Genomic DNA, 72,089 nt, shown 5'->3' with positions numbered 1-72,089 from the left:
TCTCTCCCCGGTGACAATGTTATATCGGTGAGTCACTCTCTCCCCGGTGACAATGTTATATCGGTGTGTCACTCCCTCCCCGGTGACAATGTTATATCGGTGTGTCACTCTCTCCCCGGTGACAATGTTATATCGGCGCGTCTCTCTGTCCCCGGTGACAATGTTATATCGGCGCGTCACTCTCTCCCCGGTGACAATGTTTTATCGGCCCGTCACTCTCTCCCCGGTGACAATGTTATATCGGCGCGTCACTCTCTCCCCGGTGACAATGTTATATCGGTGTGTTACTCTCTCCCCGGTGACAATGTTATATCGGCGCGTCACTCTCTCCCCGGTGACAATGTTATATCGGCGTGTCACTCCCTCTCCGGTGACAATGTTATATCGGTGTGTCACTCTCTCCCCTGTGACAATGTTATATCGGTGTGTCACTCCCTCTCCGGTGACAATGTTATATCGGCGCGTCACTCCCTCCCCTGTGACAATGTTATATCGGTGTGTCACTCCCTCTCCGGTGACAATGTTATGTCGGCGCGTCACTCTCTCCCCGGTGACAATGTTATATCGGTGTGTCACTCTCTCCCCTGTGACAATGTTATATCGGTGTGTCACTCTCTCCCCGGTGACAATGTTATATCGGCGCGTCACTCTCTCCCCGGTGACAATGTTATATCTGTGTGTCACTTTCTCCCCGGTGACAATGTTATATCGGCGATTCACTCTCTCCCCGGTGACAATGTTATATCGGTGTGTCACTCTCTCCCCGGTGACAATGTTATATCGGTGTGTCATTCCCTCTCCGGTGACAATGTTATATCGGTGCGTCACTCCCTCTCCGGTGACAATGTTATGTCGGCGCGTCACTCTCTCCCCGGTGACAATGTTATATCGGTGTGTCACTCTCTCCCCGGTGACAATGTTATATCGGTGCGTCACTCCCTCTCCGGTGACAATGTTATATCGGCGCGTCACTCTCTCCCCTGTGACAATGTTATATCGTGTGTCACTCTCTCCCCGGTGACAATGTTATATCGGCGCGTCACTCTCTCCCCGGTGACAATGTTATGTCGGCGCGTCACTCTCTCCCCGGTGACAATGTTATATCGGCGTGTCACTCCCTCTCCGGTGACAATGTTATATCGGCGCGTCACTCTCTCCCCGGTGACAATGTTATATCGGTGTGTCACTCTCTCCCCTGTGTCAATGTTATATCGGCGCTTCACTCTCTCCCCGGTGACAATGTTATATCGGCGCGTCTCTCTCTCCCCGGTGACAATGTTATATCGGTGTGTCACTCTCTCCCCGGTGACAATGTTATATCGGTGTGTCACTCCCTCCCCGGTGACAATGTTATATCGGTGTGTCACTCTCTCCCCGGTGACAATGTTATATCGGCGCGTCTCTCTGTCCCCGGTGACAATGTTATATCGGTGTGTCACTCTCTCCCCTGTGACAATGTTATATCGGTGCGTCACTCTCTCCCCGGTGACAATGTTATTTCGGTGTGTCACTCTCTCCCCGGTGACAATGTTATATCGGCGCGTCACTCTCTCCCCGGTGACAATGTTATATCGGCGCGTCACTCTCTCCCCTGTGACAATGTTATATCGGTGTGTCACTCTCTCCCCGGTGACAATGTTATATCGGCGCGTCACTCTCTCCCCGGTGACAATGTTATGTCGGCGCGTCACTCTCTCCCCGGTGACAATGTTATATCGGCGTGTCACTCCCTCTCCGGTGACAATGTTATATCGGCGCGTCACTCTCTCCCCGGTGACAATGTTATATCGGTGTGTCACTCTCTCCCCTGTGTCAATGTTATATCGGCGCGTCACTCTCTCCCCGGTGACAATGTTATATCGGCGCGTCTCTCTCTCCCCGGTGACAATGTTATATCGGTGTGTCACTCTCTCCCCGGTGACAATGTTATATCGGTGTGTCACTCCCTCCCCGGTGACAATGTTATATCGGTGTGTCACTCTCTCCCCGGTGACAATGTTATATCGGCGCGTCTCTCTGTCCCCGGTGACAATGTTATATCGGCACGTCACTCTCTCCCCGGTGACAATGTTATATCGGCGCGTCACTCTCTCCCCGGTGACAATGTTTTATCGGCCCGTCACTCTCTCCCCGGTGACAATGTTATATCGGCGCGTCACTCTCTCCCCGGTGACAATGTTATATCGGTGTGTCACTCTCTCCCCGGTGACAATGTTATATCGGCGCGTCACTCTCTCCCCGGTGACAATGTTATATCTGTGTGTCACTCTCTCCCCGGTGACAATGTTATATCGGCGCTTCACTCTCTCCCCGGTGACAATGTTATATCGGTGTGTCACTCTCTCCCCGGTGACAATGTTATATCGGCGCGTCACTCCCTCCCCGGTGACAATGTTATAACGGTGTGTCACTCCCTCTCCTGTGACAATGTTATATCGGCGAGTCACTCTCTCCCCGGTGACAATGTTATATCGGTGTGTCACTCTATCCCCTGTGACAATGTTATATCGGCGCGTCACTCTCTCCCCGGTGACAATGTTATATCGGTGTGTCACTCTCTCCCCGGTGACAATGTTATATTGGTGTGTCACTCTCTCCCCGGTGACAATGTTATATCGGTGTGTCACTCTCTCCCCGGTGACAATGTTATATCGGCGTGTCACTCTCTCCCCGGTGACAATGTTATTTCGGTGTGTCTCTCTCTCCCCGGTGACAATGTTATATCGGTGTGTCACTCTCTCCCCTGTGACAATGTTATATCGGTGTGTCACTCTCTCCCCGGTGACAATGTTATATCAGTGTGTCACTCTCTCCCCGGTGACAATGTTATATCGGTGTGTCTCTCTCTCCCCGGTGACAATGTTATATCGGTGTGTCACTCTCTCCCCTGTGACAATGTTATATCGGTGTGTCACTCCCTCTCCGATGACAATGTTATGTCGGCGCGTCACTCTCTCCCCGGTGACAATGTTATATCGGTGTGTCACTCTCTCCCCTGTGACAAAGTTATATCGGTGTGTCACTCCCTCTCCGGTGACAATGTTATATCGGTGTGTCACTCCCTCTCCGGTGACAATGTTATATCGGTGTGTCACTCTCTCCCCGGTGACAATGTTATATCGGCGCGTCACTCCCTCTCCGGTGACAATGTTATGTCGGCGCGTCACTCTCTCCCCGGTGACAATGTTATATCGGTGTGTCACTCTCTCCCCGGTGACAATGTTATATCGGCGTGTCACTCCCTCTCCGGTGACAATGTTATATCGGTGTGTCACTCCCTCTCCGGCGACAATGTTATATCGGTGTGTCACTCTCTCCCCGGTGACAATGTTATATCGGAGTGTCACTCTCTCCCCGGTGACAATGTTATGTCGGCGCGTCACTCTCTCCCCGGTGACAATGTTATATCGGTGTGTCACTCTCTCCCCGGTGACAATGTTATATCGGCGCGTCACTCTCTCCCCGGTGACAATGTTATATCGGCGCGTCACTCTCTCCCCGGTGACAATGTTATATCGGCGTGTCACTCTCTCCCCGGTGACAATGTTATATCGGTGTGTCACTCTCTCCCCGGTGACAATGTTATATCGGCGCGTCACTCTCTCCCCTGTGACAATGTTATATCGGTGTGTCACTCTCTCCCCGGTGACAATGTTATATCGGCGCGTCACTCCCTCTCCGGTGACAATGTTATATCGGCGCGTCACTCTCTCCCCGGTGACAATGTTATATCGGCGTGTCACTCCCTCTCCGGTGACAATGTTATATCGGTGTGTCACTCTCTCCCCTGTGACAATGTTATATCGGTGTGTCACTCTCTCCCCGGTGACAATGTTATATCGGCGTGTCACTCCCTCTCCGGTGACAATGTTATATCGGTGTGTCACTCTCTCCCCTGTGACAATGTTATATCGGTGTGTCACTCTCTCCCCGGTGACAATGTTATATCGGCGCGTCACTCTCTCCCCGGTGACAATGTTATATCGGTGTGTCACTCTCTCCCTGGTGACAATGTTATATCGGCGCGTCACTCCCTCCCCGGTGACAATGTTATATCGGTGTGTCACTCCCTCTCCGGTGACAATGTTATATCGGTGTGTCACTCTCTCCCCGGTGACAATGTTATATCGGCGCGTCACTCCCTCTCCGGTGACAATGTTATGTCGGCGCGTCACTCTCTCCCCGGTGACAATGTTATATCGGTGTGTCACTCTCTCCCCGGTGACAATGTTATATCGGCGTGTCACTCTCTCCCCGGTGACAATGTTATATCGGTGTGTCACTCTCTCCCCGGTGACAATGTTATATCGGTGTGTCACTCTCTCCCCGGTGACAATGTTATGTCGGCGCGTCACTCTCTCCCCGGTGACAATGTTATATCGGTGTGTCACTCTCTCCCCGGTGACAATGTTATATCGGCGCGTCACTCTCTCCCCGGTGACAATGTTATATCGGCACGTCACTCTCTCCCCGGTGACAATGTTATATCGGCGTGTCACTCTCTCCCCGGTGACAATGTTATATCGGTGTGTCACTCTCTCCCCGGTGACAATGTTATATCGGCGCGTCCCTCTCTCCCCTGTGACAATGTTATATCGGTGTGTCACTCTCTCCCCGGTGACAATGTTATATCGGCGCGTCACTCCCTCTCCGGTGACAATGTTATATCGGCGCGTCACTCTCTCCCCGGTGACAATGTTATATCGGCGTGTCACTCCCTCCCCGGTGACAATGTTATATCGGTGTGTCACTCTCTCCCCTGTGACAATGTTATATCGGTGTGTCACTCTCTCCCCGGTGACAATGTTATATCGGCGCGTCACTCTCTCCCCGGTGACAATGTTATATCGGTGTGTCACTCCCTCTCCGGTGACAATGTTATATCGGTGTGTCACTCTCTCCCCGGTGACAATGTTATATCGGTGTGTCACTCCCTCTCCGGTGACAATGTTATATCGGTGTGTCACTCTCTCCCCGGTGACAATGTTATATCGGTGTGTCACTCCCTCTCCGGTGACAATGTTATATCGGCGCTTCAATCTCTCCCCTGTGACAATGTTATATCGGTGTGTCACTCTCTCCCCTGTGACAATGTTATATCGGTGTGTCACTCTCTCCCCTGTGACAATGTTATATCGGCGCGTCACTCTCTCCCCGGTGACAATGTTATATCGGCGCGTCACTCTCTCCCCGGTGACAATGTTATATCGGTGTGTCACTCTCTCCCCTGTGACAATGTTATATCGGCGCGTCACTCTCTCCCCGGTGACAATGTTATGTCGGTGTGTCACTCTCTCCCGGGTGACAATGTTATATCGGCGTGTCACTCCCTCTCCGGTGACAAGGTTATATCGGTGTGTCACTCCCTCTCCGGTGACAATGTTATATCGGCGCGTCAGTCTCTCTCCGGTGACAATGTTATGTCGGTGTGTCACTCTCTCCCCTGTGACAATGTTATATCGGCGCGTCACTCTCTGCCCTGTGACAATGTTATATCGGTGTGTCACTCCCTCTCCGGTGACAATGTTATATCGCTGTGTCACTCTCTCCCCGGTGACAATGTTATATCGGCGTGTCACTCTCTCCCCGGTGACAATGTTATATCGGTGTGTCACTCCCTCTCCGGTAACAATGTTATATCGGTGTGTCACTCCCTCTCCGGTGACAATGTTATATCGGCGCGTCACTCCCTCTCCGGTGACAATGTTATACCGGTATGTCATTCCTTGGTGACAATGTTATATCGGCGTGTCACTCTCTCCCCGGTGACAATGTTATATCGGCGTGTCACTCTCTCTCCGGTGACAATGTTATATCGGTGTGTCACTCTCTCCCCGGTGACAATGTTATGTCGGCGCGTCACTCTCTCCCCTGTGACAATGTTATATCGGCGTGTCACTCTCTCCCCGGTGACAATGTTATGCCGGCGTCTCACTCCCTCTCCGGTGACAATGTTATATCGGTTTTGTCACTCTCTCCCCGGTGACAATGTTATATCGGCGCGTCACTCACTCCCCTGTGACAATGTTATATCGGTGTGTCACTCCCTCTCCGGTGACAATGTTATATCGGCGCGTCACTCTCTCCCCGGTGACAATATTATATCGGCGTGTCACTCTCTCCACGGTGACAATGTTATATCGGTGTGTCACTCCCTCTCCGGTGACAATGTTATATCGGTGTGTCACTCTCTCCCCTGTGACAATGTTATATCGGTGTGTCACTCGCTCCCCGGTGACAATGTTATATCGGCGCGTCACTCTCTCCCCGGTGACAATGTTATGTCGGCGCGTCACTCTCTCCCGTGACAATGTTATATCGGCGCGTCACTCTCTCCCCGGTGACAATGTTATGTCGGCGTGTCACTCTCTCCCCGGTGACAATGTTATATCGGTGTGTCACTCTCTACCCGGTGACAATGTTATGTCGGTGTGTCACTCTCTCCCCGGTGACAATGTAATGTCGGTGTGTCACTCTCTCCCCGGTGACAATGTTATATCGGTGTGTCACTCTCTCCCCGGTGACAATGTTATATCGGTGTGTCACTCTCTCCCCGGTGACAATGTTATATCGGTGTGTCACTCTCTCCCCGGTGACAATGTTATATCGGTGTGTCACTCCCTCTCCGGTGACAATGTTATATCGGTGTGTCACTCCCTCTCCGGTGACAATGTTATATCGGCGCGTCACTCTCTCTCCGGTGACAATGTTATATCGGTGTGTCACTCTCTCCCCGGTGACAATGTTATATCGGTGTGTCACTCTCTCCCCGGTGACAATGTTATATCGGTGTGTCACTCTCTCCCCGGTGACAATGTTATATCGGCGCGTCACTCTCTCCCCTGTGACAATGTTATATCGGCGCGTCACTCTCTCCCCGGTGACAATGCTATATCGGCGCGTCACTCTCTCCCCGGTGACAATGTTATATCGGTGTGTCACTCTCTCCCCTGTGACAATGTTATATCGGTGTGTCACTCTCTCCCCGGTGACAATGTTATATCGGCGCGTCACTCTTTCCCCGGTGACAATGTTATATCGGTGTGTCACTCTCTCCCCTGTGACAATGTTATATCGGTGTGTCACTCTCTCCCCGGTGACAATGTTATATCGGCGCGTCACTCTCTCCCCTGTGACAATGTTATATCGGCGTGTCACTCTCTCCCCGGTGACAATGTTATGCCGGCGTGTCACTCCCTCTCCGGTGACAATGTTATATCGGTTTTGTCACTCTCTCCCCGGTGACAATGTTTTATCGGCACGTCTCTCACTCCCCTGTGACAATGTTATATCGGTGTGTCACTCCCTCTCCGGTGACAATATTATATCGGCGCGTCACTCTCTCCCCGGTGACAATGTTATATCGGCGTGTCACTCCCTCTCCGGTGACAATGTTATATCGGTGTGTCACTCTCTCCCCTGTGACAATGTTATATCGGCGCGTCACTCCCTCCCCTGTGACAATGTTATATCGGTGTGTCACTCCCTCTCCGGTGACAATGTTATGTCGGCGCGTCACTCTCTCCCCGGTGACAATGTTATATCGGTGTGTCACTCTCTCCCCTGTGACAATGTTATATCGGTGTGTCACTCTCTCCCCGGTGACAATGTTATATCGGCGCGTCACTCTCTCCCCGGTGACAATGTTATATCGGTGTGTCACTCTCTCCCCGGTGACAATGTTATATCGGCGCGTCACTCTCTCCCCGGTGACAATGTTATATCGGTGTGTCACTCTCTCCCCGGTGACAATGTTATATCGGCGCGTCACTCCCTCCCCGGTGACAATGTTATAACGGTGTGTCACTCCCTCTCCGGTGACAATGTTATATCGGTGTGTCACTCTCTCCCCGGTGACAATGTTATATCGGTGTGTCACTCTCTCCCCGGTGACAATGTTATATCGGCGTGTCACTCTTTCCCCGTTGACAATGTTATATCGGTGTGTCACTCTCTCCCCGGTGACAATGTTATATCGGTGTGTCACTCTCTCCCCGGTGACAATGTTATATCGGTGTGTCACTCTCTCCCCGGTGACAATGTTATATCGGCGTGTCACTCTCTCCCCGGTGACAATGTTATTTCGGTGTGTCTCTCTCTCCCCGGTGACAATTTTATATCGGTGTGTCACTCTCTCCCCTGTGACAATGTTATATCGGTGTGTCACTCTCTCCCCGGTGACAATGTTATATCAGTGTGTCACTCTCTCCCCGGTGACAATGTTATATCGGTGTGTCTCTCTCTCCCCGGTGACAATGTTATATCGGTGTGTCACTCTCTCCCCTGTGACAATGTTATATCGGTGTGTCACTCCCTCTCCGGTGACAATGTTATGTCGGCGCGTCACTCTCTCCCCGGTGAAAATGTTATATCGGTGTGTCACTCTCTCCCCTGTGACAAAGTTATATCGGTGTGTCACTCCCTCTCCGGTGACAATGTTATATCGGTGTGTCACTCCACCTCCGGTGACAATGTTATATCGGTGTGTCACTCTCTCCCCGGTGACAATGTTATATCGGCGCGTCACTCCCTCTCCGGTGACAATGTTATGTCGGCGCGTCACTCTCTCCCCGGTGACAATGTTATATCGGTGTGTCACTATCTCCCCGGTGACAATGTTATATCGGCGCGTCACTCTCTCCCCGGTGACAATGTTATATCGGCGCGTCACTCTCTCCCCGGTGACAATGTTATATCGGCGTGTCACTCTCTCCCCGGTGACAATGTTATATCGGTGTGTCACTCTCTCCCCGGTGACAATGTTATATCGGCGCGTCACTCTCTCCCCTGTGACAATGTTATATCGGTGTGTCACTCTCTCCCCGGTGACAATGTTATATCGGTGTGTCTCTCTCTCCCCGGTGACAATGTTATATCGGTGTGTCACTCTCTCCCCTGTGACAATGTTATATCGGTGTGTCACTCCCTCTCCGATGACAATGTTATGTCGGCGCGTCACTCTCTCCCCGGTGACAATGTTATATCGGTGTGTCACTCTCTCCCCTGTGACAAAGTTATATCGGTGTGTCACTCCCTCTCCGGTGACAATGTTATATCGGTGTGTCACTCCCTCTCCGGTGACAATGTTATATCGGTGTGTCACTCTCTCCCCGGTGACAATGTTATATCGGCGCGTCACTCCCTCTCCGGTGACAATGTTATGTCGGCGCGTCACTCTCTCCCCGGTGACAATGTTATATCGGTGTGTCACTCTCTCCCCGGTGACAATGTTATATCGGCGTGTCACTCCCTCTCCGGTGACAATGTTATATCGGTGTGTCACTCCCTCTCCGGCGACAATGTTATATCGGTGTGTCACTCTCTCCCCGGTGACAATGTTATATCGGAGTGTCACTCTCTCCCCGGTGACAATGTTATGTCGGCGCGTCACTCTCTCCCCGGTGACAATGTTATATCGGTGTGTCACTCTCTCCCCGGTGACAATGTTATATCGGCGCGTCACTCTCTCCCCGGTGACAATGTTATATCGGCGCGTCACTCTCTCCCCGGTGACAATGTTATATCGGCGTGTCACTCTCTCCCCGGTGACAATGTTATATCGGTGTGTCACTCTCTCCCCGGTGACAATGTTATATCGGCGCGTCACTCTCTCCCCTGTGACAATGTTATATCGGTGTGTCACTCTCTCCCCGGTGACAATGTTATATCGGCGCGTCACTCCCTCTCCGGTGACAATGTTATATCGGCGCGTCACTCTCTCCCCGGTGACAATGTTATATCGGCGTGTCACTCCCTCTCCGGTGACAATGTTATATCGGTGTGTCACTCTCTCCCCTGTGACAATGTTATATCGGTGTGTCACTCTCTCCCCGGTGACAATGTTATATCGGCGTGTCACTCCCTCTCCGTTGACAATGTTATATCGGTGTGTCACTCTCTCCCCTGTGACAATGTTATATCGGTGTGTCTCTCTCTCCCCGGTGACAATGTTATATCGGCGCGTCACTCTCTCCCCGGTGACAATGTTATATCGGTGTGTCACTCTCTCCCCGGTGACAATGTTATATCGGTGTGTCACTCCCTCTCCGGTGACAATGTTATATCGGCGCTTCAATCTCTCCCCTGTGACAATGTTATATCGGTGTGTCACTCTCTCCCCTGTGACAATGTTATATCGGTGTGTCACTCTCTCCCCTGTGACAATGTTATATCGGCGCGTCACTCTCTCCCCGGTGACAATGTTATATCGGCGCGTCACTCTCTCCCCGGTGACAATGTTATATCGGTGTGTCACTCTCTCCCCTGTGACAATGTTATATCGGCGCGTCACTCTCTCCCCGGTGACAATGTTATGTCGGTGTGTCACTCTCTCCCGGGTGACAATGTTATATCGGCGTGTCACTCCCTCTCCGGTGACAAGGTTATATCGGTGTGTCACTCCCTCTCCGGTGACAATGTTATATCGGCGCGTCAGTCTCTCTCCGGTGACAATGTTATGTCGGTGTGTCACTCTCTCCCCTGTGACAATGTTATATCGGCGCGTCACTCTCTGCCCTGTGACAATGTTATATCGGTGTGTCACTCCCTCTCCGGTGACAATGTTATATCGCTGTGTCACTCTCTCCCCGGTGACAATGTTATATCGGCGTGTCACTCTCTCCCCGGTGACAATGTTATATCGGTGTGTCACTCCCTCTCCGATAACAATGTTATATCGGTGTGTCACTCCCTCTCCGGTGACAATGTTATATCGGCGCGTCACTCCCTCTCCGGTGACAATGTTATACCGGTATGTCATTCCTTGGTGACAATGTTATATCGGCGTGTCACTCTCTCCCCGGTGACAATGTTATATCGGCGTGTCACTCTCTCTCCGGTGACAATGTTATATCGGTGTGTCACTCTCTCCCCGGTGACAATGTTATGTCGGCGCGTCACTCTCTCCCCTGTGACAATGTTATATCGGCGTGTCACTCTCTCCCCGGTGACAATGTTATGCCGGCGTCTCACTCCCTCTCCGGTGACAATGTTATATCGGTTTTGTCACTCTCTCCCCGGTGACAATGTTATATCGGCGCGTCACTCACTCCCCTGTGACAATGTTATATCGGTGTGTCACTCCCTCTCCGGTGACAATGTTATATCGGCGCGTCACTCTCTCCCCGGTGACAATATTATATCGGCGTGTCACTCTCTCCACGGTGACAATGTTATATCGGTGTGTCACTCCCTCTCCGGTGACAATGTTATATCGGTGTGTCACTCTCTCCCCGTGACAATGTTATATCGGTGTGTCACTCGCTCCCCGGTGACAATGTTATATCGGCGCGTCACTCTCTCCCCGGTGACAATGTTATGTCGGCGCGTCACTCTCTCCCGTGACAATGTTATATCGGCGCGTCACTCTCTCCCCGGTGACAATGTTATGTCGGCGTGTCACTCTCTCCCCGGTGACAATGTTATATCGGTGTGTCACTCTCTACCCGGTGACAATGTTATGTCGGTGTGTCACTCTCTCCCCGGTGACAATGTAATGTCGGTGTGTCACTCTCTCCCCGGTGACAATGTTATATCGGTGTGTCACTCTCTCCCCGGTGACAATGTTATATCGGTGTGTCACTCTCTCCCCGGTGACAATGTTATATCGGTGTGTCACTCTCTCCCCGGTGACAATGTTATATCGGTGTGTCACTCCCTCTCCGGTGACAATGTTATATCGGTGTGTCACTCCCTCTCCGGTGACAATGTTATATCGGCGCGTCACTCTCTCTCCGGTGACAATGTTATATCGGTGTGTCACTCTCTCCCCGGTGACAATGTTATATCGGTGTGTCACTCTCTCCCCGGTGACAATGTTATATCGGTGTGTCACTCTCTCCCCTGTGACAATGTTATATCGGCGCGTCACTCTCTCCCCGGTGACAATGTTATATCGGTGTGTCACTCTCTCCCCGGTGACAATGTTATATCGGCGCGTCACTCCCTCCCCGGTGACAATGTTATAACGGTGTGTCACTCCCTCTCCGGTGACAATGTTATATCGGTGTGTCACTCTCTCCCCGGTGACAATGTTATATCGGTGTGTCACTCTCTCCCCGGTGACAATGTTATATCGGCGTGTCACTCTTTCCCCGTTGACAATGTTATATCGGTGTGTCACTCTCTCCCCGGTGACAATGTTATATCGGTGTGTCACTCTCTCCCCGGTGACAATGTTATATCGGTGTGTCACTCTCTCCCCGGTGACAATGTTATATCGGCGTGTCACTCTCTCCCCGGTGACAATGTTATTTCGGTGTGTCTCTCTCTCCCCGGTGACAATGTTATATCGGTGTGTCACTCTCTCCCCTGTGACAATGTTATATCGGTGTGTCACTCTCTCCCCGGTGACAATGTTATATCAGTGTGTCACTCTCTCCCCGGTGACAATGTTATATCGGTGTGTCTCTCTCTCCCCGGTGACAATGTTATATCGGTGTGTCACTCTCTCCCCTGTGACAATGTTATATCGGTGTGTCACTCCCTCTCCGGTGACAATGTTATGTCGGCGCGTCACTCTCTCCCCGGTGAAAATGTTATATCGGTGTGTCACTCTCTCCCCTGTGACAAAGTTATATCGGTGTGTCACTCCCTCTCCGGTGACAATGTTATATCGGTGTGTCACTCCACCTCCGGTGACAATGTTATATCGGTGTGTCACTCTCTCCCCGGTGACAATGTTATATCGGCGCGTCACTCCCTCTCCGGTGACAATGTTATGTCGGCGCGTCACTCTCTCCCCGGTGACAATGTTATATCGGTGTGTCACTATCTCCCCGGTGACAATGTTATATCGGCGCGTCACTCTCTCCCCGGTGACAATGTTATATCGGCGCGTCACTCTCTCCCCGGTGACAATGTTATATCGGCGTGTCACTCTCTCCCCGGTGACAATGTTATATCGGTGTGTCACTCTCTCCCCGGTGACAATGTTATATCGGCGCGTCACTCTCTCCCCTGTGACAATGTTATATCGGTGTGTCACTCTCTCCCCGGTGACAATGTTATATCGGCGCGTCACTCCCTCTCCGGTGACAATGTTATATCGGCGCGTCACTCTCTCCCCGGTGACAATGTTATATCGGCGTGTCACTCCCTCTCCGGTGACAATGTTATATCGGTGTGTCACTCTCTCCCCTGTGACAATGTTATATCGGTGTGTCACTCTCTCCCCGGTGACAATGTTATATCGGCGTGTCACTCCCTCTCCGGTGACAATGTTATATCGGCGTGTCACTCTTTCCCCGTTGACAATGTTATATCGGTGTGTCACTCTCTCCCCGGTGACAATGTTATATCGGTGTGTCACTCTCTCCCCGGTGACAATGTTATATCGGTGTGTCACTCTCTCCCCGGTGACAATGTTATATCGGCGTGTCACTCTCTCCCCGGTGACAATGTTATTTCGGTGTGTCTCTCTCTCCCCGGTGACAATGTTATATCGGTGTGTCACTCTCTCCCCTGTGACAATGTTATATCGGTGTGTCACTCTCTCCCCGGTGACAATGTTATATCAGTGTGTCACTCTCTCCCCGGTGACAATGTTATATCGGTGTGTCTCTCTCTCCCCGGTGACAATGTTATATCGGTGTGTCACTCTCTCCCCTGTGACAATGTTATATCGGTGTGTCACTCCCTCTCCGGTGACAATGTTATGTCGGCGCGTCACTCTCTCCCCGGTGACAATGTTATATCGGTGTGTCACTCTCTCCCCTGTGACAAAGTTATATCGGTGTGTCACTCCCTCTCCGGTGACAATGTTATATCGGTGTGTCACTCCACCTCCGGTGACAATGTTATATCGGTGTGTCACTCTCTCCCCGGTGACAATGTTATATCGGCGCGTCACTCCCTCTCCGGTGACAATGTTATGTCGGCGCGTCACTCTCTCCCCGGTGACAATGTTATATCGGTGTGTCACTATCTCCCCGGTGACAATGTTATATCGGCGCGTCACTCTCTCCCCGGTGACAATGTTATATCGGCGCGTCACTCTCTCCCCGGTGACAATGTTATATCGGCGTGTCACTCTCTCCCCGGTGACAATGTTATATCGGTGTGTCACTCTCTCCCCGGTGACAATGTTATATCGGCGCGTCACTCTCTCCCTTGTGACAATGTTATATCGGTGTGTCACTCTCTCCCCGGTGACAATGTTATATCGGCGCGTCACTCCCTCTCCGGTGACAATGTTATATCGGCGCGTCACTCTCTCCCCGGTGACAATGTTATATCGGCGTGTCACTCCCTCTCCGGTGACAATGTTATATCGGAGTGTCACTCTCTCCCCGGTGACAATGTTATATCGGTGTGTCACTCTCTCCCCGGTGACAATGTTATATCGGCGCGTCACTCTCTCCCCGGTGACAATGTTATATCGGTGTGTCACTCCCTCTCCGGTGACAATGTTATATCGGTGTGTCACTCTCTCCCCGGTGACAATGTTATATCGGTGTGTCACTCTCTCCCCGGTGACAATGTTATATCGGTGTGTCACTCCCTCTCCGGTGACAATGTTATATCGGCGCTTCAATCTCTCCCCTGTGACAATGTTACATCGGTGTGTCACTCTCTCCCCTGTGACAATGTTATATCGGTGTGTCACTCTCTCCCCTTTGACGATGTTATATCGGCGCGTCACTCTCTCCCCGGTGACAATGTTATATCGGCCCGTCACTCTCTCCCCAGTGACAATGTTATATCGGTGTGTCACTCTCTCCCCTGTGACAATGTTATATCGGCGCGTCACTCTCTCCCCGGTGACAATGTTATGTCGGTGTGTCACTCTCTCCCGGGTGACAATGTTATTTCGGCGTGTCACTCCCTCTCCGGTGACAAGGTTATATCGGTGTGTCACTCCCTCTCCGGTGACAATGTTATATCGGCGCGTCAGTCTCTCTCCGGTTACAATGTTATGTCGGTGTGTCACTCTCTCCCCTGTGACAATGTTATATCGGCGCGTCACTCTCTGCCCTGTGACAATGTTATATCGGTGTGTCACTCCCTCTCCGGTGACAATGTTATATCGCTGTGTCACTCTCTCCCCGGTGACAATGTAATATCGGCGTGTCACTCTCTCCCCGGTGACAATGTTATATCGGTGTGTCACTCCCTCTCCGGTGACAATGTTATATCGGTGTGTCACTCCCTCTCCGGTGACAATGTTATATCGGCGCGTCACTCCCTCTCCGGTGACAATGTTATACCGGTATGTCATTCCCTGGTGACAATGTTATATCGGCGTGTCACTCTCTCCCCGGTGACAATGTTATATCGGCGTGTCACTCTCTCTCCGGTGACAATGTTATATCGGTGTGTCACTCTCTCCCCGGTGACAATGTTATGTCGGCGCGTCTCTCTCTCCCCTGTGACAATGTTATATCGGCGTGTCACTCTCTCCCCGGTGACAATGTTATGCCGGCGTCTCACTCCCTCTCCGGTGACAATGTTATATCGGTTTTGTCACTCTCTCCCCGGTGACAATGTTATATCGGCGCGTCACTCACTCCCCTGTGACAATGTTATATCGGTGTGTCACTCCCTCTCCGGTGACAATGTTATATCGGCGCGTCACTCTCTCCCCGGTGACAATATTATATCGGCGTGTCACTCTCTCCCCGGTGACAATGTTATATCGGTGTGTCACTCCCTCTCAGGTGACAATGTTATATCGGTGTGTCACTCTCTCCCCTGTGACAATGTTATATCGGTGTGTCACTCTCTCCCCGGTGACAATGTTATATCGGCGCGTCACTCTCTCCCCGGTGACAATGTTATGTCGGCGCGTCACTCTCTCCCCTGTGACAATGTTATATCGGCGCGTCACTCTCTCCCCGGTGACAGTGTTATGTCGGCGTGTCACTCTCTCCCCGGTGACAATGTTATATCGGTGTGTCACTCTCTACCCGGTGACAATGTTATGTCGGTGTGTCACTCTCTCCCCGGTGACAATGTAATGACGGTGTGTCACTCTCTCCCCGGTGACAATGTTATATCGGTGTGTCACTCTCTCCCCGGTGACAATGTTATATCGGTGTGTCACTCTCTCCCCGGTGACAATGTTATATCGGTGTGTCACTCTCTCCCCGGTGACAATGTTATATCGGTGTGTCACTCCCTCTCCGGTGACAATGTTATATCGGTGTGTCACTCCCTCTCCGGTGACAATGTTATATCGGCGCGTCACTCTCTCTCCGGTGACAATGTTATATCGGTGTGTCACTCTCTCCCCGGTGACAATGTTATATCGGTGTGTCACTCTCTCCCCGGTGACAATGTTATATCGGTGTGTCACTCTCTCCCCGGTGACAATGTTATATCGGCGCGTCACTCTCTCCCCTGTGACAATGTTATATCGGCGCGTCACTCTCTCCCCGGTGACAATGTTATATCGGCGCGTCACTCTCTCCCCGGTGACAATGTTATATCGGTGTGTCACTCTCTCCCCTGTGACAATGTTATATCGGTGTGTCACTCTCTCCGCGGTGACAATGTTATATCGGCGCGTCACTCTCTCCCCGGTGACAATGTTATATCGGTGTGTCACTCTCTCCCCTGTGACAATGTTATATCGGTGTGTCACTCTCTCCCCGGTGACAATGTTATATCGGCGCGTCACTCTCTCCCCTGTGACAATGTTATATCGGCGTGTCACTCTCTCCCCGGTGACAATGTTATGCCGGCGTGTCACTCCCTCTCCGGTGACAATGTTATATCGGCGCGTCACTCTCTCCCCGGTGACAATGTTATATCGGCGTGTCACTCCCTCTCCGGTGACAATGTTATATCGGTGTGTCACTCTCTCCCCTGTGACAATGTTATATCGGTGTGTCACTCTCTCCCCGGTGACAATGTTATATCGGTGTGTCACTCTCTCCCCGGTGACAATGTTATATCGGTGTGTCACTCTCTCCCCGGTGACAATGTTATATCGGTGTGTCACTCTCTCCCCGGTGACAATGTTATATCGGTGTGTCACTCCCTCTCCGGTGACAATGTTATATCGGTGTGTCACTCCCTCTCCGGTGACAATGTTATATCGGCGCGTCACTCTCTCTCCGGTGACAATGTTATATCGGTGTGTCACTCTCTCCCCGGTGACAATGTTATATCGGTGTGTCACTCTCTCCCCGGTGACAATGTTATATCGGTGTGTCACTCTCTCCCCGGTGACAATGTTATATCGGCGCGTCACTCTCTCCCCTGTGACAATGTTATATCGGCGCGTCACTCTCTCCCCGGTGACAATGTTATATCGGCGCGTCACTCTCTCCCCGGTGACAATGTTATATCGGTGTGTCACTCTCTCCCCTGTGACAATGTTATATCGGTGTGTCACTCTCTCCCCGGTGACAATGTTATATCGGCGCGTCACTCTCTCCCCGGTGACAATGTTATATCGGTGTGTCACTCTCTCCCCTGTGACAATGTTATATCGGTGTGTCACTCTCTCCCCGGTGACAATGTTATATCGGCGCGTCACTCTCTCCCCTGTGACAATGTTATATCGGCGTGTCACTCTCTCCCCGGTGACAATGTTATGCCGGCGTGTCACTCCCTCTCCGGTGACAATGTTATATCGGTTTTGTCACTCTCTCCCCGGTGACAATGTTATATCGGCACGTCACTCACTCCCCTGTGACAATGTTATATCGGTGTGTCACTCCCTCTCCGGTGACAATGTTATATCGGCGCGTCACTCTCTCCCCGGTGACAATGTTATATCGGTGTGTCACTCTCTCCCCGGTGACAATGTTATATCGGCGTGTCACTCTCTCCCCGGTGACAATGTTATATCGGTGTGTCACTCTCTCCCCGGTGACAATGTTATATCGGCGCGTCACTCTCTCCCCTGTGACAATGTTATATCGGTGTGTCACTCTCTCCCCGGTGACAATGTTATATCGGCGCGTCACTCCCTCTCCGGTGACAATGTTATATCGGCGCGTCACTCTCTCCCCGGTGACAATGTTATATCGGCGTGTCACTCCCTCTCCGGTGACAATGTTATATCGGTGTGTCACTCTCTCCCCTGTGACAATGTTATATCGGTGTGTCACTCTCTCCCCGGTGACAATGTTATATCGGCGTGTCACTCCCTCTCCGGTGACAATGTTATATCGGAGTGTCACTCTCTCCCCTGTGACAATGTTATATCTGTGTGTCACTCTCTCCCCGGTGACAATGTTATATCGGCGCGTCACTCTCTCCCCGGTGACAATGTTATATCGGTGTGTCACTCCCTCTCCGGTGACAATGTTATATCGGTGTGTCACTCTCTCCCCGGTGACAATGTTATATCGGTGTGTCACTCTCTCCCCGGTGACAATGTTATATCGGTGTGTCACTCCCTCTCCGGTGACAATGTTATATCGGCGCTTCAATCTCTCCCCTGTGACAATGTTACATCGGTGTGTCACTCTCTCCCCTGTGACAATGTTATATCGGTGTGTCACTCTCTCCCCTGTGACAATGTTATATCGGCGCGTCACTCTCTCCCCTGTGACAATGTTATATCGGCCCGTCACTCTCTCCCCGGTGACAATGTTATATCGGTGTGTCACTCTCTCCCCTGTGACAATGTTATTTCGGCGCGTCACTCTCTCCCCGGTGACAATGTTATGTCGGTGTGTCACTCTCTCCCGGGTGACAATGTTATTTCGGCGTGTCACTCCCTCTCCGGTGACAAGGTTATATCGGTGTGTCACTCCCTCTCCGGTGACAATGTTATATCGGCGCGTCAGTCTCTCTCCGGTTACAATGTTATGTCGGTGTGTCACTCTCTCCCCTGTGACAATGTTATATCGGCGCGTCACTCTCTGCCCTGTGACAATGTTATATCGGTGTGTCACTCCCTCTCCGGTGACAATGTTATATCTCTGTGTCACTCTCTCCCCGGTGACAATGTTATATCGGCGTGTCACTCTCTCCCCGGTGACAATGTTATATCGGTGTGTCACTCCCTCTCCGGTGACAATGTTATATCGGTGTGTCACTCCCTCTCCGGTGACAATGTTATATCGGCGCGTCACTCCCTCTCCGGTGACAATGTTATACCGGTATGTCATTCCCTGGTGACAATGTTATATCGGCGTGTCACTCTCTCCCCGGTGACAATGTTATATCGGCGTGTCACTCTCTCTCCGGTGACAATGTTATATCGGTGTGTCACTCCCTCTCCGGTGACAATGTTATATCGGTGTGTCACTCTCTCCCCGGTGACAATGTTATATCGGTGTGTCACTCTCTCCCCGGTGAAAATGTTATATCGGTGTGTCACTCCCTCTCCGGTGACAATGTTATATCGGCGCTTCAATCTCTCCCCTGTGACAATGTTACATCGGTGTGTCACTCTCTCCCCTGTGACAATGTTATATCGGTGTGTCACTCTCTCCCCTGTGACAATGTTATATCGGCGCGTCACTCTCTCCCCTGTGACAATGTTATATCGGCCCGTCACTCTCTCCCCGGTGACAATGTTATATCGGTGTGTCACTCTCTCCCCTGTGACAATGTTATATCGGCGCGTCACTCTCTCCCCGGTGACAATGTTATGTCGGTGTGTCACTCTCTCCCGGGTGACAATGTTATTTCGGCGTGTCACTCCCTCTCCGGTGACAAGGTTATATCGGTGTGTCACTCCCTCTCCGGTGACAATGTTATATCGGCGCGTCAGTCTCTCTCCGGTTACAATGTTATGTCGGTGTGTCACTCTCTCCCCTGTGACAATGTTATATCGGCGCGTCACTCTCTGCCCTGTGACAATGTTATATCGGTGTGTCACTCCCTCTCCTGTGACAATGTTATATCGCTGTGTCACTCTCTCCCCGGTGACAATGTTATATCGGCGTGTCACTCTCTCCCCGGTGACAATGTTATATCGGTGTGTCACTCCCTCTCCGGTGACAATGTTATATCGGTGTGTCACTCCCTCTCGGGTGACAATGTTATATCGGCGCGTCACTCCCTCTCCGGTGACAATGTTATACCGGTATGTCATTCCCTGGTGACAATGTTATATCGGCGTGTCACTCTCTCCCCGGTGACAATGTTATATCGGCGTGTCACTCTCTCTCCGGTGACAATGTTATATCGGTGTGTCACTCTCTCCCCGGTGACAATGTTATGTCGGCGCGTCACTCTCTCCCCTGTGACAATGTTATATCGGCGTGTCACTCTCTCCCCGGTGACAATGTTATGCCGGCGTCTCACTCCCTCTCCGGTGACAATGTTATATCGGTTTTGTCACTCTCTCCCCGGTGACAATGTTATATCGGCGCGTCACTCACTCCCCTGTGACAATGTTATATTTGTGTGTCACTCCCTCTCCGGTGACAATGTTATATCGGCGCGTCACTCTCTCCCCGGTGACAATGTTATATCGGTGTGTCACTCCCTCTCCGGTGACAATGTTATATCGGTGTGTCACTCTCTCCCCTGTGACAATGTTATATCGGTGTGTCACTCTCTCCCCGGTGACAATGTTATATCGGCGCGTCACTCTCTCCCCGGTGACAATGTTATGTCGGCGCGTCACTCTCTCCCCTGTGACAATGTTATATCGGCGCGTCACTCTCTCCCCGGTGACAATGTTATGTCGGCGTGTCACTCTCTCCCCGGTGACAATGTTATATCGGTGTGTCACTCTCTACCCGGTGACAATGTTATGTCGGTGTGTCACTCTCTCCCCGGTGACAATGTAATGACGGTGTGTCACTCTCTCCCCGGTGACAATGTTATATCGGTGTGTCACTCTCTCCCCGGTGACAATGTTATATCGGTGTGTCACTCTCTCCCCGGTGACAATGTTATATCGGTGTGTCACTCCCTCTCCGGTGACAATGTTATATCGGTGTGTCACTCCCTCTCCGGTGACAATGTTATATCGGCGCGTCACTCTCTCTCCGGTGACAATGTTATATCGGTGTGTCACTCTCTCCCCGGTGACAATGTTATATCGGTGTGTCACTCTCTCCCCGGTGACAATGTTATATCGGTGTGTCACTCTCTCCCCGGTGACAATGTTATATCGGCGCGTCACTCTCTCCCCTGTGACAATGTTATATCGGCGCGTCACTCTCTCCCCGGTGACAATGTTATATCGGCGCGTCACTCTCTCCCCGGTGACAATGTTATATCGGTGTGTCACTCTCTCCCCTGTGACAATGTTATATCGGTGTGTCACTCTCTCCCCGGTGACAATGTTATATCGGCGCGTCACTCTCTCCCCGGTGACAATGTTATATCGGTGTGTCACTCTCTCCCCTGTGACAATGTTATATCGGTGTGTCACTCTCTCCCCGGTGACAATGTTATATCGGCGCGTCACTCTCTCCCCTGTGACAATGTTATATCGGCGTGTCACTCTCTCCCCGGTGACAATGTTATGCCGGCGTGTCACTCCCTCTCCGGTGACAATGTTATATCGGTTTTGTCACTCTCTCCCCGGTGACAATGTTATATCGGCACGTCACTCACTCCCCTGTGACAATGTTATATCGGTGTGTCACTCCCTCTCCGGTGACAATGTTATATCGGCGCGTCACTCTCTCCCCGGTAACAATGTTATATCGGCGTGTCACTCTCTCCCCGGTGACAATGTTATATCGGTGTGTCACTCCCACTCCGGTGACAATGTTATATCGGTGTGTCACTCTCTCCCCTGTGACAATGTTATATCGGTGTGTCACTCTCTCCCCGGTGACAATGTTATATCGGCACGTCACTCTCTCCCCGGTGACAATGTTATGTCGGCGCGTCACTCTCTCCCCTGTGACAATATTATATCGGCGCGTCACTCTCTCCCCGGTGACAATGTTATGTCGGCGTGTCACTCTCTCCCCGGTGACAACGTTATATCGGTGTGTCACTCTCTCCCCGGTGACAATGTTATGTCGGTGTGTCACTCTCTCCCCGGTGACAATGTAATGTCGGTGTGTCACTCTCTCCCCGGTGACAATGTTATATCGGTGTGTCACTCTCTCCCCGGTGACAATGTTATATCGGTGTGTCACTCTCTCCCCGGTGACAATGTTATATCGGTGTGTCACTCTCTCCCCGTTGACAATGTTATATCGGTGTGTCACTCCCTCTCCGGTGACAATGTTATATCGGTGTGTCACTCTCTCCCCTGTGACAATGTTATATCGGCGTGTCACTCTCTCCCCGGTGACAATGTTATGCCGGCGTGTCACTCCCTCTCCGGTGACAATGTTATATCGGTTTTGTCACTCTCTCCCCGGTGACAATGTTATATCGGCACGTCACTCACTCCCCTGTGACAATGTTATATCGGTGTGTCACTCCCTCTCCGGTGACAATGTTATATCGGCGCGTCACTCTCTCCCCGGTGACAATGTTATATCGGTGTGTCACTCTCTCCCCGGTGACAATGTTATATCGGCGTGTCACTCTCTCCCCGGTGACAATGTTATATCGGTGTGTCACTCTCTCCCCGGTGACAATGTTATATCGGCGCGTCACTCTCTCCCCTGTGACAATGTTATATCGGTGTGTCACTCTCTCCCCGGTGACAATGTTATATCGGCGCGTCACTCCCTCTCCGGTGACAATGTTATATCGGCGCGTCACTCTCTCCCCGGTGACAATGTTATATCGGCGTGTCACTCCTTCTCCGGTGACAATGTTATATCGGTGTGTCACTCTCTCCCCTGTGACAATGTTATATCGGTGTGTCACTCTCTCCCCGGTGACAATGTTATATCGGCGTGTCACTCCCTCTCCGGTGACAATGTTATATCGGAGTGTCACTCTCTCCCCTGTGACAATGTTATATCTGTGTGTCACTCTCTCCCCGGTGACAATGTTATATCGGCGCGTCACTCTCTCCCCGGTGACAATGTTATATCGGTGTGTCACTCCCTCTCCGGTGACAATGTTATATCGGTGTGTCACTCTCTCCCCGGTGACAATGTTATATCGGTGTGTCACTCTCTCCCCGGTGACAATGTTATATCGGTGTGTCACTCCCTCTCCGGTGACAATGTTATATCGGCGCTTCAATCTCTCCCCTGTGACAATGTTACATCGGTGTGTCACTCTCTCCCCTGTGACAATGTTATATCGGTGTGTCACTCTCTCCCCTGTGACAATGTTATATCGGCGCGTCACTCTCTCCCCGGTGACAATGTTATATCGGCCCGTCACTCTCTCCCCGGTGACAATGTTATATCGGTGTGTCACTCTCTCCCCTGTGACAATGTTATATCGGCGCGTCACTCTCTCCCCGGTGACAATGTTATGTCGGTGTGTCACTCTCTCCCGGGTGACAATGTTATTTCGGCGTGTCACTCCCTCTCCGGTGACAAGGTTATATCGGTGTGTCACTCCCTCTCCGGTGACAATGTTATATCGGCGCGTCAGTCTCTCTCCGGTTACAATGTTATGTCGGTGTGTCACTCTCTCCCCTGTGACAATGTTATATCGGCGCGTCACTCTCTGCCCTGTGACAATGTTATATCGGTGTGTCACTCCCTCTCCGGTGACAATGTTATATCGCTGTGTCACTCTCTCCCCGGTGACAATGTTATATCGGCGTGTCACTCTCTCCCCGGTGACAATGTTATATCGGCGCGTCACTCTCTCCCCTGTGACAATGTTATATCGGCGTGTCACTCTCTCCCCGGTGACAATGTTATGCCGGCGTCTCACTCTCTCCCGGGTGACAATGTTATTTCGGCGTGTCACTCCCTCTCCGGTGACAAGGTTATATCGGCGTGTCACTCCCTCTCCGGTGACAATGTTATATCGGCGCGTCAGTCTCTCTCCGGTTACAATGTTATGTCGGTGTGTCACTCTCTCCCCTGTGACAATGTTATATCGGCGCGTCACTCTCTGCCCTGTGACAATGTTATATCGGTGTGTCACTCCCTCTCCGGTGACAATGTTATATCGCTGTGTCACTCCCTCTCCGGTGACAATGTTATATCGGTGTGTCACTCCCTCTCCGGTGACAATGTTATATCGGCGCGTCACTCCCTCTCCGGTGACAATGTTATACCGGTATGTCATTCCCTGGTGACAATGTTATATCGGCGTGTCACTCTCTCCCCGGTGACAATGTTATATCGGCGTGTCACTCTCTCTCCGGTGACAATGTTATATCGGTGTGTCACTCTCTCCCCGGTGACAATGTTATGTCGGCGCGTCACTCTCTCCCCTGTGACAATGTTATATCGGCGTGTCACTCTCTCCCCGGTGACAATGTTATGCCGGCGTCTCACTCCCTCTCCGGTGACAATGTTATATCGGTTTTGTCACTCTCTCCCCTGTGACAATGTTATATCAGCGCGTCACTCACTCCCCTGTGACAATGTTATATCGGTGTGTCACTCCCTCTCCGGTGACAATGTTATATCGGCGCGAAACTCTCTCCCCGGTGACAATATTATATCGGCGTGTCACTCTCTCCCCGGTGACAATGTTATATCGGTGTGTCACTCCCTCTCCGGTGACAATGTTATATCGGTGTGTCACTCTCTCCACTGTGACAATGTTATATCGGTGTGTCACTCTCTCCCCGGTGACAATGTTATATCGGCGCGTCACTCTCTCCCCGGTGACAATGTTATGTCGGCGCGTCACTCTCTCCCCTGTGACAATGTTATATCGGCGCGTCACTCTCTCCCCGGTGACAATGTTATGTCGGCGTGTCACTCTCTCCCCGGTGACAATGTTATATCGGTGTGTCACTCTCTACCCGGTGACAATGTTATGTCGGTGTGTCACTCTCTCCCCGGTGACAATGTAATGACGGTGTGTCACTCTCTCCCCGGTGACAATGTTATATCGGTGTGTCACTCTCTCCCCGGTGACAATGTTATATCGGTGTGTCACTCTCTCCCCGGTGACAATGTTATATCGGTGTGTCACTCCCTCTCCGGTGACAATGTTATATCGGTGTGTCACTCCCTCTCCGGTGACAATGTTATATCGGCGCGTCACTCTCTCTCCGGTGACAATGTTATATCGGTGTGTCACTCTCTCCCCGGTGACAATGTTATATCGGTGTGTCACTCTCTCCCCGGTGACAATGTTATATCGGTGTGTCACTCTCTCCCCGGTGACAATGTTATATCGGCGCGTCACTCTCTCCCCTGTGACAATGTTATATCGGCGCGTCACTCTCTCCCCGGTGACAATGTTATATCGGCGCGTCACTCTCTCCCCGGTGACAATGTTATATCGGTGTGTCACTCTCTCCCCGGTGACAATGTTATATCGGTGTGTCACTCTCTCCCCGGTGACAATGTTATATCGGTGTGTCACTCCCTCTCCGGTGACAATGTTATATCGGTGTGTCACTCCCTCTCCGGTGACAATGTTATATCGGCGCGTCACTCTCTCTCCGGTGACAATGTTATATCGGTGTGTCACTCTCTCCCCGGTGACAATGTTATATCGGTGTGTCACTCTCTCCCCGGTGACAATGTTATATCGGCGCGTCACTCTCTCCCCGGTGACAATGTTATATCGGCGCGTCACTCTCTCCCCGGTGACAATGTTATATCGGTGTGTCACTCTCTCCCCGGTGACAATGTTATATCGGTGTGTCACTCTCTCCCCGGTGACAATGTTATATCGGTGTGTCACTCCCTCTCCGGTGACAATGTTATATCGGTGTGTCACTCCCTCTCCGGTGACAATGTTATATCGGCGCGTCACTCTCTCTCCGGTGACAATGTTATATCGGTGTGTCACTCTCTCCCCGGTGACAATGTTATATCGGTGTGTCACTCTCTCCCCGGTGACAATGTTATATCGGCACGTCACTCAATCCCCTGTGACAATGTTATATCGGTGTGTCACTCTCTCCCCGGTGACAATGTTATATCGGTGTGTCACTCTCTCCCCGGTGACAATGTTATATCGGTGTGTCACTCTCTCCCCGGTGACAATGTTATATCGGCGCGTCACTCTCTCCCCTGTGACAATGTTATATCGGCGCGTCACTCTCTCCCCGGTGACAATGTTATATCGGCGCGTCACTCTCTCCCCGGTGACAATGTTATATCGGTGTGTCACTCTCTCCCCGGTGACAATGTTATATCGGTGTGTCACTCTCTCCCCGGTGACAATGTTATATCGGTGTGTCACTCCCTCTCCGGTGACAATGTTATATCGGTGTGTCACTCCCTCTCCGGTGACAATGTTATATCGGCGCGTCACTCTCTCTCCGGTGACAATGTTATATCGGTGTGTCACTCTCTCCCCGGTGACAATGTTATATCGGTGTGTCACTCTCTCCCCGGTGACAATGTTATATCGGTGTGTCACTCTCTCCCCGGTGACAATGTTATATCGGCGCGTCACTCTCTCCCCTGTGACAATGTTATATCGGCGCGTCACTCTCTCCCCGGTGACAATGTTATATCGGCGCGTCACTCTCTCCCCGGTGACAATGTTATATCGGTGTGTCACTCTCTCCCCTGTGACAATGTTATATCGGTGTGTCACTCTCTCCCCGGTGACAATGTTATATCCGCGCGTCACTCTCTCCCCGGTGACAATGTTATATCGGTGTGTCACTCTCTCCCCTGTGACAATGTTATATCGGTGTGTCACTCTCTCCCCGGTGACAATGTTATATCGGCGCGTCACTCTCTCCCCTGTGACAATGTTATATCGGCGTGTCACTCTCTCCCCGGTGACAATGTTATGCCGGCGTGTCACTCCCTCTCCGGTGACAATGTTATATCGGTTTTGTCACTCTCTCCCCGGTGACAATGTTATATCGGCACGTCACTCAATCCCCTGTGACAATGTTATATCGGTGTGTCACTCCCTCTCCGGTGACAATGTTATATCGGCGCGTCACTCTCTCCCCGGTAACAATGTTATATCGGCGTGTCACTCTCTCCCCGGTGACAATGTTATATCGGTGTGTCACTCCCACTCCGGTGACAATGTTATATCGGTGTGTCACTCTCTCCCCTGTGAAAATGTTATATCGGTGTGTCACTCTCTCCCCGGTGACAATGTTATATCGGCACGTCACTCTCTCCCCGGTGACAATGTTATGTCGGCGCGTCACTCTCTCCCCTGTGACAATGTTATATCGGCGCGTCACTCTCTCCCCGGTGACAATGTTATGTCGGCGTGTCACTCTCTCCCCGGTGACAATGTTATATCGGTGTGTCACTCTCTCCCCGGTGACAATGTTATGTCGGTGTGTCACTCTCTCCCCGGTGACAATGTAATGTCGGTGTGTCACTCTCTCCCCGGTGACAATGTTATATCGGTGTGTCACTCTCTCCCCGGTGACAATGTTATATCGGTGTGTCACTCTCTCCCCGGTGACAATGTTATATCGGTGTGTCACTCTCTCCCCGTTGACAATGTTATATCGGTGTGTCACTCCCTCTCCGGTGACAATGTTATATCGTTGTGTCACTCCCTCTCCGGTGACAATGTTTTATCGGCGCGTCACTCTCTCCCCGGTGACAATGTTATATCGGTGTGTCACTCCCTCTCCGGTGACAATGTTATATCGGCGCGTCACTCTCTCCCCGGTGACAATGTTATATCGGTGTGTCACTCTATCCCCTGTGACAATGTTATATCGGCGCGTCACTCTCTCCCCGGTGACAATGTTATATCGGTGTGTCACTCTCTCCCCGGTGACAATGTTATATCGGTGTGTCACTCCCTCTCCCGTGACAATGTTATATCGGTGTGTCACTCTCTCCCCTGTGACAATGTTATATCGGTGTGTCACTCTCTCCCCGGTGACAATGTTATATCGGCGCGTCACTCTCTCCCCGGTGACAATGTTATGTCGGCGCGTCACTCTCTCCCCTGTGACTATGTTATATCTGTGTGTCACTCTCTCCCCGGTGACAATGTTATATCGGCGCGTCACTCTCTCCCCGGTGACAATGTTATATCGGTGTGTCACTCTCTCCCCGGTGACAATGTTATATCGGCGCGTCACTCTCTCCCCGGTGACAATGTTATATCGGTGTGTCACTCTCTCCCTGGTGACAATGTTATATCGGCGCGTCACTCCCTCCCCGGTGACAATGTTCTATCGGTGTGTCACTCCCTCTCCGGTGACAATGTTATATCGGCGCGTCACTCTCTCCCCGGTGACAATGTTATATCGGTGTGTCACTCTATCCCCTGTGACAATGTTATATCGGCGCGTCACTCTCTCCCCGGTGACAATGTTATATCGGTGTGTCACTCTCTCCCCGGTGACAATGTTATATCGGTGTGTCACTCCCTCTCCGGTGACAATGTTATATCGGTGTGTCACTCTCTCCCCTGTGACAATGTTATATCGGTGTGTCACTCTCTCCCCGGTGACAATGTTATATCGGCGCGTCACTCTCTCCCCGGTGACAATGTTATATCGGTGTGTCACTCTCTCCCTGGTGACAATGTTATATCGGCGCGTCACTCCCTCCCCGGTGACAATGTTATATCGGTGTGTCACTCCCTCTCCGGTGACAATGTTATATCGGCGCGTCACTCTCTCCCCGGTGACAATGTTATATCGGTGTGTCACTCTATCCCCTGTGACAATGTTATATCGGCGCGTCACTCTCTCCCCGGTGACAATGTTATATCGGTGTGTCACTCTCTCCCCGGTGACAATGTTATATCGGTGTGTCACTCCCTCTCCCGTGACAATGTTATATCGGTGTGTCACTCTCTCCCCTGTGACAATGTTATATCGGTGTGTCACTCTCTCCCCGGTGACAATGTTATATCGGCGCGTCACTCTCTCCCCGGTGACAATGTTATGTCGGCGCGTCACTCTCTCCCCTGTGACAATGTTATATCGGCGCGTCACTCTCTCCCCGGTGACAATGTTATGTCGGCGTGTCACTCTCTCCCCGGTGACAATGTTATATCGGTGTGTCACTCTCTCCCCGGTGACAATGTTATGTCGGTGTGTCACTCTCTCCCCGGTGACAATGTAATGTCGGTGTGTCACTCTCTCCCCGGTGACAATGTTATATCGGTGTGTCACTCTCTCCCCGGTGACAATGTTATATCGGTGTGTCACTCTCTCCCCGGTGACAATGTTATATCGTTGTGTCACTCTCTCCCCGTTGACAATGTTATATCGGTGTGTCACTCCCTCTCCGGTGACAATGTTATATCGGTGTGTCACTCCCTCTCCGGTGACAATGTTTTATCGGCGCGTCACTCTCTCCCCGGTGACAATGTTATATCGGCGCGTCACTCTCTCCCCGGTGACAATGTTATATCGGTGTGTTACTCTCTCCCCGGTGACAATGTTATATCGGCGCGTCACTCTCTCCCCGGTGACAATGTTATATCGGCGTGTCACTCCCTCTCCGGTGACAATGTTATATCGGTGTGTCACTCTCTCCCCTGTGACAATGTTATATCGGTGTGTCACTCCCTCTCCGGTGACAATGTTATATCGGCGCGTCACTCCCTCCCCTGTGACAATGTTATATCGGTGTGTCACTCCCTCTCCGGTGACAATGTTATGTCGGCGCGTCACTCTCTCCCCGGTGACAATGTTATATCGGTGTGTCACTCTCTCCCCTGTGACAATGTTATATCGGTGTGTCACTCTCTCCCCGGTGACAATGTTATATCGGCGCGTCACTCTCTCCCCGGTGACAATGTTATATCGGTGTGTCACTCTCTCCCCGGTGACAATGTTATATCGGCGCGTCACTCTCTCCCCGGTGACAATGTGATATCGGTGTGTCACTCTCTCCCTGGTGACAATGTTATATCGGCGCGTCACTCCCTCCCCGGTGACAATGTTATATCGGTGTGTCACTCCCTCTCCGGTGACAATGTTATATCGGTGCGTCACTCTCTCCCCGGTGACAATGTTATATCGGTGTGTCACTCTATCCCCTGTGACAATGTTATATCGGCGCGTCACTCTCTCCCCGGTGACAATGTTATATCGGTGTGTCACTCTCTCCCCGGTGACAATGTTATATCGGTGTGTCACTCTCTCCCCGGTGACAATGTTATATCGGTGTGTCACTCTCTCCCCGTTGACAATGTTATATCGGCGTGTCACTCTCTCCCCGGTGACAATGTTATTTCGGTGTGTCTCTCTCTCCCCGGTGACAATGTTATATCGGTGTGTCACTCTCTCCCCTGTGACAATGTTATATCGGTGTGTCACTCTCTCCCCGGTGACAATGTTATATCGGTGTGTCACTCTCTCCCCGGTGACAATGTTATATCGGTGTGTCTCTCTCTCTCCCCGGTGACAATGTTATATCGGTGTGTCACTCTCTCCCCTGTGACAATGTTATATCGGTGTGTCACTCCCTCTCCGGTGACAATGTTATGTCGGCGCGTCACTCTCTCCCCGGTGACAATGTTATATCGGTGTGTCACTCTCTCCCCTGTGACAATGTTATATCGGTGTGTCACTCCCTCTCCGGTGACAATGTTATATCGGTGTGTCACTCTCTCCCCTTTGACAATGTTATATCGGCGCGTCACTCCCTCTCCGGTGACAATGTTATGTCGGCGCGTCACTCTCTCGCCGGTGACAATGTTATATCGGTGTGTCACTCTCTCCCCGGTGACAATGTTATATCGGCGTGTCACACCCTCTCCGGTGACAATGTTATATCGGTGTGTCACTCCCTCTCCGGTGACAATGTTATATCGGTTTGTCACTCTCTCCCCGGTGACAATGTTATATCGGTGTGTCACTCTCTCCCCGGTGACAATGTTATATCGGTGTGTCACTCTCTCCCCGGTGACAATGTTATATCGTTGTGTCACTCTCTCCCCGGTGACAATGTTATATCGGTGTGTCACTCTCTCCCCGGTGACAATGTTATATCGTTGTGTCACTCTCTCCCCGTTGACAATGTTATATCGGTGTGTCACTCCCTCTCCGGTGACAATGTTATATCGGTGTGTCACTCCCTCTCCGGTGACAATGTTTTATCGGCGCGTCACTCTCTCCCCGGTGACAATGTTATATCGGCGCGTCACTCTCTCCCCGGTGACAATGTTATATCGGTGTGTTACTCTCTCCCCGGTGACAATGTTATATCGGCGCGTCACTCTCTCCCCGGTGACAATGTTATATCGGCGTGTCACTCCCTCTCCGGTGACAATGTTATATCGGTGTGTCACTCTCTCCCCTGTGACAATGTTATATCGGTGTGTCACTCCCTCTCCGGTGACAATGTTATATCGGCGCGTCACTCCCTCCCCTGTGACAATGTTATATCGGTGTGTCACTCCCTCTCCGGTGACAATGTTATGTCGGCGCGTCACTCTCTCCCCGGTGACAATGTTATATCGGTGTGTCACTCTCTCCCCTGTGACAATGTTATATCGGTGTGTCACTCTCTCCCCGGTGACAATGTTATATCGGCGCGTCACTCTCTCCCCGGTGACAATGTTATATCGGTGTGTCACTCTCTCCCCGGTGACAATGTTATATCGGCGCGTCACTCTCTCCCCGGTGACAATGTGATATCGGTGTGTCACTCTCTCCCTGGTGACAATGTTATATCGGCGCGTCACTCCCTCCCCGGTGACAATGTTATATCGGTGTGTCACTCCCTCTCCGGTGACAATGTTATATCGGTGCGTCACTCTCTCCCCGGTGACAATGTTATATCGGTGTGTCACTCTATCCCCTGTGACAATGTTATATCGGCGCGTCACTCTCTCCCCGGTGACAATGTTATATCGGTGTGTCACTCTCTCCCCGGTGACAATGTTATATCGGTGTGTCACTCTCTCCCCGGTGACAATGTTATATCGGTGTGTCACTCTCTCCCCGTTGACAATGTTATATCGGCGTGTCACTCTCTCCCCGGTGACAATGTTATTTCGGTGTGTCTCTCTCTCCCCGGTGACAATGTTATCTCGGTGTGTCACTCTCTCCCCTGTGACAATGTTATATCGGTGTGTCACTCTCTCCCCGGTGACAATGTTATATCGGTGTGTCACTCTCTCCCCGGTGACAATGTTATATCGGTGTGTCTCTCTCTCTCCCCGGTGACAATGTTATATCGGTGTGTCACTCTCTCCCCTGTGACAATGTTATATCGGTGTGTCACTCCCTCTCCGGTGACAATGTTATGTCGGCGCGTCACTCTCTCCCCGGTGACAATGTTATATCGGTGTGTCACTCTCTCCCCTGTGACAATGTTATATCGGTGTGTCACTCCCTCTCCGGTGACAATGTTATATCGGTGTGTCACTCTCTCCCCTTTGACAATGTTATATCGGCGCGTCACTCCCTCTCCGGTGACAATGTTATGTCGGCGCGTCACTCTCTCGCCGGTGACAATGTTATATCGGTGTGTCACTCTCTCCCCGGTGACAATGTTATATCGGCGTGTCACTCCCTCTCCGGTGACAATGTTATATCGGTGTGTCACTCCCTCTCCGGTGACAATGTTATATCGGTTTGTCACTCTCTCCCCGGTGACAATGTTATATCGGTGTGTCACTCTCTCCCCGGTGACAATGTTATATCGGTGTGTCACTCTCTCCCCGGTGACAATGTTATATCGTTGTGTCACTCTCTCCCCGGTGACAATGTTATATCGGTGTGTCACTCTCTCCCCGGTGACAATGTTATATCGGTGTGTCACTCTCTCCCCGCTGACAATGTTATGTCGGCGCGTCACTCTCTCCCCGGTGACAATGTTATATCGGTGTGTCACTCTCTCCCCGGTGACAATGTTATATCGGCGCGTCACTCTCTCCCCGGTGACAATGTTATATCGGCGCGTCACTCTCTCCCCGGTGACAATGTTATATCGGCGTGTCACTCTCTCCCCGGTGACAATGTTATATCGGTGTGTCACTCTCTCCCCGGTGACAATGTTATATCGGCGCGTCACTCTCTCCCCTGTGACAATGTTATATCGGTGTGTCACTCTCTCCCCGGTGACAATGTTATATCGGCGCGTCACTCCCTCTCCGGTGACAATGTTATATCGGCGCGTCACTCTCTCCCCGGTGACAATGTTATATCGGCGTGTCACTCCCTCTCCGGTGACAATGTTATATCGGTGTGTCACTCTCTCCCCTGTGACAATGTTATATCGGTGTGTCACTCTCTCCCCGGTGACAATGTTATATCGGTGTGTCACTCTCTCCCCGTTGACAATGTTATATCGGTGTGTCACTCCCTCTCCGGTGACAATGTTATATCGGCGTGTCACTCTCTCCCCGGTGACAATGTTATATCGGCGCGTCACTCTCTCCCCGGTGACAATGTTATATCGGTGTGTTACTCTCTCCCCGGTGACAATGTTATATCGGCGCGTCACTCTCTCCCCGGTGACAATGTTATATCGGCGTGTCACTCCCTCTCCGGTGACAATGTTATATCGGTGTGTCACTCTCTCCCCTGTGACAATGTTATATCGGTGTGTCACTCCCTCTCCGGTGACAACGTTATATCGGCGCGTCACTCCCTCCCCTGTGACAATGTTATATCGGTGTGTCACTCCCTCTCCGGTGACAATGTTATGTCGGCGCGTCACTCTCTCCCCGGTGACAATGTTATATCGGTGTGTCACTCTCTCCCCTGTGACAATGTTATATCGGTGTGTCACTCTCTCCCCGGTGACAATGTTATATCGGCGCGTCACTCCCTCCCCTGTGACAATGTTATATCGGTGTGTCACTCCCTCTCCGGTGACAATGTTATGTCGGCGCGTCACTCTCTCCCCGGTGACAATGTTATATCGGTGTGTCACTCTCTCCCCTGTGACAATGTTATATCGGTGTGTCACTCTCTCCCCGGTGACAATGTTATATCGGCGCGTCACTCTCTCCCCGGTGACAATGTTATATCGGTGTGTCACTCTCTCCCCGGTGACAATGTTATATCGGCGCGTCACTCTCTCCCCGGTGACAATGTTATATCGGTGTGTCACTCTCTCTCCGGTGACAATGTTATATCGGCGCGTCACTCCCTCCCCGGTGACAATGTTATATCGGCGCGTCACTCCCTCTCCGGTGACAATGTTATATCGGCGCGTCACTCTCTCCCCGGTGACAATGTTATATCGGTGTGTCACTCTATCCCCTGTGACAATGTTATATCGGCGCGTCACTCTCTCCCCGGTGACAATGTTATATCGGTGTGTCACTCTCTCCCCGGTGATAATGTTATATCGGTGTGTCACTCTCTCCCCGGTGACAATGTTATATCGGTGTGTCACTCTCTCCCCGGTGACAATGTTATATCGGCGTGTCACTCTCTCCCCGGTGACAATGTTATTTCGGTGTGTCTCTCTCTCCCCGGTGACAATGTTATATCGGTGTGTCACTCTCTCCCCTGTGACAATGTTATATCGGTGTGTCACTCTCTCCCCGGTGACAATGTTATATCGGTGTGTCACTCTCTCCCCGGTGACAATGTTATATCGGTGTGTCTCTCTCTCCCCGGTGACAATGTTATATCGGTGTGTCACTCTCTCCCCTGTGACAATGTTATATCGGTGTGTCACTCCCTCTCCGGTGACAATGTTATGTCGGCGCGTCACTCTCTCCCCGGTGACAATGTTATATCGGTGTGTCACTCTCTCCCCTGTGACAATGTTATATCGGTGTGTCACTCCCTCTCCGGTGACAATGTTATATCGGTGTGTCACTCCCTCTCCGGTGACAATGTTATATCGGTGTGTCACTCTCTCCCCTTTGACAATGTTATATCGGCGCGTCACTGCCTCTCCGGTGACAATGTTATGTCGGCGCGTCACTCTCTCCCCGGTGACAATGTTATATCGGTGTGTCACTCTCTCCCCGGTGACAATGTTATATCGGCGTGTCACTCCCTCTCCGGTGACAATATTATATCGGTGTGTCACTCCCTCTCCGGTGACAATGTTATATCGGTGTGTCACTCTCTCCCCGGTGACAATGTTATATCGGTGTGTCACTCTCTCCCCGGTGACAATGTTATATCGGTGTGTCACTCTCTCCCCGGTGACAATGTTATATCGGTGTGTCACTCTCTCCCCGGTGACAATGTTATATCGGTGTGTCACTCTCTCCCCGGTGACAATGTTATGTCGGCGCGTCACTCTCTCCCCGGTGACAATGTTATATCGGTGTGTCACTCTCTCCCCGGTGACAATGTTATATCGGCGCGTCACTCTCTCCCCGGTGACAATGTTATATCGGCGCGTCACTCTCTCCCCGGTGACAATGTTATATCTGCGTGTCACTCTCTCCCCGGTGACAATGTTATATCGGTGTGTCACTCTCTCCCCGGTGACAATGTTATATCGGCGCGTCACTCTCTCCCCTGTGACAATGTTATATCGGTGTGTCACTCTCTCCCCTGTGACAATGTTATATCGGCGCGTCACTCCCTCTCCGGTGACAATGTTATATCGGCGCGTCACTCTCTCCCCGGTGACAATGTTATATCGGCGTGTCACTCCCTCTCCGGTGACAATGTTATATCGGTGTGTCACTCTCTCCCCTGTGACAATGTTATATCGGTGTGTCACTCTCTCCCCGGTGACAATGTTATATCGGCGTGTCACTCCCTCTCTGGTGACAATGTTATATCGGTGTGTCACTCTCTCCCCTGTGACAATGTTATATCGGTGTGTCACTCTCTCCCCGGTGACAATGTTATATCGGCGCGTCACTCTCTCCCCGGTGACAATGTTATATCGGTGTGTCACTCCCTCTCCGGTGACAATGTAATATCGGTGTGTCACTCTCTCCCCGGTGACAATGTTATATCGGTGTGTCACTCCCTCTCCGGTGACAATGTTATATCGGTGTGTCACTCTCTCCCCGGTGACAATGTTATATCGGTGTGTCACTCCCTCTCCGGTGACAATGTTATATCGGCGCTTCAATCTCTCCCCTGTGACAATGTTATATCGGTGTGTCACTCTCTCCCCTGTGACAATGTTATATCGGTGTGTCACTCTCTCCCCTGTGACAATGTTATATCGGCGCGTCACTCTCTCCCCGGTGACAATGTTATATCGGCGCGTCACTCTCTCCCCGGTGACAATGTTATATCGGCGTGTCACTCTCTCCCCGGTGACAATGTTATATCGGCGCGTCACTCTCTCCCCGGTGACAATGTTATGTCGGTGTGTCACTCTCTCCCCGGTGACAATGTTATATCGGCGTGTCACTCCCTCTCCGGTGACAAGGTTATATCGGTGTGTCTCTCCCTCTCCGGTGACAATGTTATATCGGCGCGTCACTCTCTCTCCGGTGACAATGTTATGTCGGTGTGTCACTCTCTCCCCTGTGACAATGTTATATCGGCGCGTCACTCTCTCCCCTGTGACAATGTTATATCGGTGTGTCACTCCCTCTCCGGTGACAATGTTATATCGCTGTGTCACTCTCTCCCCGGTGACAATGTTATATCGGCGTGTCACTCTCTCCCCGGTGACAATGTTATATCGGTGTGTCACTCCCTCTCCGGTGACAATGTTATATCGGTGTGTCACTCCCTCTCCGGTGACAATGTTATATCGGCGCGTCACTCCTTCTCCGGTGACAATGTTATACCGGTGTGTCATTCCCTCTCCGGTGACAATGTTATATCGGCGTGTCACTCTCTCCCCGGTGACAATGTTATATCGGCGTGTCACTCTCTCTCCGGTGACAATGTTATATCGGTGTGTCACTCTCTCCCCGGTGACAATGTTATGTCGGCGTGTCACTCTCTCCCCGGTGACAATGTTATATCGGTGTGTCACTCTATCCCCGGTGACAATGTTATGTCGGTGTGTCACTCTCTCCCCGGTGACAATGTAATGTCGGTGTGTCACTCTCTCCCCGGTGACAATGTTATATCGGTGTGTCACTCTCTCCCCGGTGACAATGTTATATCGGCGCGTCACTCTCTCCCCTGTGACAATGTTATATCGGTGTGTCACTCCCTCTCCGGTGACAATGTTATGTCGGCGCGTCACTCCCTCACTGGGGACAATTTTATATTCTGGCTTTAATCCAGAATCCTAATTTTAATCTGCACATAACACCCTCCCTGGTGATAATTTTCAATCACTGCGTCATCCCCACCCTGTCGTTCATTTGAACGCTGCCTGTCACTCCCATTCTCTTGTCTGTGTATCACTCTCTGCCGGCCCTGAGAAAAGTGGTGACCACGGCCACCTTAATTCAGCCCATCGCCTCCTCTATGGCGCCCATTGTCACTCAGCCCATCACTTTCTGCCCGGAGACTATTTTCAGTCCTGAGTATCGTCAGTTTTACAAAATCGTCAATATCCACACGACCCTCGAGTTTCCATATAACTAATAAACCCATCGGCGTTCTCGTCAAGTTCCGTAAACACCGCCCGGAGTTCTGTCAAACAGGGAATTCAGACGTCCCTACCAATTTCCAGGATCCCAGTCCCGTTGGAAATGAACAGGAGGAGTTCCAATGGGAGGCAGACGGAGGGAGTAAATGGGAAGGGGTGCGTCCCGTTAGGAATGCGGATGGTGGGGATGAATGGAAAAGGGTCGTGTTTGATTGGCAGCTGGGCCCGTGTGAGCGGACGGGAAGGGAATTTTCGATTTCATCCTGGGCCACGTCTCGACCCTAAAGATCAAAAGTGTTTGTTAATCGCTAGGGTTCTAATATTCACCTGTACACCGCTACCCGTTTGTGCCCCTCCCACCCTGTATCTGTCCCCGACGTTCCACTACTTCTCTCCGTCTCTTTCACCACCTCTACTGAGATTCGTCTCGTGTGTACGTGTGTGTGGTATATGTGCGCGGACCCCGAGATTGTGTGAATTAACAGTTTGGAGAGAGATTCACTCTGTGTCTGACTCTGGGAGCGTGTGATGGGACGGTGTGGAGCGAGATTCACTCTGTGTCTGACCCCGGGAGTGTGTGAATTAACGGTTTGGAGAGAGATTCACTCTGTGTCTGACTCTGGGAGCGCGTGAAAGGAAATTCACTCTGTCTCTGAAGCCGGGAGTGTGTGATGGGACGGTGTGGAGGGAGCCGGGACAGAGAACCATATAACAATTACCGCACAGAAACAGGCCATCTCGGCCCTTCTAGTCCGTGCTGAGCGCTTACTCTCACCTAGTCGCACCGACCTGCACTCAGCCCATAACCCTCCATTCCTTTCCTGTCCATATACCTATCCAATTTACTTTAAATGACAATACCGAACCTGCTCCTGCCAATTCTAGAGGAAGCTCGTTCCACACAGTTACCACTCTCTGAGTAAAGAAATTCTCCCTCATGTTACCTTTAAAATGTTGCCCCTTAACACTCAACTCTTGTCCTCTGGTTTGAATCTCCACGACTCTCAGTGGAAAAAGCCTATCCACGTCAACTATATCTATCCCCCTCATAATTTTAAATACCTCCATCAAGTCTCCCTCAACCTTCTACACTCCAAAGAATAAAGACCTAACTTGTTCAACCTTTCCCTGTAACTTAGGTGCTGAAACCCAGGTAACATTCTAGTAAATCTTCTCTGTACTCTCTCTATTTTGTTGACATCTTTCCTATAATTCGGTGACCAGAACTGTACACTATACTCCAAATTCGGCCTTACCATTGCTTTGTACAATTTTAACATTACATCCCAACTCCTATACTCAATGCTCTGATTTATAAAGGCCAGCAAACCAAAAGCTTTTTTCACGACCCTATACACATAAGATACCACCTTCAGGGAACTATGGAGCATTATTCCTAGATCACTCAATTCCACTGCATTCTTCAATGCCCTACCATTGACCATGTATGTCCTACTTGGATTATTCCTACCAAAATGTAGCACCTCACACTTATCAGCATTAAACTCCATCTGCCGTCTTTCAGCCCACTCTTCTACCTGGCCTAAATTTCTCTGCAATCTTTGAAAGCGTACTTCATTATCCACAACACCACCTACCTTAGTATCATCTGCATACTTACTAATCCAATTTACCTCCTCATCATCCAAATCATTAATGCATATAACAAACAACATTAGACCCAGTACAGATCCCTGAGGCACACCACTAGTCACCGGCCTCCAACCTGACAAAGAGTTATCCACCACTACAGTCTGGCATTTCCCATCCAGCCACTTTTGAATCCATTTTACTGCTTCAATATTAATACCTAATGATTGAACCTTCCTAACTAACCTTCCATGCTGAACCTTGTCAAATGCCTTACTGAAGTCCATATAGACAACATCCAGTGCTTTACCCTCGTCAACTTTTCTTGTAAACTCTTCAAAAAATTCAATAAGATTTGTCAAACATGACCTTCCAGGCACAAATCCATGCTGACTGTTCCTAATCAGACCCTGTCTGTCCAGATAATTTCATATATATAAAGTAATCTCCAAGAATACTTTCCATTAATTTACCTACCACTGTCGTCAAACTGACAGGCCTATAATTGCTAGGTTTACTCTTACAACCCTTTTTAAAGAATGGAACCACACTAGCAATACACCAATTCTCCGGCACTTTCCCCGTTTCTAATGACATTTGGAATATTTCTGTCAGAGCCCCTTCTATTTCTACACTAAATTCCCTCAACGTTCTAGGGAATTTCCTGTCAGGACTCGGAGATTTATCCACTTTTATATTCCATAAAAGCGCCAGTACTTCCTCCTCTTTAATTATCATAGTTTCCATAAATTCCCTAGTTGTTTCCCTTACCTTACACAATTCAATATCCTTCTCTTCAGTGAATACCGAAGAAACGAAATTGTTTAAAATCTCCCCCATCTCTTTCGGCTCCACACATAGCTGTCCACTCTGATTCTCTAAGGGACCAATTTTATCCCTCACTATCCTTTTGCTATTAATATAAATTAAAAAACTTTCGGATTTATTTTCACCTTACTTGCCAATGCAACCTCGTATCTTATTTCAGCTTTTCTAATTTCTTTCTTAAGTTTCTTCTTCCTTTATTTATATTCCTCGAGCACCTCATTTACTCCATACTGCCTATATTTATTGTAGATATTTCTCTTTTTCCGAACCGTTTCCAATATCCCTTGAAAACCATGAATCTCTCAAAATTTTAACCTTTCCTTTCAACCTAACAGGAAAATAAAGATTCTGTACCGTCAAATTTTCACCTTTAAATGGCCTCCATTTCTCTATTAAATCCTTCCCATAAAACAAATTGCCACAATTCACTCCTTCTAAATCCTTTCACATCTCCTCAAAGTTAGCCTTTCTCCAATCAAAAATCTCAACACTAGGTCCAGTCCTATCTTTCTCCATAATTATATTAAAACTAATGACATTATGATCACTGGACCCGAAGTGTTCCCCACCACATACCTCCGTCACCTGAACTATTTCATTCCGTAACAGATGATCCAACACTGCCCCTTCTCTAGTCGGTACCTCCATGTATTGCTGCAAACAAACTATCCTGCACACATTTTACAAACTCCAAACCATCCATCCCTTTTGCAATGTGGGCTTCCCAGTCTATGTGTGGAAAATTAGCATCTCCCACAATCACAACCCTGCTGTTACTACAAGCATCTGCTATCTCCTTGCAAATTTGCTCCACCAATTCTCGCACCCCATTAGGTGGTCTATAATACACCCTTATTAGTGTTACTACACCTTTCCCATTCCTCAATTCCACCGAAATAGTCTCCCTAGACGAGCCCTCTAATCTATCCAGCCAGAGCACCGCCGTAATATTTTCTCTGACAAGCAACGCAACACCTCCCCCTCTTGTGCCTCTGATTCCATCACACCAGAAGCAACGAAATCCAAGAATATTTAGTTGCCAATCACTCCCCTCCTGCAACCATGTTTCTCTAATAGCTACAACATCATATTTTCAGGTATCATTCCATGCTCTAAGCTCATCCACCTTTCTTACAATGCTTCAAGCATTAAAATAAATTTATTTAAGAAATTCTCCACCTCTTCCTCTCTGTTTATCTCTAACAGCACGAAGAACTTTACTATCTTCTTTTTCGTACTTCTCCCATACATCTGTTCCTACACTTTGTTTCCCCTCCCCCCTCGTATCTAGTTTAAATCCACTGGATCCTCTCTAGCAAAACTACCTGCAAGAATATTTGTCCCCTTCCAGTTCAGATGTAAACCGTCCCACCAGAACAGTTCCCAGCTTCCCTGGAAAACTGCCCAATTATCTATAAATCTGAAACCCTCCCTCCTGCAGCATGTCTTCAGCCACGTGTTGATCTGCACAATCTTATTATTTCTAAACCCGCCTGCACGTGGCACTGGTAGCAATCCTGAGATTGCTATCCTGGAGGTCTTGTTCTTTAACTCAACTTTCAGGATCTCCTCACTCTTCCTACCCACCTCATTGGATCCCTACATGGACAACGACATCCGGCTGCTCACCCTCCCTCTTGAGAATACTGAGAACTCGATCCTAGATATCGTGGACCCTGGCACCAGGTAGAAAACAGACCATCCGTGATTCTCGATCTCTTCCACAGAAACTCTTATCTGTCCCCCTAACTATCGAATCCCCTATCACTACTGCTCTCCTCTTTTCCTTCCTTCCCTTCTGAGCTGAGGGTCCAGTCTCAGTGCCAGAGACACAACCACTGCAACTTGTCCCTGGTAGGTTGTCCCCACCAACAGTATCCAAAACGGTATACGTATTGTTGAAGGGAAAGACCACATGGGTGCTCTGCTCTTCCTATCTATTCCCCTTCCCTCTCCTGACAGTCACCTGACTAGCTGTCTCCTGACTCCTAGGGGTGACTATCACCCTGAAACTCCTGTCTATTTCTCCCTCTGCCTCCCGAATGATCCGAAGTTCATCCAGCTCCAGCTCCAGTTCCCTAACTCGGTTTGTCAGGAGCTGCAGCTGGATGCACCTTTCGCAGGTGTAATCATCAGGGACAACTGTGCTCGCCCTGACTTCCCACATGCTTCAAACGGAGCACTCCAATGTCCTAACTGCTGCCTCCATTACCTACTCCTAAGTTAATTAAATTAATTAACGGAACTTACCCGGCCTTACCTCACTGGGAGCAAACTCGTCCTCAGCATCTACTCGCCAAAGCCTCTAGAGCCAAAGCCTCAAAGCTCCATTCCTACCCTGAGCCACTCACACCACTGGCCGCTCCTCTTCAGTTACCCGTCCTTTTATTTGTCCCTGCCAATTATCTCATGAGCCCTTCGCTCCTCCTCTTCCTCCTGCAACGGCCACACTTCCTTCAGAACCGAAGGGTGCATTGCATCACCCTCAGACTATTCAGACTATTAAGCTTCCTGAGCACTTGCTCAGTGGTAATTTTCACTGCACATAATCCGCTTCCCTGGCATTCTTAAATGTTGGGTGTACTGCAGATGTCTTCCACTTGGCCTCTGATTACAATATCTCTGGCGTCATTTTCTATTATTCCTATATCTACCCTCAACTCTCTTATAAGCTTTATATACTTAAAAAAAACTCTTAGGAGCTTCTTTGATATTAATCGCCAGGTTCCTTTCATAATTCATACATTTCAAACCTACTCCTAAGCTAATTAGGTTAATTACAGGAGCTTACTCACCCTTACCTCACCTGGAGTGAAGCTCGCTTTTTAGATTTCCCCGCCGACTTTCATGCGCTTGCGCAATCGTGTCCCGTTCAACCTCGCCTCTGCCTATTCTCGCCGAAGCCTGATTGAGCCAAAGCCGTCCGACTCTGCCTCAGTCCACTCCGATAATGGCCGATGTATATGATGGTCTTTCTTTTAAACCTTTGGCGCGCTACGCCACTCGACTGCGCAGTCTAGCCTCTTTGACCTGATCAGTTAAAGAGCTTCTTTCACCTCTTCCCTCTCCGCCTCTTGCTTCGATTTAAATGACCTTTGAAAACTTCCTCTCCTTTTTAATCCAGTGGAATCATGTCTGATACTACTGTTCATTATAACTGTCTGCGGGGGGCAGGAGGGGGTCTGTTAGCCAGGAAAGGGGTTGGGTGGAGATGAGATCCTGGGCACCCAGACTCTGTCGGTCTGACCTTCCTCAGCCTGGAGCTAAGACGCGACTGTGTCAGTGTGAGGAGCTGCGACCCACGGCTGCATCAAGGGGTGGTGTCGCGTTTTTGCAAAATTATCCGCATCTTCGATTTCATCCTGGGCTACTTCTCCACCGCTGAAGTCAAATGTAATTGTCAATCGCTAGCATTCTAATATCCACCTGTATTCCCCTGCCAAATTGAGTCGTCCCCCCCCCACCCTCTCCAGATCCGTGAACTCCGTATCACTCCCCATCTCTATGAACTCCCCGAAATTGAAGTTTTATCTGACGGCTGTGTAAAGTATTTAGTGTCAGTGTGAGGAGCTCCGACCCACTGTTGCAGTCCACAGGGTGCGGGGGCAGCAGAAACCTCAAATAAAACTCGAGTCCGACACCAGGACAGGAAGTTACAGCGGTTTATTGATTTCATCATAACAAATGTAAATTAAACAATGTGTGAGCTACTGACGTGCGGGAATAAATAAGCTGCTCCCGACTCACTCACAGTCACACACAATTAACTGACCGGTGACAACGAGTGACCGGTTGAATAATCAGTCCCGTTTCTCACGGTCACACTGCATCGGGGAACCGATGATTATAAAATCACACTTCAGGGCTGTGTCGGGATCGCTGCAGATCCAGGGTCACTGCAGAGGGATTTGTCAATTTGACATTATTACATCGGCCAGACTGCCGAATGCACCGTCCTCAGCAAAGGGAGCAAAAGGATTCTCTCCCGGGATAATCCCACCCCGGGACACCGGTGTCCCAGACTGAGCCCTGGCCCCCAGGCTCTTCCTGTCTATGTAGTTCGGGGTCTCACGTGGCGGGGAGTCTTGAACCTGCAAATCCGGAGGAAGCTGCGCCGCCGTACAGCAGGCGGAGACACGTCACTGGAGCCGGTTCCGTCAGAACAGTTGAGAATTAAACCTGGCGTGTGGCCTTGAAAGGTAAGGGCGGGAGTGAAAGATGGGGGTGGAAAATCGGCTAAAATGTCCCCATCCTGCGGGCGGGGATGTTCACACATACAGATGTTCACAGGGACACTGTCAGTCTGGGTCTGGGTTCCCGCAGAGATCTCAATTCCTTCTCCCCAGTCTCACTGAACCAATTCCCGTACAATCTGAAACAGATGGGAGAATAAAGATGAAATAAACAGATTACACACCAGTGTCCGTAACAGGGCACTGGGGATATTGTTTCAAAAACACGCACAGCCAAATATCACCAGAAAGCCCACGGGTCCGCTGATATTTTATCACACTGAACATTAATACAAACACTCACCCGATCCACTCCAGACTCGGGAGGGTCAGTATGAGGCGGCGGAGAGCGGGTACAGATCGGTCTGTCAGCGAGTTGTAACCAAGGCTCAACCCCTTCAGTGATGGTTTGGCACTGAGTGCAGAGACAAGATCCTCGGCACCAGAATCTGTGAGACTGATATTGTCCAGCCTGGAGATGACAGAGAGTGAGGGTGAAGGACACAGAGAGACAGGAAATGGTACAAATCCGCAGTGTTTATCAGTAACACAAATACTGATCACATTAATGTTCAGTGTCAGACACCCAGTGACTGTAAACACAATCTCCCACAACTGGTACTTACCGCAGTTTCTGTATTTTACACTCCAGGTTCCTCAGAGCCGCAGACACCAGTTTGACTCCGGAATCTGCCAGTTTATTATCACCCAGGTCCAGCTCCATCAGCGTTTGGTTTGTACTGAGAGCGGAGACGAGATCCTCGGCACAAGAATCTGTGAGACTGACATTGTCCAGCCTGGAGATGAGAGAGAGTGAGGGTGAAGGACACAGAGAGACAGGAGACGGTACAAATACCCAGTGTTTACCAGTAACACAATTACTGATCAAATTAATGTTCAGTGTCAGACACCCAGTGACTGTAAACACAATCTCCCACAGTCTGGTACTTACACGAGTGTCTGTATTTTACATTCCGGGTTTCTCAGAGCCGCAGACACCAGTTTCACTCCTGAATCTCCCAGTTTATTACTACCCAGGTCCAGCTCCGTTAGTGATGATATTTTACTGAGAGGGGAAGCGAGATCCTCAATGCCAGAATCTGTGAGACCGACATCCCCCAGCCTGGAGATGAGAAAGAGAGAGAGGGTGAAGGTCACAGAGAGACAGGAGACGGTACAAATCCCCAGTGTTTATCAGTAACACAATTACTGATCACGTTAATGTTCAGTGTCAGACACCCAGTGACTGTAAACACAATCTCCCACAGTCTGGTACTTACCACAGTTTCTGTATTTTACTCTCTGTGTTCCTCAGAGCCGCAGACACCAGTTTCACTCCTGAATCTCCCAGTTTATTCTCCCCAAGTCTAAACACAAACAGACAAATTGATGAACAAAGTGATTCAAACCGTGGGTCTGAGGGAATTTGTCTCACTCGGATATTTCAGGAAACATTAAACCCTTCAGTAAATCACTGATTGGAGTTCCCATCACTGTCAATGTCCTTCACTGACCAGCTCCAGTGTATTCACCGAATGTCGGTAATTTAGTCTGTCGGTGTGACCCTGTAAACTCCATATATTCTGTCTCATTCCCAGATGGTCAGAAGAGTGTTCCTGTGGGAGGAAGTCTCACAGTGAGAATGAATTGTGAGTGAGGAATGTCGATAAGACATTGTTGATTAGATCACCTGAGGAAAACGGATAGGAAGACTGAACCTGCAGGAGGAAGCGGGATGGGTATGAGAGAACCCTCAGGAGGAAAAGGATGGGGAAGAGAGAACCGACAGGAAATAGGTAGTGGGGAAGAGTGATCCGAAGGAGGATCGGATGCTGAGGTAAGCGGAAGGTCTGAATTAGGGCCCATATATAGAGGACATAACCATTTGGGGCGGGGTAGTGCCCACATTGACACAGGTAGACTGCTGGTGATAGTCACACATGGGGAAGGGCAGAGAGAGGACAATCTTACAGAGGGAATTCTCTCACTGTCACTGGGTCAGTCCACTAACTTTCTCTTGTCCCTCACCAGGGAAGGCATTGTAAAGCTGGGACAGTCCGGTGCTGGTCTCCCGACCCTCACCGGGAAGGGGTTGTAAAGTTTGGACAGTCTGCTGATGGTCTCTTGTCCATCGGAAGGGGGTGTGAATCTCTGACCCACCTATTGCAGTCAGTGTTGGTTTGGGCGTCAGTGACTGAGAAGGAACATTATCAATGGACATGTCACTGGCAGCGAGAAACACGGCCATTCCAGTGATATACTATCATTAAACCAATGGTCGTTGTTCACTGATCTGATGAAGTCTCCAACATCCCTTCACAAGGAACCACAGAACTCTCCCGTCCTTGGGGAATTACTGACCGATCCCCTCGGCATTTGTCAAAATTCTTCACAATCTGATTTACTACAATTTTACCCAAATACAGTTACATTGAAACAACACAATGGAACAGTTTCACACTTCAGAATGGGAGATAAATCAGGTTACCTCAAGTCCTGGCACTTGTGCAGCCCGGGTCCCAGCTGCTGGATTCCTTCACTCTGAATGCGGCATTTCTCCAGGTCGAGCTGTTTTATTGTAACACAGAGTCCGATGGCATGAGATAGGACCGCGCAGTCAATCGGGGTCAGTGTCATTCCACTGAACGAAAGTATTTCCAAAGGTTCCAGTGCAGCCTGAGCCAGTCCACGATTCTGAGACTCAAACAGGTAGTGCAATGTGTTCAGGAGGCTCCTTTTACCAGCTTCACTCTCTGTGTTTCCAATCTGGCGTTTAACCTCCTCCTTCACCCAGTCAATCACCCGGCAGGTTGTTTCATTGGGAAATGGACCCAGAAACTCCTCCAGGCCCCGAGCTGTCATTGGATTGGAGAGACCAGCAACAAAACGGAGGAATACCTCAAATCGCCCATCTGTCGTGTTGTGGGTTTCAGTGAGGAATTTCAGGATATCCCCGGGATGTGGATTCAGGAATTGTGCGACTGCAGCTACAAACTCTTGGATGGTGAGGTGTGGGAATGTGTACACCATGCTCCGAGCAGAATCCTCTCTCTCCAAAAGCTCCATTAGGAACCCGGACAGGAACTGGGAAGGCTGCAGATTGTACTTGATCAAATCTCCATCTGTAAACACAATCTTGTTCTCAGACACTCCTCTGAAGGCCATCTGACCAACCCTGAGTAACACATCACGGGGGTTCTCAATCTCACGGCCGTGGTTTTTCAGGATGTTGTAAATATAGTAGGAGTACAGTTGGGTGATGGTCTTGGGAACTCGCAGTGGGTCCCTGACTCTTTGTGTGAAGAAGGGTCCCAGTGCCAGAGTGAGGATCCAGCAGTAGGATGGGTTGTAGCTCATGGTGTACAGGATCTCGTTCTCCTTCACGTGTTTGAAAACAGCTTCTGCCACCGTCTGATCTTTAAAATGTCTGAGGAAATATTCCTTCCGCTCCTCACCAAGAAATCCCAGGATTTCAGCCCAGACACTGATATCAGCCTTTTCCAATAAATGTAATGCAGTGGGGCGGGTGGTGACCAGCACTGAACACCCTGGGAGCAGCTTGCCCTGGATTAAATTGTACACAATGTCAGACACTTCACACCACCACTCGGGATCTGGGCACTGGTGCTTGGGTTCTGTATCTCTCCGACAGTCAGCAAAATCGATTCCGTGCTTGAATTCATCCAAACCATCGAATATAAACAGCAATCCCTCTGGGTTCTTCCAGACCTCTCTCAGAATATTCCCAAAGTAGGGATATTGATCCAGAATCAGTTCCCTCAGGTTTATTCTGCAGTTAATGGAGTTTAAATCGCGGAATTTGAAACTGAAAACAAACTGGAATTGTTGGAATATTTTCCCCGTGGCCCAATCATAAACAATCTTTTGTACCATTGTTGTTTTCCCGATCCCCGGGACTCCGGCCACTGCTGACGAACTCCCAGATTTGGATTTACTCCAGGAAAAGCTGCTCTGGAACAACTGATCAGTCCGGATTTTTTCCAGTTCTCTGCGGAGATGTTTTTCTCTCCAATCGCCATGGTCTCTGCCTCTTGCCAGCAGCTCATGTTCCACCAGTCTCCGATCTCGAACAGTAGAAATGACCGTGAGCTCAGCGTATCGATCAACCAGCTGGAAAACCTTCACCTTCTCCGTCATCAGGATCGTGTTCACTCTCAGTGTTTCAGTTTGTGCCCGCAGAGTCTCCTTGTGTTTCCTTCGAACATCTTCCATGGGAACAGGAACATAGTCAAAATGTTAAATGGCTCAAATCAGAACTCAGTATTTAAGCACACAAGAGTTAGCTCAAAGCTATTGCCTTGATTGAATTCATCAATGGATGTTCGTACAGTGAAGTAAATGTGATTAACAGACCCCTGACTGGACAGAGAGGCCTGGTATAGATAAACACCAGACCTTCACAGTTCCACATTAACTGTGCTGTGAAGGTGAGTATTTCCCTAATAGTTTATTAACCCCCGACTGTCCTGGACTGGATAAACTCCCAACACTGCCAGAGCTATTGTTCCTGTGGAAGAACTTTGAAAGCCGGATGTTTTATGTGGCGTATGGAGATGGAGAATGGGTCGTGGGAATTGATCGTGGGCATTCTATGAAAGGAGCAGGTTGGGGAATCACAGCTTCCCCTCCCACTCACCATCACTGATTCAAAATACAAAGAAGTAGCTTTATTGAGCAGCATGTGCACTGTCGGTGAGGGTTGTTGGGGGAGAAAATGTCAATGTCTTGTTCAGGAGATTGAGACAGTCAGCATTTTGGCACAAAACGCAAACAGCCCCCGCTTCCATCATCACAGATGCTGCTCAGCTCACTGAGTTCCTCCGGAAAATGGTTTGAGACGGCAGATCTGCAGTCTCGTGTCTCTTAAAGAGTATGTGTTGTGTATACCCAACAGATTCAAGGTTGAAGATACACAAGTGTAAAAGACAAGGAAATTAATTGTTATTCTGGATGTGATGCAGAACAAAATAACTCAGATAAAGAACGCAATGGAAAATACAATAAATATAAATATATACGATACAGGCGTCACTCTGACCTCAGGTGGTTCTGGCAGAAAATTTTCAAATCATGCTGGTGGTGGGTGGGTGTTGTTAGGTGTGTAGGGGTGGCTTAATCATTGGAGGTGTTGATCAGTCTTACTGCTTGAGGAAAGTAACTGATTTTGAGTCTGGTTGTCCTGCTGTGGATGCTACGTAGCTTCCTCCCTCTTGGGGGAGGGGCAAACAGCCCATAGGCAGGATAGGTGGGATCCTTCCTCCCTCATGGGAGAGGGGCAAACAGCCCACAGACAGGATAGGTAGGATCCTTCCTGATGCTGCTGACCCTTTTCCAGAGCCTTTCTGTATATACGTCCCTGGTGGAAGGTAGGCTGGGGGTGTTGGTGATGCGTTGGGCAGTTTTGACTACCCATTGTAGAGCCTTCCAGTCCGCCAGAGTGTTGCAGCATGTTGGCCTGCCCTCTGCAGTACAGGACAGGAGTGTAGATGTGAGTACAGGTCTGACAATGTCTGTGGAAAGGGGAGAAAGGGTAGATGCTACTGGTCTGTGACTTTAAATACAAGTTTGAAACCATGCCGTTTACAGGTCAGGTGGTGAAGGGAGCAGAGACCGAGGAATTTCGGTAGCAGGTGGTTCAGGATTTCAGCTATCTCAAGACCTGCATAGTACAGTACAGGTATGGGACCTTCAGCCCACAAAGTTGCCGCTAACACGATGTCCCCATAAACTCCTCCCGCCTGCCTCCGAAGATATGGATATCAGGATCCCGGTCGACATTAATGACGTCAGGGTTGTGACCTTTACTCTATACTTCCCCATACATTTGATCTCCTGAATTGCAAGAACTCACACTTCTCTGGATTAAACTCCACCTGATATTTCCCCATCCGCATCTGCAACTGATCTGTATCCCAATGCTTTCTTTGGCATGCCTCTTCACCCTCCACAACTGAGTCACATTTCAGCATCATGAAACTCATCTCTCCCTTTCAGATTAAATTTACAACATCTCCCATCAAGATCTACAGGCATTGACGTCGTTGGCTTTAATCCTCTTTGCAACATGCTGGACCCAAATTCTGCTCAGCTAATATTTAATCATGCCCGTTGGGGATTTGTCTAACAAGAGGTGCTCTCATTCTAAGCCTTTGCCACTGAATCTGCCACTCAAGTTATCTTTCCCACACCCAATACTGCACACCCCATTCTTGGCAGTGTGGAGAATCAGAGTGACCTTGGGGTCCGAGTCCAGCGGACGCTCAAAGCTGCTATGCAGGTTGACTCTGTGGTTCAAACGGCATACAGTGCATTGGCCTTCATCAACCCTGGGATTGAGTTTAGGAGCCGAGAGGTGATGTTGCAGGTATATCGGACCCTGGTCAGACCCCAGCTGGAGTATTGTCTTCTGTTCTGGTCACCTCACTACAGGAAGGACGTGGAAACTATAGAATGGGTGCATAGGAGATTTACAAGTAATGCCTGGATTGGGGAACATGCCCTATGAGAATAGCTTGTGTGAACTCGGCCATTTCTCCTGGGAACAACGGAGGATGAGAGGTGACCTGATAGAGGTGTATAAAATGATGAGAGGCATTGATTGTGTGGATAGTCAGAGACTTTCTTCTAGGGCTGAAATGGCTAACACAGGAGCGTACAATTTTAAGGTGCTTGGAAGCAGGTACAGAGGGATTGTTAGGGGTAAGTGTTATTTATGCAGAGAGTGGTGAGGGCGTGGAATGGGCTGCCGGCGATTGTGGTGGAGGCAGAAACAATAGAGCCTTTTAATTTCTAAAATAATTACATGTTCGGTACAGCATCGTGGGCCGAAAGGCCAGTATTGTGCTGTAGGTTTTGTATATTTCTATAAGCTGCAAACCTCTTCTTATTCATAACCATCTGAGAAGAGGAGTTGTGTTCACTGTTCCCAAATGTTCCACCACTGAAACCTCAGCAACCTGCCGGCTTACTTTCAAATACCAGCTGAAGTCTGGCCCTCCTCTAGTTCACACATTACACACATCTCACCATCAGAGATTCCTAAAATATTCTTGCAGGTAGGAAACACGGGACAGAGAATGAAAGGTCATCAGTAACACAGGGGAAGTTAAAATTACCCACTACAACAAACTTGCTGCTTTTGCATCTTTCCAGAATTTGCCTACATATTAGTTCCTGTATCTCATGATGACTACCGGGAGATGTTTTGTAAAAACCCATCAGTGACTGTATCTATCTTATTTCTATGCACTCATATTGCCTCAGTACTTGAAATCCCCAGGGTGTCCTCTCTGATTGCAGCTGTGAAATTCCCCAGGTCAGCAAATAAACCTTTTCAAACATATTACCTCCCCTCTCTATCTGAAATATTGTAACGCTGGAATATTGATCTGCCAATCTTGTCTCTCTCAATCAAGTCTTCGTAAAGACAACAACATCACACTTCCATGTGCTGATCCACTCTCAATGTCCAACTACCTGACCCACAACACTCTTTCCAAAGAACTATCCACTTCAGTCCCAACCATTCCATCATGTTCACTCACCCGGACCGCCGTCCATACAATAAGGATTATTAGCCTAACCTGTATCTTCCGTCGACCCGTCGACGCAGGAGATAATGTAGCTGGACAAGTGTTTGGGGTGCCAGTGAGAGAGTATTCTGGACACAGAGACTATCTGTCACAATCATGGAAAGCGATGTCGATGCCCTGAGACCTGAATTAGGGGAAGGCAAAATGTGGAAACAGCTAATTGCAGCTGCACTACTGCTGAACACAATCCTTTGAAAGGATGTGTAAAAGTATGTTAGGACTCTGCAAAGTGTATCCAGGATTTCACAGAATTTGAAGGGACTGTCAGGAGTGTGCAGGATCTCAGCATGTCCGGACTCTAGCAGGGATGTGCGGGGTCTCACCGTGTGTGAGGACCCTATCAGGGATGTGTGGGGTCTCACAGTGTGTCAGGATCCTGTCAGGGGTGTGTGGGGTCTCACACTGTGTTAGGATCCTGTCAGGGGTGTGTGGGATCTCACAGTGTGTCAGGACCCTGTCAGGGGTGTGTGGGGTCTCACAGTGTGTCAGGATCCTGTCAGGGGTGTGTGGGGTCTCACACTGTGTCAGGATCCTGTCAGGGGTGTGTGGGGTCTCACACTTTGTTAGGATCCTGTCAGGGGTGTGTGGGATCTCACAGTGTGTCAGGATCCTGTCAGGGATGTGTGGGATCTCACAGTGTGTCAGGACCCTGTCAGGGATGTGTGGGGTCTCACAGTCTGTCAGGATCCTGTCAGGGGTGTGTGGGGTCTCACAGCGTGTCGGGACCCTGTCAGGGATGTGTGGCGTCTGTGTTCAATGTATACGGGTGGGATGGGGAGCGTAGGAAAATATTGGTAGTTTAAATAGTTACTTCAGACAAAGTGACAGTGTTAGAAATGATATTCTTCAATAATCAGGGAATGAATCGGTTTTGTATTAGAAATGGGTGTGGGAATTTCACTGCTGTATCTGTTCCTTCGGCAAACAACATGAAGACCAGTGAAGAACAAGTTTGCAGGCTACCTTGGTTTCTCTGTCCCAATTCCCATCTCTCACCGTTCCACAGTGTCCATCACACATCACATGAACTTTAGCTTCTGTGGACTGAGCTGAGGATTTTGTCCCCATCACACCCTCACTAACACTGTCTCCTGATGGAATTCCCAGGATTATTGAGTTGGAAGTAAAACTGGATAACTGTAGCAGTGTTTGCAGTCAGGCAGTACTTATGTGAACAAAGTTGGGTTCATATGCTGCTTTGGGGTTGAACAGAGCAGTTGGGTGTTACCTGATTTTCTCATTAAATGGATGCTCTCATTGCTATTCTGTGATGAGAGCTTCCGTGGACTCTCAATTCTAAAAATGATAATCTGTAGGATCTGAGGGGATTTAGAAAAATTATCCAGGATGAGAGCTGTTGCTCAGGTAGTGTAGCTGCAGGGGAAGGATTTCACTTTTCGGAGTGAAGAATTTCTAAGAATTTCACTCCTCCAGATCGTCCTCTTCTCCACTCTGGCTCGGTGGAGGGACCTGTCGTTGTAAGAGTCAGAGAGGAGTGGTCCCTATCAGAAAACACCCCGACTGTATGAGTTGTTCCTGATAATGCCCTGAGAAAGATATCCCTCCAGCAAATATTTTCCACGTGTTTCACTGTGCGCTGTGTCATGGTGCCACCACATACCTGGTCAAATCCAGGTGGTTCAACATCGATATGGCCCTACACAATATCTACCATCGGTGGAAACAGCGTATCTTCACTTACCTTTCAGTTCTCTGGGAATCTCCGGTACGGGTCGATGGACCGGAACACAACCTGTTCGGAATAAAACCATTTGAGGAATTGAAATGTATAAAATTATAAAATCAATTGTGATTGAATCCAAAATTAAATTCATCTTTGATGCTATCTCACCATGTTCCTGTATTTCCTTCAGTATTTTGTCAAACTTTGGGACACCAATCCGCATTTTCACAAAGGTTTCCCACATCACCCTCCGGGCGCGGGAGCCTTTCTCCGTCACCAGGCTCAGGAGGAGTTTAGAACTGTCCGCCCGCTCTCCCTTATCAGCGAGATCAGAGATTTTCTGTGAAGAGTAACGGTGAACGTATTGGGGGCTGACAGATTCACACAGAGAATGAGAAGTAAATGATGTGCTCTTTAACGGGATCTGACTGAGCATTCACCCAGACGGGTGCTGATCCTGGCTGGACATGGACTACATTCTGAGTGCAGAGCACACGGAGGGTCATTCACCGTGAACCTGGTCCACCAGTCAAGGAGATCCTGGTTGGTCTGTGACCGCTTCATTGACGTGGCTCCAAATCCATAAATAATTCCTCACCGGATTTGACCGTGTAAAACAAAATCAGGAAATAACGATCACAGATGAAGAAAGAAGTCAGGAGGGTTTTTATAACAGAGTGAGCAGTCTCGGAGAAGTTGCAGAAAAGGTGATGTGATTCATCTCCTCAGTCCGCCAGTGTCCAACATGACAGCGGATTACCGGCTGACACCTGATGCCTTTCCTTTGCCTTTTCCAGTGGAGGGTTATTCAGTGATTACACATTACAACAGGGCAGTATCCCCCAATCCACACTGTTTGCAGTTACAGATTGTAACGGAATCATCTCCACCCAGAGCAGAACACACTCGAGCTCCTGTGGCATCCAGTAATAATGCCCCGGTTCTCACTGACGTCCTGCCGTCACGCTGCACGTTCTTTTCAAAATGAAAATTCCTACCAGATTTCCATTTAAACTCCTTTATTGCAACCTCATACAATTGTTACCTGCTCCCCTCGCTCTGAGCATTGAGCCGCTACTGGAGTGTTTACACCTCTTCCAATAATTCCTTCAGATTCATCGTTTTAAGAATTATATATATTCTGATTTGTTTTTATGCTTTATTATCCGATGAATGAAAATTCCGACACCCATCAGACCTGTGATGTGTGAAAATCCCTCCCTCCCACTTACCCGATGTTCCTCTCCACTGAACTGATTCTTGGCCGTTAACGCCAGGCTCACTCCGTGCACCCCTCCTTCCATCGCCTGCTCCAGCCTGTCCCGGTAGAAGTCCGTCAAATGCAGCAGCTGGAAGTCATTCCAGCTTGCCAGGAGCTCGGTGATCACTGTGCAGTATAATGGGGAAAAATAAATATTCATTGACTCCATATTGTGCAGCAAATTTCCCTCTGGAACCAAAAGATCACCAAATAAATTACAATATATTTATGGGGGGGGGGGACGGGCTTGGGCTGGGGCATGGGTGGTCCCGGTTGGGGCAGGGTGTGGTTTTGAAGGGGGTATAGCTCTTTCGCGTCTCTGTGAATATACCACTCTGTTTTGAAAGGACTGTGCTAATTACTGAGAATATAGTAACCCATCGCCATCACTCTCCTCGTACTGTCCATCACCACCGCTTTGCTCTGATTTACTGTCTGCCTGCCTGGTCAACCGCTTCCTCGGCAAATCTCTGGGATTTCGCACAAAATGCTGGAGGAACTCAACGGGTCAGGCAGCATCTATGGATGTCATTAGTTGGGCGTTGGGAACAGACCCAAATGCATGACACAGACATTGAAGTACCAGGGAGAGGACTAGGTGTATCAAGAAAGCAAGGGAAGTGGGGAAGAAACGACGCTGGACAAGTCATGCCAAGGCAACAGGACTGGACGTGGGGGAAGTACGCGGGACTCCTGGGCTGGGTGAGGACATGAGGGTCAGACTTGGGAGACAGGAACGCGGAATACAGAGCCTTGGTCGAGGGAGAGCAGGAATGCAGAACACAGAGTCGGAGCCCCTCCTTGGGAAGAGGACGTAGGGCCGGGACTCATACGCTGCACACGATGAGACAGTTCCCAACGCTAGGTAGCGGCAAATGTCCAGATCCATCTAGCGAAGGCGTGGACAAACAGAGACAGTTACAAACAACGAAAGAAGGTTCCTTATCTAGACACAGCAAGGCTCCGCCGGTAGAACTTGACAGCGAAAAAAGGTGGAAGGCTGCAGACAAGGCTCCAGACTCATGGTATCGGCAAAGACTTATCCCACAGAGACAAGGACAGGATACTGACGAGACGAACCAGCCATAACACTTGAACTCAGGGCCACTTTTATTCCCAGCAACATGAGAAAAAGTTGTCTGTGATTAAGCCCAACTGAAACAAAGGACAGCCAGAAGACCCGGAGTCCGGAGTCCACGGGCTGGACCACGAACCGGATTTCGGACTTCACGGACCAGACCATGACAAAGGAGGAGAATAAACAATAAACGTTTCGGGCCAAGGCCCTTCATCAGACTGGAAATGAGAGGACAGAATTTCTAGATATTGCCACATTACTTTCTATTCCGTGTGATGCTGATCCAAAATGTCAAATGCTTATTCCTCTCCATGGATGCTGCCTGACCGGCTGAGTTCTGCCAATATTTTGTGTGTCTTTGCGTTGGCCAAAACTTACAGCATCTGCACAATGTCTTGACTTCTGGAGTAACTCGCTATTTTAATGTGCATCACAATCTGTTAGAGAAGCAGGAGCAGACGGTAACTGTACTTCTTCCACAGGTGACTGTGTTTCCCCCAGAGATGTTAACTCTCTCTCCTTCTCTATTTCTCTCATCTCTCTGCTCATTTTTCACAAATGTTTTGTGAATTGTCGATATTGAATTGAACCCAGATGCAGAATCCGCAACTTCTGCTTTTCACCATATCCTTTCATACACTGACCAATCAGGAATCAACCTCTGTCTTAAATATACACAACGAATTAAACACAGACGCAGAACCCTCAGAGTATGAATTATAAATTAAAATAATTCGACAACATACCCGTGTCCTTTCCTGATGTTGAAGCCACTGGAACTCCTCCCCTGCTCGAACACTGAGCCATTTGAGGACAGGTGTGATCAGTTTATGCTGCTCTGTAACAAACAAAAGTAACAGGAGGGTCAAATGTTAATTCGGGTTTGAAGCAGAACGCTGTTTTGTTTTTAAACTGAGGGAAACACTTCCAAACATCTTGGGGCTGGTTCCCTGGGATTTGACATTTCATGATCCACCTGCGCCCATCCACCCACAGTCACGCAATACCCATTACATGGATTGTACACCATGTCAGGAATCTCCGGTCTATCTACTAGCTATACCGCAGTCCATTCCGTTTTAGGAACCAATCACGAGTCCTCGACCAGGATTGATTTGTGAACGGTAAGGCAAGGCGTTCTATTGCGGAGCAGCAGTGAACCATCTGATTGGCCTATCACAGTACTCTTTGGGAACTAGTTGACTTGATCAGCATTTCTGATCCGGCTGTTGTTCACGATTGCACTTAATAAAAAAAAGAAAGACGGGTTGAGCAGACAGCGCCCACTGCTTTGGTCTTCCTACCACTGGTGGCGCTATGATGAGTAATGGAAAACTGTTATAGCAGTGTGGGTTGAAACATTTCTGCTGACCAATGGTGCATCTATTCCTCTCGTCACTGAATTATACAGATTTCTCAGTCCCGCCTGATTCTCACCATCTCCTTTCAGTTTAACATCGCCTGGCATTGACACCTGTGGCAATATATGGTTTGATTCTATGTAGAAACACTCTGACATCCTGAACAATGCAATATCACACATAGCATCGTGACATCTTCTCCTGAAACACGACACCTTCTCCGGCAGGATTTTAAGATCAGTATTATCACCTAAACTCCGATCAAAGTACCTTTGAGCATATCACCTGGCCGTTATCAGATAGTTACATGACACCTTGTTAAACACAATGTAGACCCGTCATACATCCAAAACAGCAGGATGGCAAAAATTCCTTAACGTAAGTAAAAGAAAATGCCGGAATTACTCAATAAAAGATACTCATATTACTCATATTTCAGGTGGAAGACCATCTATCAGAGCAGGGCTTGTGTGTATGAGCCATGTATCTGTTCTCTATCTGCGTTGTATTCTGCATTCCCTATTTATGATTATTTTTTTGTTTCTCAATCTGTTGCACAATGCACCATGCTCTCTCATTCACTGTACCAGTCCCACCGTGGTTTGACTGTCCAAATGCACCATCTCACACTTGCCCAATTTGAAAACCATTTGCCATTCCTCAGCCCATCTCCACAACTGAACAAGATCCCATTGAAATTCATGGTAATCTGCTGCAATATCAACGAGACTGCCGGATTCATGATCAAACTTGCTGACCTTTCATGAACAAATCAATTGAATGAATAGTGAATTACAGAGTTCTCGACACTGACACCCACTCGTCACAGTCCTCCATTCGCTAAAACCATCTTCAGTCATCACCCTCTGCTTCTTTTCATCGAGTCCGGAGTGAATCCACCTCGCCAGCTCCCCGTGAATCCCACGTGACCTACCTTTCCCAATCAACTGCCATGTGGGATCTTGTTAAAGGCTTTACCAAAGTCCTTACAGAGAGCATCACAGCTCAAAGTCATCTAACTCCCCAGTAAAGTCTTAAATAATCTCCAAAGTACATGGTAGATATGATGTCCCACTGTGTGGTGCAGACGACAATTTCCCCACAACAATGTCCAACCGCCCGAGACTTCAGCTTCACTGCAGACTGAGGAAATTCCGATCCCAGCTGTAAACTGAATCTGAATCTGAATCTGAATTACCAACCTGGACTGAAACCTGTATACTGGCAGTTCCATATACTCAGAGTCACCAGCCCGATATCATCACCCATACAAACATGCTTTGGTGCCGGCGATTTGCCGTGGTGTTCCTGCCATTTCCGATTACAAACTAAGGTGGAAATGAAACCTAATGACTCTCTGCCGGGGTCAGTGCTCAGGCTGATTCACCGGTCTGTAGATTGTGAGAGGATGGGGATATACTTCAGCTTGCCTCCAGCAGCTAAACTGAGCACATTTGAATACTATCTTATTGTTGTGTGGGATCTTGACCCGCACAGTTGGCTGCCATGTTTACCCTCGGTGTAGCAGGAACAAAATGTAAAATTACAAAGTAGAAAATTATGGGAACTCAGTACATCAGGTTACCGCTGTGAAAGAAGAAATGGTGGAAGACCCAATATCTGAAAACGGACTGTCGAGCTTTTTCCAGTATTTTCATCTTCTGACTTTAAATTTCCTGCAACTGTAGTTTTATTTCACCTCTCCATTCTAATGCACAGATGGTAACTATTGCAAAAATATCAGCAACACGCTAAAATGTAAATGCCACCCCACCCCAACCAATCTGTTAGTTCTGAGTTTATTCTGACCCTGGTGTAACGCATCCAACAGTGCTCACAGCATCCTTTCCCCCCACTATCACTCTGTTACATTTGCCCTTGAGGCCACTGTCTGCGCTCAGAGGCGGTGGCCACAGAGCAATAAAAATGTGCAACACTGTCTGCAGCTGTGACGGGCTGTTACCCTGGAAACGGAGCAAGTGGCTCACCAAAAATAACCGAAAAAGGAAATAACAAACTCAACATCAAATGCTATGAGATTGCAGACGTTTTCAAATGGGGACACTAAAATTATAATGGCTGCCTTTTCCCTGTCAACTGCTGTGTTCAACTAAACTTCTGGTATTTCTAGATAACGAAAAACAAAACAATGAAGACAAAGTTTAAAAGAGAGATTGTTGAAATATATCATTGCAGCAATGGGATACAGGCTGGACAGAGGTTGACAAGATGGATGAGATATATCATTGAGGTGGTGAGACACAGTCTGGACAGGAGTTGAACAAGATGGTTGATATATATCGTTGAGGTGATGGGATACAGACTGGACAGAGGTTGAACAAGATGGTTGATATATATCATTGAGGTGGTGGAATACAGACTGGACAGAGGTTGAACAAGATGGTTGATATATATCACTGAGGAGATGGGATACAGACTGGACAGAGGTTGAACAAGATGGTTGATATATATCATTGAGGTGGTGGGATAGATGTTGGACAGATGTTGGACCAGATGGGCAGGGGATGAGCAGATGGAACCAAATAGGAGAAGGGGATGAAGGGCGATCTCTGATGCTCATCCCGCAATACACAGATCCTGAAATAAAGTCCGCACTGGTAGATAACAGATTCCAGTATAACAAAGCCAGAACAAACAATAAGAACTTTGATATATGACCTTTTCCACTCTACAAGCTTTATCAATACTCCGCAGGAAGTATCCCATCCCGATACTTCACATCTTCATCCGGCTACTGCGCTTCCTGTAACTGAATTAAATAGCGGAGAACAATGGACACAGCTGGGTACATTATAGAAACCAACCTCTCCTCCATGGACTCCGTCTACACTTCCCACTGACTCAGTAAAGCAGCCAATATAACGAAAGATCCCCACAACCGTATCACTTCTAATACTCCCATCGGGCCGACGTTAAAATGAAACAGAGACATCCCACCAGGCTCAAGGACGGTGTCCATTCTGCTGTTATAAGCGAACAGCGTGATGATTGGACTCCTGACCTCACAGTCTAAATCGATGTGAACTTGCACCACATATTTACCTGCACACACTTTCTCTCTAACCAGAATGATTTGTTACACCTGGCACCTGCCAGCCTTCTCCTTCCCACCCTCCTCCCACCTTCTTCATAGGTTCCCTGCCCCTCCTTCTTCAGTCCTGACAAAGGGTCACGGCCGGAATCGTTGGCTGTTCGTTTGCACGGATGCTGTCCGACTTGCTAAGTTCCTCCAGAGTGTTGTACGTGTCGCTCTGTCCCCAGCATATGCAGAGTATTTTGTGGTTATGATGACGACTGCTCTCCTATCTCAGCCACATGTTTCTTCTCGATTCATTTGTTCTGCTGATCTCTATTTCCCTCCAGGAAACGGGATGGTAAATCTCTAAAATAAATACTCCCTAACCTCTTTGTTAATCCTCCATAGAATTAAATTCCATCTTCTGCTGCCCCGTATTGCAACAACAATTCATGTTCCACCCCTTTACTATTTCCAACTTCCCACCTGCCCCATCACCTGTATCCACCTCCCACTCCCTAGTACTTGCCCGTCCCCAACTCTCACTAGTTTTCTCTGACTTTTTCCCGTCTGCTCTCAGCTCAGAGGGAGTGTCTCAGACCAAAAATTTGACGGTCCATTTCCCTCCACAGATGCTGCCCAATCCATTGAGTTCCTCCAACACTTTTTTCTTTGGTCTGTATAACCCAGGTTACTATGGGGAGCTGGATTTCACACCATATTCCAGGTACAATCTCAACAAGCCCCAAATGTTCAACACTCTTTGGACCTCTGGTGGTCTGTTACCCTGGTGATGTAGGAAGCAGAACTAAGTGAAAAAGGAAATAAGGAACTCAACCTCACATGCTCTGAAGATGAAGACTGAGCTCCCAGCCATTTTGTAATGGGGAAGCTAAAATTCCAGTGGCTGTTTTAACCCTGTCTCGAGGTGCATGCAGTAAATATATTGGTAGTTCCATCTCTACAGAAATTCCAGCAGTACAGAATCTGTTCCAAAATCAAAACACATTGTTGAATGTAACCATATAACAGTCATAGCACGGAAACAGGCCATCTCGGCCCTCCTAGTCAGTGCCGCTCTTACTCTCACCTAGTACCACCTAACCGCACTCAGCCCATAACCCTCCACTCCTTTACTGTCCATATACCTATCCAATCTTACCTTAAATGACACAACTGAACTGGCCTCTACTACTTCTAGAGGAAGCTCATTCCACACAGCTATCACTCTCCGAGTAAAGAAATATCCCCTCGTGTTTCCCTTAAACTTTTGCCCCCTAACTCTCAAATAATGTCCACTCGTTTGAATCTCCCCTACTCTCAATGGAAACAGCCTATTCACGTCAACTCTATCTATCCCTCTCAAAATTTTAAATACCTCGATCCAATCCCCCCTCAACCTTCTACGCTACAACCTAACTTGTTCAACCTTTTCTGTAACTTAAGTGCTGAAACCCAGGTAACATCCTAGTAAATCGTCTTTGCACTCTCTCTAATTTATTGAAATCTTTCCTGTAATTCGGTGAACAGAACTGCACACAATATTCCAAATTTGGCCTTACCAATGCCTTGCACAATTTTAACATTACATCCCAACTTCTGTACTCAATGCTTTGATTTATAAAGGCCAGCGATCCAAAAGACTTCTTCACCTCCTTATCTACATGTGTCTCCACCTTCAGGGAACTATGCACTGTTATTCCTAGATCTCTCTGTTCCACTGCATTCCTCAATGTCCTACCATTTACACTGTATGTTCTATTTAGATTATTCCTGCCAAAATGTAGAACCTCACACTTCTCAGCATTAAACTCCATCTGCCAACGTTCAGCCCATTCTTCGAAACCGGCATAAATCTCCCTGCAAGCTTTGAAAACCCACCTCATTATCCACAACACCCCCTACCTTAGTGTCATCGGCATACTTACTAATCCAATTTACCACCCCATCATTCAGGTCATGTATATTACAAACAACTTTGGGCCCAAAACAGATCCCTGAGGCACCCCGCTAGTCACCGGCCTCCATCCCAATAAACAATTATCCACCACTACTCTCTGGCATCTCCCATCTAGCCACTGTTGAATCCATTTTATTACTCCAGCATTAATACCTAACGACTGAACCTTCTTAACTAACCTTCCATGTGGAACTTTGTCAACGGCCTAGCTGAAGTCCATATAGACTACATCCACTGCCTCACCCTCGTCAACATTCCTCGTAACTTCTTCAAAAAACTCAATAAGGTTTGACAAACATGACCTTCCACGCACGAATCCATGCTGGCTACTCCTAATCAGATCCTGTCTATCCAGATAATTATAAATACTATCTCTAAGAATACTTTCCATTAATTTACCCACCACTGGTCAAACTGATAGGTCTATAATTGCTAAGTTTACTTCTAGAACCCTTTTTAAACAATATAACCACATGAGCAATACGCCAATCCTCCTGCACAATCCCCGTTTCTGATGAAATCTGAAAGATCTCCGTCAGAGCTCCTGCTATCTCTACACAAACTTCCTTTAAGGTCCTGGGGAATATCCTGTCAGGATCCGGAGATTTATCCACTTTAAAATTTCTTAAAAGCGCCAGTACTTCCACATCTTTATTTGTCATAGGTTCCATAACTTCCTTACTTGTTTCCCACACCTTACACAATTCAATATCCTTCTCCTTAGTGAATACAGAAGAGAAGAAATCGTTCAAAATCTATCCCTTCTCCCTCGGCTCCACACATAGCTGACCACCCTGATTCTCTAAGGGACCAATTTTATCCCTCACTATCCCCTTGCTTTTAATATAACTGTAGAAACCTTTCGGATTTACTTTCACCTTATTTGCCAAACCAACCTCGTATCTTCTTTTAGCTTTTCTTATCTCTTTCTTAAGATTCCTTTTACATTCTTTATATTCCTCGAGCAATTCCTTTACTCCATGCTGCCTATATCTATTGTAGACATCCCTCTTTTTCCGAAACAAGTTTCTAATATCCCTTGAAAACCATGGTGCTTTCAATCCTTTAACCTTTCCTTTCAACCTAACAGGAACATAAAGATTCTGTACCCGCATAATTTCACCCTTAAATGACCTCCATTTCTCTATTAAATCCTTCCCATAAAACAACATGACCCAATCCACTCTCTCTAAATCCCTTCGCATCTCCTCAAAGTTAGCCTTTCTCCAATCAAAAATCTCAACTCTAGGTCCAGTCCTGTCCTTCTCCATAATTAGATTGAAGCTAATGCTATTGTCATCACTGGACCCGACGTGTTCCCCAACACCTACATCTATCAGCTGACCTATCGAATTCCCTCACAGGAGATCCAACACTGCCCCATCTCTAGTCGATACTTCTATGTATTGTTGCAAAAAACTATCCTGCACTCATTTCACAAACTCTAAACCATCCAGCCCTTTTACAGAATGACCTTCCCAATCTGCGTGTGGAAAATTAAAATCTCCCACAATCACCACCTTGTGTTTACTACAAATATCTGCCATCTCCTTACACATTTACTCTTCCAACTCACGCTCCCAATTAGGTGGCCTATAATACACCTTACTACACTTTTCCCATTCCTCAACTCCACCCAAATAGTCTCCCTAGAGGAGCTCTCTAATCTATCCTTCCAAAGAACCGCCATAAGATTTTCTCGGACAAGCAATGCAACACCTCCTCCTCTGGCCCCTCCAACTCTATCGCACCTGAAGCAACTAAATCCAGGAATATTTAGTTGCCAATCACACCCTTCCTGCAACCATGTTTCACTAATAGCTACAACATCATAATTCCGGGTATCAATCCACGCTTTAAGCTCATCCACCTTTCTTACAATGCTCCAAGCTTTAAAATGGATACATTTAAGATACTCTCCTCCTCCTCCTCTCTTTTCATCCCTAACAATGCATTCAAATTTATTATCCTTTTTTTTCTTCTCCCCTACATCTTCGTGCTGTGCGCATCTATTCTCCATCACCTGCCTTTCCTCCCTCAGACACGGTCTACTTACTTGCTCTACTGGTGAACTAACCTCATCTCCCATAGTTTCCTCAAATTGATTCCCGCCCCCCCCCCATCTTACTAGTTTAAAGTCTGCCCTGTAGCCCTAGCAAACCTCCCCACTAGGATATTGGTCCCCCCAGGATTCAAGTGTAACCCGTCCTTCTTGAACAGGTCACGCCTGCCCCGGAAGAGTTCCCAATGATCCGGAAACTTGAATCCCTGCCCCCTGCTCCAATCCCACAGCCACGCATTCATCCTTCACCTAATTCCATTCCTACTCTCTCTGTCGCGTGGCACAGGCAGTAATCCCGAGATTACTACCTATGCGGTCCTTCTTCTTAACTGCCTTCCTAACTCCCTATACTCTCGTTTCAGGACCTCTTCCCCTTTCCTACGTATGTCATTGGTACCTACATGTACCACGACCTCTGGCTCCTCACCCTCCCACTTTAGGATATCTTGGACGCGATCAGAAACGTCCTGAACCCTGGCACCAGGGAGGCAAACTACCATCCGGGACTCCCGATCACCTCCACAGAACCGCCTGTCTGATCCCCTGATTATCGAGTCCCCTATTACTTTGGTCCTCTTTCTTCTATCCCTACCCTTCTGAGCTACAGGGCCGTCCCCTGTGCCGGAGGCACGGCCACTGTCACTTCCTCCAGGTAGGCTGTCCCCTTCAACAGTACTCAAACATGAGTACTTATTGTCAAGGGGTACAGCCACGGGGGTAATCTCTAGTACCTGCCTCTTCCCCTTCCTGACCGTGACCCACCTACCTGCCTCCTGTGGCCCCGGAGTGACCACCTGCCTGTAACTCCTCTCTGTCACCTCCTCACTCTCCCTGACCAGGCGAAGGTCAGCGAGCTGCAGCTCCAGTTCCTTAACTCGGTCCATCAGGAGCTGCAGTTCGGCACACCTGGCGCAGATGTGAATGTCCGGGAGGCTCGGAGACTCCAGACCTCCCACATCCGACACCGAGAACAACAAGCTGCCCTCACACACATACTTCCCGATTAACTGAAAATAACAAGGAGAACTAAAACATAAGCCTACTGTGCCCTTTTCCGCCTAAGCCCTCTGAGACCAAGCCCTACACTCTGCTCCCGGCTCACTCCGCTGCCCGCAAACGAAGCTGCCCGCTGCTTAAGGCTGCGTTCTTTCTATATCTTCCCTCCTTCCCAGGCCTCCTTCACGCGCCTGCGCAGTCCCGCCTCTCAGAACTCCGATCTGAGAAGCAATTTGAAAATGGCCTCCGCCGCACTTCCTCTCAAAGCCTCGTTGTCTTCTTCCAAAGGAGTGTCTGTTCCAAATGTCAACTGTGGGATATTTACAAAGGGCATCACACAATGCATTGTTGTGATAACCATGAAGTTCCCTTATTTGTTCAATTAAGTGGTCAAAATTTTCGTCATATTCCTGTGCCTGCAAGTATCTCCCAACTGCGATCAACTCCAGGCATTGGCACAGGTGGAATTCAAATCCTGCTACTGGACAGAATGATGGAAGGGAATTTCCTCAGATACAATTGAATGGATTGAGATTGTGACCTCAGGTTCCAGGTTCCAGACTTCCCTACTGTTGAAAACATCTTGTCCCCATCGACTCTATCCAGAACATAGGATTTCACTGAGGTTCCTGTTCCCAGAGTCACCATCCCTCCATCGATAATAGGAGCAGGGACTTATCTAACTTCCGTTCATGCCCCTCCTCCCCTTCTTACCCCATTCCTGATATATAGATTCCCCCCATCCCTTTTTTTCTTTCTCTCTCTACCCATCACTCTGCCTGTTCTCCATCTCCTTCTGGTGCATCCGTACCCCTTTCTTTCTCCCTGGGCCTTCCGTCCCATGATCCTTTCTCTGTTCTAGCTCTGTATCCCTTTTGCCAATCATCTTTCCAGCTCTCAGCTTCACCCCACCCCCTCCGGTCTTCTCCTATCATTTTGCATTTTCCCCTCGCCCTCCTACTTTCAAATCTCTTACTATCTTTCTTTCAGTCAGTTCTGACAAAGGGTATCGGCCCGAAACATCGACAGCGCGTTTCCTTATAGATGCTGCCTGGCCTGCTGTGTTCCACCAGCATTTTGTGTGTCTTGTTTGAATAACCAGCATCTGCTGATTTCCTCCTGTATTCCTCATACATAAAGCATTTCATTCCAGAATCACTCTTGTGAACTTTGTAAACAACAAATGTAATGAGCACATTCTCATGAATAGCAGACAATGTGGTAGTAGGATAAATTATTGAGAAAACATGTTATTTCCACCCCGCTCCGCTAACAGTTACAAAATAACATCTGACGTTCAGCGTGCTCATCTGCGCACGAAGCCGTAAGAGATGGGAGAGATCGTCTATGACATCTCTGTGCCTGTGTTTACTTGGGAGACAGACAGAGACTATAGAAATGAGGAGAGTCAGTCAGGACACGGATTGTGTACGGATTACACAACAGGAGTTTGCTGCCTTGAGGAGAATTAGGATGGATAATTCCCCAGACCCTGACAAGGTCTCCCTCGGACCCTGTGACAGGCCGGTGCAGGAGGACTGGCAGACACGGATGTTGCTGTCATTTTAGGAACTGAGTTACAGGGGCAGGTTGAACAGATTAGTTATTGATAACCTGGAGAACATGAGAGTCAGGAGAGATGCTCGCAGGGGTTCCGGACCATTTTCTGCTATGCTCAACGGTGGGGTCTGCGGACACCAAGTTGGGAACCCCTCCTAGAGCATACAAACCTATAACTGTATAAATAGGGCGAATGCATGTAGGCTATTGTCCTTCGGGATGGGTGAGGGCGTGGATTTGGGCCGAAATTTTAAATATTTAAGGGTAATTTGAAGGGGTGCTTCACTGAGAGGCCGTTATCTGTGTGCGATAAACATTTGCAACAGGCCTTGCAGCTCTGGTGGTTTGTTACCCTGGAAACGGAGGAAGTGGCTCACTAAATTTAACCGAAAAAGGAAATAACAAACTCAGCATCAGATGTGTGTTTCATCGTGACAAGAATTAACACTGCAGCCATTTTGTAATGGTGAAACAAAAATTGTAAAGGCAGCTTTTACCCTGCCACGTGTTGCATTCAATTTAACCTCTGGTAGTTCTAGCTAATTAAAAAAAAATGCTGGAATAAATGGAAGACAAAACGTCACAATTGAGACAATGTTTAGTAGAGAGACTGCTGATATATATCATTGAGGTGGTATGACGCAGGCTGGACAGATGTTGAACAAGATGGACAGGAAATAGACAGATGAAACTGGGAGGGAGATGGAATCAAGGGCAATGTGTGATGGTCCTCAAGCAATACACCGTACTGAAATAATAGTACACTCTGATAGATAACAGATTTCAATATAACAAAACCAGAACAATCAATAAAAATTGTGGTATATGTCATTTTCCACTCTACAATCTTTATCAATTCACCACATCTTCATACGACCATTGCACTTCGTTTAAATGAATGAAATAACAGAGAACAGTGGGCACAGCTGAGCACATCATAGAAGCCAAAATCCCCTCCATGGACTCTGTCTATATGTCCTGCTGCCTCAGTAAAGCAGCCAACATAATGGAAAACCCCCTTCACTTCTCAGTCTCCGATTGGGTCGAAAATAAAATAAAACAGAAACGTAACAACAGGCTCAAGGACAGTTTCCGTTCTGCTGTTAGAAGCGAACTGAATGTTCCCCAGTGTGATGAGATGGACTGCTGACCGCACAGTCTAACCAGATGTGACCTTGCACCACATATCTACCTCTACTGTACTTTCTCTGTGACCATAATGATTTGTTACACTCTGTTATTGTTTTACCTTATATCACCTCGTTGTACTGTTGTAATGCTTGATCTACGCGGGTGATGGCAAAGACAGGATTTTCACTGTGCCACGTTTCATGTTAAATAAAAATCCCCATTTCAATCGTGTGGGAATATTAGACAGCCTGGGTTGCTCCTTTGGAATTCCGGAGGGAGTGTACACATTTCCGAGAAACCCAGATAAATGAGAAAGACTTAATTCTCGCATTAATGGGGCCAGATATCGGGAAACACTGTCAGCATTTCGGCGACCCGTAGCAATGGAAAGAAGATGGAAATAAACTTCCCAGTCCCCCGAGAGGACGTGAGAGATCTGGATCTCACTGTCCTCCCTGAACGGGGAAAGATGGAACTACTCATACACGTGGAGGAGTCTCCCGAGGGTGCGATTACTCTGTTTAACCCTCTGTCTGCAAGAAAACAACGGGCCTAACGGCCGCTTCCAGTATGCTGTAAAACCATTATCGACTCCAGGTATGGATCCAGGTGAAGTTCGGATCGGCTACCGGGCCGGGTAATGGCGGTAACGTTCCCCAGGTACAAGTGAACGGATGGGATCAGTCCCGGCAACACCACCTCATCCCGCTCTTGGGACCCGAGCAACAGAGGCGGAGCGGCGGCTCATCTCTCCGGCGGTTCGGTGTGAAGGTCCCACAACCCGGACCAACCCCGGCAGGTTGTGTCCAGGAAGCGGGACGCGGCCACCTGTTCGGGGAAGTTAACGGGACTCACTGAACAACGTCAGGTCTCCCCCCAGAAGTTGTCGGTCCCGATCCCTCTCAGGACCGGCCTCAATACTCACCGGTAGGAACTTGATCAATTTGTCCCGCAGACAGTGATCCGACCCCCGGCTCTACTCCGACTATCCGCTTCAACACTGGAAGGAAAGAAAACCACCGTCCATCCGGGGACTGTCAGAGCGGGGGCGGGGCCTCGAAAAGCCGCAGATGCTGCAGATCTGCGTTTGAAATGGGAGCAAGAAGTGGATCACGTGACGGGCGGAGGTTCTCCCACCTGAACAGGTGTCACACGCTGCCCGACCTACTTGCCGGATTTTACACATCATTTCATATTTACACCAGCTACGTTTATAGTTTTTCCCTCAGCTCCACCTTCCGGTTCTCAGGGTTACAGGTTCGATTCCCATCCCAGTCCGATACACAATTCAAACCCAAACCGGAATTGTACTGTTTTCATTCAAATCAGTTCTATAGATACAAACACAAATTCCAATTAACATTCCTACAGGACTTCGCTGTACAGGAACACTGAAATATCAAGTGAGAAACAGGAAGAAGTGGCCATTCAGCCCCTCTAACCGTCAACAAGATGGCGACTGCTCTCCCATCTCATCCTCATGTTTCTGACCGATCCTCATTTCTTCGACCCCTTCCGTCTCCACACATCTGCCGGCCTCTGTTTTATGTGAAGACGATCAGTGAGACTTCATCGTCCTCCAGGAATCAGTCTGGTGAATCTCTAAAATAAATACTCTCTAACTACTTGTAATCCTCCGTGGAATTAAATACAATCTTCCGCATCCCCCTCTTGCCCCAACCACTCTCATTCCACCCCTTGTCACTATTTCCACCTTCCTACCTCCCCCTCACCTGGACCCACCTCTCACTTACCAGCTCTTTCCCCGTACCCACCCCTCACCCCTTTTCTTTGATCATTTCCAGTCCACTCTCAGTCCAGAAGGAGGGTCTCGGCCCGAAATGTTGACGGTCCATTTCCCTCCTCAGATGCTGCCCAGGTACTGCCTCAACTGGAAAGACTGTTTTGGACTCTGAATGGAGGTGAGGGAGGGGGTGTACCGGTAGGTGTAGAACTTAGGACGGATGCAGGGATAAGTGTGTGGAGGAGGATTAGTGAGCAGGGATGAATGAACAAGGGGATTGTGGAGGGAGTAATCCCCGTTTGAACCCCGTATGTGACGTCCTAAACAGATTTGCATAAATGCCATCCCTACATTCATTAGTTATCTCTCTATTGCAACATAAACATCATATATTCCATACAGTGAATGCTCAACACATCCGGGCCTCCACACCGGCTCCTGAGGCCACTGAGGGGCGGTGACCAGAGAGCGATAAAAATGTTGAAAATGTTTAAATGTTTAAATGTTCTGCAGCTCTGGCGGGCTGTTACCCTGGTGATGGAGGTACAGGCTGAGCAGAACTAACTGAAAATAGGAGCTAACAGACTCGATCTCACACTCCCCGAGTTTCATTATGACAAAGATGAATACTGAGCTCTCAGACATTTTGTAAGGGGGAAGGTAAAATTCTAATGGCTGTTTTAATTCTGTCTCGAGGTGCCTCCAGTAAATCTGTTAGTAGTTTCATCTCTGCAGAACTTCCAGCAGTGCAGAAGCTGTTCCAAAATGAAAGCACATTGTTGGATGCGGCCTGTCTGTTTCAAATGTCAACTATAGGATACTTACAAAGGACATCACATTGTGGTGATAACCATTAAGTGTCTTTCTTTGTTCAATTAAGTAGTTAAAAATTCCATTATATTCTTGTGTCTGCGAATAACCTATAACTACGATCAACCCCGGCATTGATACAGGTGATATTCAGATCCTGCTACTGGACAGAAGAATGGAAGAGAAGGCTCCCAGATATAAATAAATAGATTCAGATTGTGATCTCTGATCGTAGACTCTCCTACTGCTGGAAATATCTTGTCCCTGTCCCTCTATCCAGTCCTCAGGATTTCATTGACATTTCTGTTCCCAAGTCACCACCCCTCCATTGAGAACAGGCCCAGAGACACCAACTTTCCCTCAAACGTAAAACTTTTCATTCCAGAATAATTCTTGTGAAATTTGTAAACAATAACTCTAATGATCATATTTCCACGAATAATAGACAAGTTGGGGGCAGGATAATTTATGGAGAGAAACTGTGTTTTTCTTACTGCCCTGTTGACTTTCACAAGATATCTCCCGATATTCAGTGTGCCTATCAATGCATGGAGCCGAAAGAGATGGGAGAGATTTTCAACTAATTCTGTGTGCCTGTGTTTCCTTGGGAGACAGGATGTGACTGTGGAAATGACGAAAGCCGGCCAGATCATGGATTGTGCATGGATTGCACAACAGGTGCTTGCAGTCTTGAGGTGCATTCGGATGGATAAATCCCCGGAACAGGGTCGAGACTGCAGTAGCCCTGTCGGACACGGATGATGCCGGTATTTAAGGAGTAGAGTTACAGGGGTAGGTTGAACAGGTTAGAAATTGTTTCCCTGAAGCACAGGAGAATGAGGGGAGATGCTAGCAGAGGTCCCCAAACTTTTTCATGCGGTGGACCCCTACCAGTCGGCGGGACTGTGGACCCCAGGTTAGGAACCCCTCTAGAGGTAAACAAAACTATGATGGTAGAAATAGGGTGAATAGGTTTCGCCCCTAATGTTCGGTGTGCTCTTGGGGTTGGGTCAAGTGGGTGGGTCCAGGCAGAGGAAGGCACAGAGTAGATGGGCCGAAAGCCCTGTTTCTGTGCTGTAAGATAGCGAATTTAAATTGAACGTCCTACACAAGTCTATTTCCCAGGAGACTAAATAATTTCAACGTAATGTTCTAAAACGCTGCAAATACAAGAAACACTCTGGAGATAAAGAATATTTGTGGAGAGGAACAAAGTTAATGCTTCAGCTCCAACCCCCTGTGTCGGAATGGCTTCAAACATTTTCTGATCCGATTTCAGGTATCTAACAATATGATCGTTCCTTTAATTTCCAGCTGCTGACAGACAGGCGACAGGAGCGGGAATTTCCAAACACGGTGAGAATACTGATCCCCAGGTAGATAAACAACGATGCAAACACTGAGCAGATCGTTCCAGACCCTCACTCGCTCTGTGTATTGAGATTTCCTCTCCGGTGTCTCTGATCTCTCCGCTCCATTGTATCTGTGTCCTTTGGCTTCGGACTCCCCGACCCTGGGGAACAATCATTGGTATATTTGACCGGGCATTAACGGCATTACAGACTACGTCAGGGACGTTACGTACTCTGAACAATGCTTCGAGGCACCCAACACAATCCAGGCACGAAAGCTACCCCATCCTACGTTTGAATCGATTGTAATAGGTACATTTAATATCAGGGAAATGTATACGATATAAATCCTGAAATTATTTTTCTTCGCAAATATCCATGAAAACAGAGGAGTGCCCTGAAGAATGTATGACAGTTAAATTGTAAAACCCCAAAACTACCCCAACCTCCCCCTCCCATGCATGAGCAGCAGCAAAGCAACAAACCCCCCGCACCACTGACAAAAAAAAAACATCTGGA

The 72,089-nt window shown here is 48.9% G+C and overlaps 1 protein-coding gene across 2 annotated transcripts; it reads right to left on the bottom strand.

Annotated features, from left to right (window-relative positions):
- Nucleotides 1–43,339: 43,339 nt before the first annotated feature.
- Nucleotides 43,340–68,726, bottom strand: LOC132386483 (NACHT, LRR and PYD domains-containing protein 3-like). Of its 2 annotated transcripts, XM_059958777.1 has the most exons (11): nucleotides 68,590–68,726; nucleotides 56,304–56,395; nucleotides 54,451–54,605; nucleotides 53,387–53,558; nucleotides 53,237–53,287; nucleotides 46,410–48,147; nucleotides 45,202–45,288; nucleotides 44,874–45,044; nucleotides 44,548–44,718; nucleotides 44,226–44,393; nucleotides 43,340–44,061 (listed from the first exon to the last, which is right to left on the bottom strand). In XM_059958777.1, exons 2-11 carry the CDS (start codon nucleotides 56,362–56,364, stop codon nucleotides 43,974–43,976), a joined length of 2,862 nt encoding a protein of 953 aa, XP_059814760.1. In that variant the 5' UTR covers nucleotides 56,365–56,395; nucleotides 68,590–68,726; the 3' UTR covers nucleotides 43,340–43,973. The 2 variants fall into 2 exon arrangements, with proteins under 2 accessions (XP_059814760.1, XP_059814761.1); XM_059958778.1 differs by lacking the exons at nucleotides 54,451–54,605; nucleotides 56,304–56,395; nucleotides 68,590–68,726 and having other exon boundaries at nucleotides 46,410–49,452; nucleotides 53,387–53,438.
- Nucleotides 68,727–72,089: the final 3,363 nt, after the last annotated feature.

The sequence above is a fragment of the Hypanus sabinus genome, unplaced genomic scaffold, assembly GCF_030144855.1.
Source record: "Hypanus sabinus isolate sHypSab1 unplaced genomic scaffold, sHypSab1.hap1 scaffold_118, whole genome shotgun sequence".
NCBI classification, from domain to species: domain Eukaryota; kingdom Metazoa; phylum Chordata; class Chondrichthyes; order Myliobatiformes; family Dasyatidae; genus Hypanus; species Hypanus sabinus.
Note: the sequence above shows the minus strand (reverse complement) of the source record. Positions and strands in the feature narration are given on the sequence as shown.

Bases quoted from the DNA above. Each gene is read 5' to 3' on its own strand.
- LOC132386483 (XM_059958777.1), bottom strand. From the start codon at position 56,364: ATGGCTCAGTGTTCGAGCAGGGGAGGAGTTCCAGTGGCTTCAACATCA. The intron at 53,288-53,386 runs GTGAGATAGCAT...TATTCCGAACAG, and splicing joins GAAGGAAATACAGGAACATG to GTTGTGTTCCGGTCCATCGA. The intron at 44,719-44,873 runs GTAAGTACCAGA...TCTCATCTCCAG, and splicing joins TGTAAAATACAGACACTCGT to GCTGGACAATGTCAGTCTCA.